Source organism: Mytilus galloprovincialis, chromosome 7, assembly GCF_965363235.1.
Source record: "Mytilus galloprovincialis chromosome 7, xbMytGall1.hap1.1, whole genome shotgun sequence".
NCBI lineage: Eukaryota > Metazoa > Mollusca > Bivalvia > Mytilida > Mytilidae > Mytilus > Mytilus galloprovincialis.
In genome coordinates, this window is record NC_134844.1 from 79,722,292 (window position 1) to 79,794,380 (window position 72,089).

Genomic DNA, 72,089 nt, shown 5'->3' on the forward strand with positions numbered 1-72,089 from the left:
CTAACTATGCGGTATGGGCTTTGTTCATTGTTGAAGACCGTACGGTGACCTATAGTTGTTAATTTCTGTGTCATTTTGGTCTCTTGTGGACAGTTGTCTCATTGACATCATACCATATCTTCTTTTTTTATATTAAATGGAAGCAAGTAATTTCGTACCCTGACCATTTCGTACCTCTGCCATTTCGTACCCAAATCTGCCATTTCGTACTTAAATCTGTCATTAGTACCCAACATTAACCATTTCGTAACCATGATAATATCCATTTCGTACCCAATTGGCCAAATGCATCGACCATTTCGTACCTCATAAACTTAATACATGTAAGCTATTTCGTATCATATTTTTGTATAGTTTTTTTTCATGATTTTAATGAGATTTTTTTTTTTTTTTTTAATATAACAAATTGGCAAATATTCAAAAACAGGCATGACATAGAAATCTTCCATGAGGTGCAAAATCATATTACATATAAATCTTCCATGAGGTACGAAATGGTATAACATATAAATCTTTCATAAGGTACGAAATGGTATCACATATAAATCTTCTATGAGGTACGAAATCGTATTACATAAAAATCTTCCATGAGGTACGAAATGGTATTACATATAAATCTTCAATGAGGTACGAAATGTTATTGCATATAAACCTTCAATGAGGTATGAAATAGCATACACATTAATCATCCATGGGGTACGAAGTGACATACATATTAATCTTCCATGAGGTACGAAATGGTATTACATGTTAATATTCCATGAGGTACGAAATGGTCAAGGAACGAAATGGTCAGGGTACAAAATGGTTTTTGTCAGGGTACGAAATGAGGGGTACGAAATGGTTAGGGTACGAAATGACTATAATTCGTTTAAATCAGGATACAATACAATAAGGCCCGAGAGCACAGTTAATTTGTAGTGCATTTCTTTTAAACAGTAGATTCAAATTTAAAACATCGCATTTGTTTTTATTTAAAAAGATTTTCACAGTGTAGTGTACTAATATTAGGACAAATAATATTACAATTATAGAAACTTCTACCAGCTCTAACTCAAATATTGACAAATCTGTGTTAGGGAGGTATAATATTCAGTTTGACAAATTCAGACGTACTAATTCTTTACTTTTCAACTGGACCAAATCACTACTTAACATAAAGATTCAGCACCCAAATTTTTATCCCCTTACTAAATATTTCATGCATTAAATATCAAGAAGTAAATTGGGAATGTGTTAAAAAAATTGTTTAATGCAAGCTATACACTATTCACACTAGGGACTATATTCGTAGAAAACGAAAACCAAAAGACGATAACTGTGTCCTTGGACCATAAAGACACATAAAAAAGCTAGACCATAGGACATTTCTGTTACCAGCTTCCCATGAAACTGGTACGGCAGATATCGCTTCTTTAAACAATGAAACGAGTGCTTTTTAATCTAAAAATGGTTGTCATTGAATACTTTATATGTACATTTATGCATTGATTCATTTTATGAAATTAATATAGTTATTCCATATTAATATTATTTTAGTAAGTTTTTCTATATGAATTTGATTTGGAATAACACTACGTATTTCCCTTGAGAATAGTGATATTCACCGCGCTAAACGTAAAGCGCTTTTACATGTGACATTTTGATTGAATGTTTAATGTAAAATTTGTTTTGATTAATATTTGTCATAAAATACATTGTTTTCTCTCGGAATATGGAATACATCAATTAATTTCTTTTGTTTCGGTAAATATGTGGTTGAATTAACTTTTAAAAAACTTCTATTCTTCGCGGCCGTAGGCATTAGTGAATATCAGTGTTTCAAAAGTCAACAAAATCGAATATTCAACTTACCAAAAAGACAGTAGTTGTATAATATTGAATGACAGCTATTTCTATTATAACATTTTAATACCTAATATTTGCTCCAATGTCAGTTGAACAAGTCCTCTGTCTACTTTTGCCAGATAGCTGTTGTACGACGCACACATATCCACCGAGTCCTGGTAGAGCAACTTTGTTGATTCATAACGATAACAAAAGCAAACTCCTGGTATATAGGAGAATCCACTGTTCAGTCGACATATTTTTTTTGCAATTCTGCATTCTAAAGAAAATAGAAATGTAAACATCAGGTATTAATTTCTGTGCATCTCAATGCCTTTAAAATGAATTAAAAAAAAGATGTTATACAACGATGAAAAATACCATTTCAATTTCATTTATTACAAATCAAATGCATGATTGTATTCTAAGCAATTCGTTCCCAATGCTTAACATGAGTAACGTACTCTAGTTAAATGTGTATTGATTGTTGTTCTTTCAAGCTAAAGTTTTAGCGATGTACATTTTTTGATAAATGACCTACTACCAGTATTTAAATCATCGATTTCCATAATGGTATCTCGCAAGTTTGCGAATTATATCTTTTTAATTTTCGAAGTAATCATAAACTGTTATAATAAAGTTACATATGTTAAATACATGTGCCTATCATTTAAATCATTTGTGTTTGCTTCTGTTCGCTTTAAAGTGGTTTCTTATTTTTTGCAATGAGAATGTTGTGTTCAGATTTACGGAGAACACTACTGACGGTCGCTATTTCTTCACAGCTCATGATGTTTCTGACAGAAAATCTTTTTAGAAGTACAGTTAACATGTGGAATAAGTAGTTGTAATTAAGTTCAGTATAGTGTAAACTTTGTTTCTGTTTCATCACGAATTGTGCTAATGTAAAGCCGATTAATTGGTCTCAAGACAGCATCAGTTTTTTCTTTGAACAAAATACACAACACTCACCACGAACTATGTAATAATATCGCCATCCAACATCAGGTGAACTACGTGTGATACCAATATCAATGAAATCATCTTCCCATAATTCACACTCCTGTGTTTTCCTGTTATAAGAAAACGACAGACAATTGGTATTTTCAAAACAAAGGACACTACAACTAATCAAACATGGTCTAACGACGGCGTTTAAATGTTGTTCTGTAATCTTGAAATCGGTAAACTCTGTATTTTTCAAACCGACTCCAGTTCGCAGCAACAGACAAACCACATACTGAATGTGCAAGAAAAATAAAACAAAATTATGAAGCACGTCCATATTCCCGGTATTTAGATTATTTATTAGCCAGCGTTCAGCTGTGAAACTTCAGTAAAATAGCATAGTAGACCTTCCATTGTCTTCAAATAACGCCAGTAAAATTGCATAAGTAGACATTCAAGTGTCTTCAAATAATTTCAAACAATTTTGCCCTTGATACCAGACAAATCTACTATATGCAATTAGAGTCGATGTAAACGGCTTCAAATATATATTAGTATGCATTCGTAATAGCATAACAAACAACATTTATTATTTGGCTTGGTATATTTTGATAGTCTAATTTTACAATTAGTCGTAGGTTAAAAACAGATGATCGAAATCCTTTCAAATTGTGTTCATTTATTTCATTAGATTTTTAGACAATTAAATCATCAAACATTTAAATGCAGAGAAATTGAAAAGGTGTATGAAACTTTTGTATCTGTGCACTTAAATGTTTAATGTGGATTTGTTTGATTGTAAAATATCATCGAACTTATGACAAAACCATAAAATATTATTGAATATTTTTTGAATGGATAAAAACTTGAGCAATTACAATTAGAACTTTTCAAAATACCTCGAATTGGTAGTGTAATCGATCACTTTACGTTAACAGTTGACAGACAAAGTTGCACTAATATATACAAATAAAAGTTATCAAGAAGTTAAAAATTCAAATATTGCATTATATTATATCTGGTCACTCATGATAGTTGTTGTGCAGTTTTTGCAACGGAAATGTCATACATCCTTAAAGTCAAAATAAAGAAAGTCCTCTTATTCACTCTAACATCAAACAATGCTTTCTAATGCACCGTGACTTTGTGAAAGGCTCTGTTATTAATTAAAACATGAAACAAGGCTCTGTTATCACAGTGATATTTTTCATTACTTTGTTATTACCGTAATATTTTACATTACTCTGTTATCACCGTGATATTTTACATTACTCTGCTTGCTACCACCGTGATATTTCACATTACTATGTTATCAGCGTGATATTTTACATTACTCTGCTATCACCGTGATATTTTACATTACTCTGTTATCACCGTGATATTGATATTTTACATTACTCTGTCTTCACCGTGATATTTTACATTAGTCTGCTATCACCGTTTACCATTACACATTTCACACTGTAAATACACACACAATTCTTTACTTAGAAAGATATATTTTGCTGAAAATTACTGATTATCAAGGTCATGTGATTCGCTACGGTGGAGTTGACCAGCGCGTCGCTCTGTCAAATTACAGTAACACAATGCTTTATTGGCTGAGTGAGGATGACAATCACGACGCCTTCATAGCAACAAAGTATTGACTTCTATTTCACTATACCACCAAACAGAAAGTAATACTCTATAGACTCTCACTCTACAACTAAGGAGTCATCTAACTACGAAAAACCCCAAACGCCCCAGCCTTTTTTAAAATAACATAGCGTAATGTCTGACCGGAATGTCTGTTTCGCCGAACTGATATATGGAATACTTTTTTCAAGACCGGACTGCAACCTGCCTGCTGGGTGTGGCCTTTATGAAAAATTCTGGCCGTATCTGGATTGAAAACAAAACTCTTTTTGCTATTAGAAATGAATATTAGAAATGAATATTTCTAACAGAATTGTATGGCATTAAATGAACATGATGAATAAAACGGGCATATTTTTTGTGGCAGGGGTTTTAATGTCTGACCGGAATGTTCTTATATGATAGACAAAAAATAGGGAGAATACAGCATCGAAAATGTCCAACCGTATAAACACCTTTACAGCAATACAAAATATACCCCACGCCAGGAACTTTTTTTAAAAAAGTGCATATTACTTTATTTTATGTTTTTAGCCCAAAAAAGGGCCCAAAAAGTAATTGCTACTGTGTTTAATGCTCTGTTATTAATTAGAAACTTTACCATTATTTACATGGCTCTGTTACTGTCTGTTACATTATCAAATGCTATGTTAATAATTGTAGAAGTATATTATTAAGAAAATCATTTCAACTACATATTAATTCTATTTCTTTATTAAGACAATACCGTGCTGATGGGTACTTCTGCCGTTATGAAGATGAAAAGCAAACACTGATAGTTGCTTTGGGTTTTGCCAACTGTGTTAGCTGTCTAAACATAAAGTAGTATGAATCAATTCATAAAATTCTTTTTCGTATTCGTTCTTTTTGTTATTATAATAATAAGCAGATATCCGTGAATTGTATTGAATTGATGAGACATAATTTTAAAACAATTTTTTTCGATTGCTATGCAATAACTATACATTGTGTAGAGAAAGTTGGTTGATCATCAGATTAGGAGAAAAGTTTAGCGAATCTTCCGAAAAGCGAACAAAACTGATACAGCTGTGTATATATACGATATTCCCGTGCTTGCATTTCCTATCATGATTTTCTTGAAAGAGGGTTGCTGCTCATAAGGAAGCTATTAAACCAAGAGTTCCAAATGGTGACGTTGAAATCATCCCTTCGTACATTTTACGGACACCATCACGTGTTGGTTGACCGTTATGGAATAACCGTTTCACAAATGATATCGGATATGTTCCTTACGTCGTAACTACAATCCCCTTCCTTTTCATGAATGTGACCTACCGAATTAGACTATTTACCGGATTTGTTATCACATAAGCAACACGACGGGTGCCACATGTGGAGCCGGATCTGCTTACCCTTCCGGAGCACCTGAGATCACCCCTAGTTTTTGGTGGGGTTCGTGATGTTTATTTTTTAGTTTTCTATGTTGTGTCATGTGTTCTATTGTTTGTCTGTTTGTCTTTTTTCATTTTTAGCCATCAGTTTATTTTCGATTTATGAGTTTGACTGTCCCTTTGGTATCTTTTGTCCCTCTTTTATAGCATGTGCATATGAATTGATAACGGTTTCGAAAAAAAAAGAATTATATTTCCCCATCAATTGTATTTTTTTTTTTTTTTTTTATTAATTTATGAGTTCAACATTTCTTATGAATTGAAATATGTATTCAGTGTCAAAAGATAAACAGTTTAGATATGTTTATGTCAATATCCGATAAAATCTGTTAAATACATATTGCAAGCTTTCAGTATGAAACAATATTTTCATATAAAATTTTTGAATTTCATTTATTTGTAGTTTGCCATACCAATGACATTTATGTTAAATGTGACATATAGGCCCAAAGTATTAGTCCTAACAGTGTTTTTTTTTTTTTTTTTAATTTTATTGTAATATACACTTTTTGTCAGAATCACATGTAACGATAACTAATTTGATTAGTTATTAGAAGTGAATTGATTTCAAATGGAAACAAGCATATGTATAATGGATGTTTTAAAGGTCATTTGCTAAATAAATATAACAATTATAGTCAACATTTTAGATATTTAATTTTTAATTTACTTTATCGTACATTTCTGTTATCAATACAAGAATATGTTGACAAAACAATATACTTTGAATACATGACGTATCACCCTTGTTACAGGGCTAAATCTTTACAAACAAATCAAAGTCCCAGCTGGACAGTTGCGGTATGAAAATGCTCATATTTTTGCCTGCTCTTTATATATTTTTACCCTCTACAAAATGTGTATTATTGCGAACCAGTGTTGGCATAAATAATATAGATTTTACAGATTTCAAAATAACAGAAAACAATCTTAATCTTGGAGTTGCACATAATGTGAATGGTTGCAGTATCCGTTGTCTGGAAAATCTCCAGTGTCTATCGTTTTCTTATAACTGGAAAACAAACGCGTGTGAAATGTGGGACGAAGATTTTATTCATATTTATGACACAGATGGGTCAACAGATGTTGGGTGGATATATTACTACATCATCCGAGGTAAGACTATCTGATTGAAATATATTTTGAGGAAACATGATTCTTTTAAAGTATAGACACCTATTTATTGTGTTGCTAGGCTGTTATCTAATTGATGCATATCGACTATCTTTTTATATTCAGTTATTGAAGTAAAAATGTTGAACAAGAATAGATATACAAAACGACAGTCAAACATCAAAGTACTTGCAAGAAAACTCATAATAATGTATCATTTTCAAATACAAATTTTATTTTATGCATTTCTTTTTTAAATTAGGCGCATCACGTCTATATACAAAGTTGCATGTTACCATCTTTAAAAATAATGGCGATAACACTTTCATAATTGTGAGTTCTCTTTGTGGCCATAAAAGTGCCCTCTTATCAGTTACAGCTCTAGTTGTAGACTTTCCCGTGTCGGTATCACATGTGGAGCAGGGTATACTTATCCTTCTAGAGCAATTTATAGCATGCCCCGTTTTTGGAAGAGGTTCGTTTTGCCTTGTCTTTAGTTGTGTATGTAATTTATTGTTACGTAGGTTGCTGTTTATCTTTTCGTGTTTTTTTTTTTCATGGTTCTGTCGGTATGTCTTTTTTTCTTTTTTTCTGGTCCGTATTTCTTTCTGAAATTGGTAAAGCTTTAACATATTTATTTAGTGTCGTTTCTTTTCCTGGATGTCTTTGGAATATTTGGCACTGGACCTTTCAAGGAAACAAGTAACAAATCGGTTCAGCAAACAATCAAATTTGTAGTTGTCTGCATTAGCTGTATTTGGCTTACTTTTTGGAATTATTTGTTTTCCATGCTCTGTATTTCTATTTTTATAAGGTCTCCTAACTTTTATGTTAACGGAAAGCGCTCTTCACGTTCCAAATTTTAGCCTGGGTTGCGTTTAATACAGTAGCAGCTAGTATAGCTGCTATGTCTAAGATGTATATCTTTATTGAACGATATGCTACGTAGATATAGACTATCAAAATGACGTCATTATTAATAACTTTTTCCGACACCATTTAGGCTTCCTAGATAGTATGAGTAGTAGCTTCGTTACTAAACGCAAACCTGGTATCTATAATAAGCTCTAGCATTATCGAATGCGTTTCGATCATTCAATTCATCGTTGTCTGACCCCATTAGTTGTATTTAGCTTACCTGTTAGATTTTTTATTTTTTTCATGCTCTTTATTTCCGTTTTTTATAAGGTCTCCCAACTGTGTTATAAACGGAAAGCGCGCCCAATGTTCCAAATTTCAGTCTGGTAACTATAATAAACTTTGTTATCATTGAATATATTTCCCTACACAAAATGTCATCGGAATATCACTCCCGTCACAAGATATAAGTAAAAATTGCATTATTTATCAATCACTAGATATGTTGTCTAATGAGAAAATATAATTGTCTAGAAATGAGCCTGACAGTACTTTGATATGGTTACTCTACCTGAATGATTACCTTGTTTAGCGTAAGAAAACTGATCAACTATTAGCCAGTTGTGATAGTTAAGTCTGGGCGACGTTTCTCCTCTCTAAGATTGTTAATCATTGACCCACTGCTTAACTGCTACCGTACACGTTTGCCGGAAATTTAACATGCCTATTCAGGACGGTTACAGCATAATAAGATAGGAATATACCCATCTGTGTACTAAGTCAACAAGCCGAGACTGATAAATCATATTTAAAGAACATCAAAGAGTTATAATTTCAGTTTTTTTAGTACAACTTGAATACAATAACAAAAACATTGTAAATGTGGATGTTCCGAAGTATTATGTATTCAGTTTGGTGCTATTTGACACTTTCTTCAACAAAAACAGAAATAAAAGTACGAAAGCGATCCCAACCATGTGTTTTTATAACAACAATCATCATTTGCTATACATCAAACTACAAAGTTGAAAGGACAAACAACAGAACGTTTTTGAAACGTCGAAACCATAAATAATCTAAAATCAACTTTCATAAGCTCACCATAGATACCAGGCTTCAAATAGTGTACTTCAAATTTAAAGGTTTGATAACATTTTGATTATACTAATGACAATATCGTTGATATTTCATTCCAACACAGAACCGCTTACTCCTGGGATGGCGATACCTTACCGATTGAAGTCCACATTAACCGATTGAGGGTGCAGTCGTAGATTTAATACAATCACATGATACTGGTAATCACAATTGCTAATTTTTCATATGTACGTACTAAGTATTCATACCAGTACCAATGTCTTAAAGTTTTTTTCTATTTTGAAAACACAGTAGCACCATCTGGACTTACACTCCATTTATAGAGACCTCAACCAGTCACAGTTATATATGTGATGACGACGTATGTGCGAATGATATATTTTTGATAATATTGATGAATCAATTCTATGAACAATGGTTTATGCATGGTCAGGTTTTTTCTACCTTGATTCCATAATGTATTTGTAATCCACCATTTTTTTTCGCAAAACTTCTGTACTTAGTCAGAAATATAACAGTTCGTTTGATTTTGTCAGATTTTATGTACTCTTCCTTTCATGAACTTACCTTGGGGTTTAGACTTTGTTTTATATATTGTTTTCTACTTCGACCCAGACGTAAGAAAATTCCCGTATCAAGTCAGGATTATGACAATTATTATCCACTCGTTTAATTTCTTTTAGCTTTTCATTTTGCCATTTGATCAGGAACTTTCCATTTTGTATTTCCTCGGAGTTCAGTTTTTTTGTGATTTTACTTTTTACTATGTTCAATCTCTTTAACTTACAGTTTATCTGTATAACTAATTGCGATTTATAGTTTAAGTATCTATAATTGACTGATATTGATGAATGTTTTCATGGTTCTGTTATTTTTCTATAGTTCATTGTGTTGGTGGGTTCTGTTTCAGGCCATTAATTGTACATCCTGTTTATTCATATTTGTTTTCGTCTTAATATTGACATTTACTTAATCTAAAATTGATTATAAAGTCAGCAATATCATACTTTTGTTCTTATAGCTTTAGGAATTTAAAATCATGAATTCATTCAGTTGTTGGATACAAGGGCTATCTATTCCGGAAATAACAACTTATAGACACTAACTACGGTTGCGAGGGTTCGTGTATATAAGTTATAATCCCCAGTGATTTGGTGGGGTCGGTGTTGCTTAATCTTTAGTTTTTTATGTTGTATTTTGTGTACTATTATTTGTCTATTTGTCTTTTTTGTTTTTAGCCATGGTTGTAAGTTTATTTTCGATCTATGAGTTTGAATTTCCCTCTGGTATCTTTCGTCCCTCTTATATCAATCATTCTAATATGACGTGCTTCTTTCGCTTTATGAATAAACCCATGCTCTAAATCCAATAATGTTATTTTGCACATGCGTATATTGACTACTGCAGAAAAATGAATTTTATCAAATTGGCATCCATTTTATATATTTTTCATTCACAAAAACACTTCCAAACTCTTAAATGAAGCACATGTTGTTACTTATTCATTTATTATGACTGTAATGTGTTGCATTCCGAAATTTACATATTTCACCTAAATACGACAACCGTTCATGCTGGCTGTTCAAAAACTCCTCCCTCTGAAAAATCACAGTGCCAGCCGTTTGCTTCTTTACAAACAAAAAAGGGAGGTTCATGGAAGAGCCTACAGATCGCTTTACCCTTATACACCTCCGACATAGAAATTACCTTAATTGTCCTTATCAGAATCGAAATAATTGATGCAAGCTATACTTTATTGTAGTTTTAACATGGGTAGGCATTATATTCGTATTATTTTAGCCCTCACTATCGCTCGGGCAAAAATAATCACGAATATAATGCCTATCCATGTTAAAACTCCAATAAAGTATAGCTTGTATCAATTATTTCTTAAATAACAACAACAACAATAAAAGTAATAATAATGTACGTACATGTAATTTGTAAGTTATAATATGACGGTTTTCCATATTATTTATCTTCTTTCAGATCTAGAGTGTGGTATTACAAAAGAAACATGTCTTTCCCATAGCGGGTTTTCCTACACACCTTGTTTCTGTCATAGATATGTATCAACACAGATGTTCTATCAGAATGCATTTGATAATTGTGCATCCCACAACAGTTCTCTGGCAAGAGTAAACAGAGGATTTTTTCAACTAACACTTGAAAATATATTAGGTATTTTAATAGGAAATTAACCATTAGTTTAACCTTGAACACGTTCTGTCATTGTGCAATCATTGTGCCTTAACTAACATACGTTAAATTGCTGTGATTAGATGAATACTTTTATGATATGGTTTTGAAAAAAAATTGAAGAGTATTGTGCACTATATTTTTGGTGTAAAACTCAATGTTGATATCCTGACCTTATAATTTTTCATTATTTGTCTTTTATTTGAACATAACCACTCATCCGTATTTTTTTTTTTTTTTTTTTTTTTTTTTTTTGTAATACTTCATTCTTTGGTAATACGAGATACTGCAAAATAAAGGCAACAGTAGTATACCGCTGTTCAAACTCATAAATCCATAGACAAAAAACAAAATCGGGGTAACAAACTAAAACTGAGGGAAACGTATTAAATATAAGAGGAGAACAACGACATAACACTACAGTGTAACACACACAGAAACGGACCAAGCATCAGACAAAATCCCACGAGAATAACAAATATAACATCAAAACCAAATACAAAGTCTGTGTTAAACAATATTATCAAATAGGACAAGAAAGTGTAAATGATGTTGTGTGTTTGGTCTGGATTAAACATTTTATTTCGGTTGAATCACAAATGTGAAAGTTACATATTGTGCATTAACATCGATTTATAGATAGCTTAGAATAATAAAGCCTTTACGGTTGGTTTATATGAACATCAAGATTGTTGTTTGTATGTTTTATAGACAATTTTCTGTTTGACAATCCGTATTTGCATATCATGTTTCCCATTGAAAGTAAGATGGTACTATTCTACGTGTAAGTATTTCCGATATATTGCACCAGATATTTCATAGTTTCTCTGGGAAATATTCCTTATATAGGTATCATGGTAAATGAGTTGGCGATTCTAGTCAGCTGTGTTTTCCAAAATTGTTTTATGTTCGATCTTTTCAATTCAATTTTATGGAAACATGAGGTTTTAGTTTTATTCAACCGCTTGATAGATAAATGTAAATGGTTTTATGAAGGATCACTCAAATGGATTGAAAGTCTATTTTGGATCATATTTTGTGTGACTTGTGACATTTTCTGCTTACCTCTTTTTGTCTGTGATTTGCATCAAATAGATACAGATTTTTTCCACGGTTATACCAAAAAGTGATTATATTTTTTAATTTTAACTATTGAAACTCAAATCTATAAAAGTGCTGTTTTCATACCTATGCACATACATGCCACAAACAGTAAGCTTTATTTGTTAGAAGGCACGTGAAAGAGGGTGGATGAAAAAGAGGGACAAAAGATACTAGAGGGACAGTCAAACTCATAGATTGAAAATAAACTGACAACGCCATGGCTAAAAAATAAAAAAGACAAACAGACAAATAATAGTACAGAAGACACAACATACATGTAGAAAACTAAAGATTAAGCAACACGAACCCCACCAAAAACTGATGGTGATCTCAGGTGGTCCGGAAGGGTCTTAGGTGTGTCAATATTAATATGTTTTTCTAACTATGTATTGCTAATTACAAAATATATTTCAGCACACGTAATCGATGGTGAAGTTAGAATTCAGGGCAATCGAGCCAGTATAACATCAACATGGAGATTTGACAATGGAGATTTAATGAAATACTTTAACTGGAATACAATCGATAATCAACCAAGCCAAACCCCGACTGAACTATCTATTGTTATAAGGAAATCAGAAGGATATCGTTGGCATGATGCTCACATAGATTATGCCCTTAGTTCTGTGTGCCATATCTACTGAATTTTTAGAGCAAAGTACTTTGCCAGTGGTTGTCCTTTATGTTTTGTGTGTGTTGTCGTTAATAACATATCTTTTATTGTCCCTTTCAAATTCGTTTACCTCTTATTTTTATTTTCAATGGATTTAGATGTGACTATTTTGTACAGACTGGAGAATTTATGGAACGCCATGACTGCCTTATGTTAATGATCAGCATTATATGCAGTGCTCACACCATTATATTAAGTGCTCACAACATTATATTAAGTGCTCACAACATTATATGCAGTGCTCACACCATTATATTAAGTGCTCACAACATTATATTAAGTGCTCACACCATTATATGCAGTGCTCACATCATTATATTAAGTGCTCACAACATTATATTAAGTGCTCACAACATTATATTAAGTGCTCGCAACATTATATGCAGTGCTCACACCATTATATTAAGTGCTCACAACATTATATTAAGGGCTCACAACATTATATTAAGTGCTCACACCATTATATGCAGTGCTCACATCATTATATTAAGTGCTCACAACATTATATTAAGTGCTCACAACATTATATTATGTGCTCACAACATTATATTAAGTGCTCCCAACATTATATGCAGAGGTCAAAGCATTATATGAAGTGTTCAAAACATTATATGCAGTGGTCACAACATTATATGAAGTGATCACAACATTATATGAAGTGCTCACAATATTATATGAAGTGCTCACAACATTATACGTTTTTTGTTGTATGATGAGATTGTTGTATGATGAGATTGATGTATGATGAGATCATTCGGTAAACATCGTTTTTTAGCGGAAATTACCGAATCCATAATTTGTAAATTACGGTAATGCCCAGCAAACAAATTTAAACAGTTATTAAAGTCATGTGATCATAAGGCAGTATACAATATTTAAAACTGATTGAAATAAGTAAGGAAAAGATGAAACTAAGAAGTGAATGATTAAAGTAGTTCTGTTCGTCGTAAGAAATACGAATGGCAAAATGTAAGTGAAATAATAAAAAGTTTATTTAATGAAATATCGAAGGGAAATTTGTATGACATATTCCTCGAGTTCATTTCCTACTGAAGAACTTTAGCAAGGTGCCACTTTATAGTCCGTACTCAGTTTAAAAAAAGCTTAATTACCTTTTGAATAAAACAGTCAGCTTTCTATAACACATAAGCGTCATATTACGCTAGCTTATATATGTCATGATTGAGTGTCATGATTGAGTCATTTTTGGCATCCATTTTCAGAATTTGTCATTTCACATGAATAAGTATCTAACAGATATGGAAAATGCAGTTTAAAGTATTTCATTGTAGGTGTTTAACATAACTTTAGGCAGCAACCATTTAATTTTTTTTGGGGGGAGGGGGCTATTGATTTTTATTTTTTTCGCGACAAGTCGAAAATATTTTTTTTAATTCAATTTTAGCAAATTACATATATTGGCAGCTAGGGGTGAATCAACCAAATTTTTTTTCTCAGAATCAAAAACAAATTATTTTTTTCTCCAAAAACTGGAAACACACTTTTTTTCAAAAAAATCCATAAATTTTACCCTTTCAAAACCCAGTTTAACATTATTTTCATTTAAAGTTATCATCTCTTATGAAAACTGAGTTTGTGGGGATGAAAAACGTTTACTACGTTTGTTCGTCATTTTGCACGGTTAATATATATAAAAAAAAGTGGTATGTTTGATAATGAAACAACTTTCCACAAGAGACAAAATGACATCACAGAAATTAACAACTAAACGGCCACAGTACGGCCTTCAACAATGAGCAAAGCCCATACTGCATAGTCATGCAGCTATAGAAGGCCCCGAAATGATAAACGTAAAACATTCTTAATTTATGTACAAACAAACGATCGAAAAACTAACATGTATATAACACATTAACAAACGACAACCACTGAAATAAAGGCACCTCCTGACTTGGGACAGCCACATATACAGAATGTGCGGCGGGTTTTAACATGTTAGCGGGATACCAACCCTCCCTCTAACCTGGGACAGTGGCGTAACAGAACAACATAAGAACGAACTATGAAAATCAGTTGTAAAAGGCTTAACTCATCAGATGGGTACAAATATAAATCCATCTACCAGAAAATAGAGTAGACGTGGGCGGCTACTTCTATATCCCAACAACAAAAAGACACTATAAGTACTGATCTGAGAGTACTCGCAATTACTGACAGCTAGTTCAAAGCCACTAACAACTAATAAAAAAAACATGCATCTAAGTTTTGCATTTAGGTAAAGATTGAAACAAACTGTGAGTAAAATAGAATGATTTACTATTATTGGATAGTAACGATTGTCCATGAAAAAGGAGTCATTTTCAATGCTCTTCAACTTTGTACTTGTTTGGATGTATAAATATTTTGATATGAGCGTCACTGATGAGTCTTATGTAGACGAAACAAGCATTTGGCGTACTAAATTATAATCCTGGTACCTTTGATAACTACTTGACCTAAATTAATTCTGGTTAAGGTACATTAAGATACAAAATATAATCAACTACAAGTCATAGAAGAATAATATCTTTTAGATCGCACTTCTTTGATAACAATGGACCTCGAAAAAAGATTCAAATTTGTGTTTAGGTCCAGATGATAGCAACAACACAAAAAAGAGGAATGCTATTTGTTGCTGAGCACTTCTTTGATTTTATTTAAAGTCCACACAATTTATTTTGTAACGGAAGCATAAAAAAAAAGATACTCATTATTATGTCAATATATAATTGTAATATAATTATATTAATGGAGAACTTCTAGTATTGTTTTACTGTGAATTCTTCTCGTTGTTGTGATTGGCGTTCTAATTCTTCTCACATACAAGCTTGTCTATAGTCTGAGGATTTCTGTTATTTTTGCTACCAATTTTTTTCCATATCCCATGTTAGGATCAATCTAAAAGGTTGAAAATTTCATATCTGAATATTTTTTTCGTTATCTGGAAAGTTACTTTTGACGGCGGATCTTGATTGTTTCTGTGGGGCTTCTTTCTCATGGATAGGGATCACTCACGGGGAAAAAAATGGAAAATTGTCGAAACTAATTTGACTTTTATGTATACTAGCATAAAATCGAGAATGGAAATGGGGAATGTATCAAAGAGACAACAACCCGACTCCATAGAACAAACAACGGCAGAAGGTCACCAACAGTTCTTCAATGTAACGAGAAATTCCCGAACCCGGAGGCGTCCTTCAGCTGGCCCATAACCGAATATATATTAGTTCAGTGATAATGAACGCCATACTAATTTCCAAATTGTACACAAGAAACAAAAATTAAAGTAATATAAGAAAAACAAAGACCAGAGGCTCCTGACTTGGGACAGGCGCAAAAATGCGGCGAAGTCCGAATTATATTCTTAAAAGAATTTAAATTCACAAACTAGTTTTTTTGCACCAAACATTAATAACTGTTTAAATTTGTTTGCTGGGCATTACCGTAATTTACAAATTATGGATTCGGTAATTTCCGCTAAAAAAACGATGTTTACCGAATGATCTCATCATACATCAATCTCATCATACAACAATCTCATCATACAACAAAAAACGTATAATGTTGTGAGCACTTCATATAATGGTGTGAGCACTTAATATAATGTTGTGAGCCCTTAATATAATGTTGTGAGCACTTAATATAATGGTGTGAGCACTGCATATAATGTTGTGAGCACTTAATATAATGTTGTGAGCCCTTAGTATAATGTTGTGAGCACTTAATATAATGGTGTGAGCACTTAATATAATGGTGTGAGCACTTAATATAATGTTGTGAGCACTTAATATAATGGTGTGAGCACTGCATATAATGCTGATCATTAACATAAGGCAGTCATGGCGTTCCATAAGAATTGTTGAAGGCCGTAATGTGGTTATCTTGAGAAAAAGAAACATTTACATTTTTACTTTATCGGAAAAGTGTATATAAAATTATGTTAATTTTGTAATAATGAACTACAAAAAGTATTTTGTTGATTTCTTTGTTAGGTTTATTTGTGTGTTTGTTTCTTTGTTAGAATTATATTTGTCTGTTATATCTAAGGCATATTCAAGAAGATATCATGTTGATATAAGTTTAAGATACTCAAATTCTGAATGTTGACTTGGTGACGTGCAGAAAATGTAACTACATTATCAATAGAGTCTTTATCTAAAATACGTAAACTTCATCCTAGAAAACAACAAAAAGTCATCAAAATTATATTGTTTTTTAAAGTAACTATTGAAAAATTTACATAAAGTTGGAGCAATAATGTTGAAATGCATTCAATGTTTAGTTGATTTTTACACTTCTATTTCAAAACATATATATAGATTTAATCCTAAAGCCTATGAAAAGTGCTTTAAATAGAAATAATGCAAACATAATAAATGACTTGTATGTTGAGTCTCATCTCATGTAATGAAATTATTCAAAATACAATACCTAAAAAAAGGCTCAATTTGTTTATGATATGTTAATGGCAAAACAAAATGTCCTTTTTCTCCTTGATACAAACTAGATTCCTGATTGAAGTGGGAAAATATCATATGTTTGTATTTTGAAAGGGGTAAGTTCGTCGTGTGGTTTCCTAAATTTGGTATGAGTGTGTGGATGAGGAATGATCATTTCTCTATTTCTCTAATTTTCGGTATTTTTTATGTATTCTTTATAAAGTTTGTCTGTTTATATACCCTATTCTTATTTTAGCACCCTATTATTTTCTATGCATTATTGTTTTGACCTTTGTTATCTATTCTTTCTTTTTTTAGTTCTTTATTCTGTACATTCTTCTCATTATCTTCTATGGTTTATACCCCACCCAGACCTTCTGGAATAGCTTCCTTGTGTTGCATTAGACTAAGCAGAAAAAAATTGATATACAATCTTCCAAATTGTGTTGGTCAACCTCATTAAAGATACCAGTCAATATGACATGTTTGCATTCTATAACAGAAGACAAATCAATAGCCCCATTTAATTTCACATTCAGATATATTGATGATGTGCTTTCCATTTACAATCTAAACTTTTCTGATTGTGTTCCATTGATATATCCCCGGAACTATTCCGCCTCATATTAGACTTATACCTCGAATTTGACATACTCGGTCATCTCAGTACCAGAATCTATGACAAACAAGACGATTTTAATTTTGAAATCATCAATTTCTCCCACATATTAAGTATTAATATATCAACTTCATCTGCATATGGGATATACATTCTCCAACTTATTCGCTATTCAAGAGCTTGCAGCTCCTACTCAGATTTTGTTTAATGTCACCTGTCTGAGCAGAAAGTTGATGAACCAGGGGTATGTAAAGGAACGTTTCGAACTTTTTATAACAAAAACTTCAACGGAAGGTACCAAGACCTTCTTGATAGATATTTCGTTTCAACCTCACAAATGATATACGACAGTGGTCTTGACGTCTATATTACTTTTACTGTTTAATTAGTTTGATACATATGACGCGGCTGTGTACTTATACATCCCGTCATTGTATTATTGTTCTATGATAATTTTTGTATTCTTAATGTCCTTCATTTTTGCTAATGTGCTTTATATTCTTGTCTTTCATTTTTGCTAATATGCTTTGTCTTCATGTCTTTTTGTGTCTCTTAAATTGATACATATGACGTGGCTCTGTATTTGTGCATCCCGCCATTGTGTTATTGTTCTATGCAAATTTTTGTATTCTTGTCTTTCATTTGTTCTAATGTTCTTTGTCTATATGCCTTTTTGTGCTTCTTTGGTGTAAATTTGTATGTTTTATAGAGTTTGCTGTGCCTCTGTTGTTGACATTTTTTTCCCGTCGTGTCTGTTTGTTTTGCTTACGCATCGTTGTCAGTGTAGGGGAATTTGATGCAACTGTCATACGGGTGAGAGGTTTGGTTGGCTATAAAACCAGGTTTAATCAATCGTTTTCTACATTATAAATGTCTGTACCAAGCCAGGAATACGACAGCTGATATCCATTCGTATGATTTGTTTGAGCTTTTGGTATTGCCATTTCATTAGGGGCTTTCCTTTTTGAATTTTCCTTGGAGTTCAGTATTTTTGTAATTTTACTTTTTTCTTTACTGAGTTTGGTCATTAACTGTACATGATGCATAACAGTACAAAAACACGTCTGTTCAGTATCAAAAGGGCGCAACTTTTTGATAAAATTGAATGTCGAAATGTACATACATGTAAATATGATCAAAGAGAAAACTTAACAGCTTCAATCATCTCAACACACCTCAAGTAAGCATAACTAGCATATTAACCTTTTTCGTTAGAAAAGAAGGCTTTGAATGAGTTGCAGCAAATATATTTGCTATCTGATTTACAAAACGACCATTTAATTAAATATAATTACATTAGATGTATGTTTCATTATGATACTGTATTCTGATTGGCTAACTGCACATTACGTGTTATTTCGTAAGCAATTGCATTGCTCAATAAAACTTTTCATTCATGATAACACGTGGTCCCACAATAAAGTGCACAGGTAAATTAAATAAAACAATAATAAAATTCGTGTTTTCATGATCATTGCTAGAAAAATGTAATTATAAGTATTGAATGCTTCTTTTTGTAACTTCATAGGGTTGTAAAAGCGTTGACCGTGCGCACATTTTTCGTATGAAGCGCTTCCGCGCTTCATACATTGATTGTATGCCGTACGACAGTGTTACGTTCGTCATGCAACATGTTTTTGTTTTATTTAGAAAAAAATACAATTCATCGAGAATGTCCGTAGACTCCTATCCGGTCCCCCGTCACAGTGACGACATTATTAGCAGCGGGTCGTCTCCAGCGGTTTCCGAATCGTTTAAGCTTGTGGTAGGGGGTCTTTCGTCTGGTCAACATCACCCACGTTAACTGATACCACCTTTCTTTTGTTAATTTTTCTTTTCGGTGCATCCTGGTTTAAATTCGGTGAACAATTATAATATAAACTAATATGAAAAACGTCGTTTATTTGGACCGAACTTATAATAACACTGGACAATATTGAAAGCAAATGGCAAATGGCACGCAATAAATCGGATCTTCTTTAAGGACTAGTAAATCGAAGTCAAACGCACGAGTGACCCACGACTGTTGTATGACACTCGTGCGACAGTCGTTCGACAATGACACGACAGTAACACGCGCATCCCATGAAAAGGAAACCTGAAAAATACGATTGTCGTATGACTGTCGCACGACTTTCGCACGACTCACTTGCGACAAACCCACGACAGTACAATTACAATGATTTTTTTCTGTACGGTACTACCCATCGTGGAACCATCGTGGGCATGTCGTAGCTGATGTGACCACTCGAAATATATATTTGACATTTTGCACGACAGTGACACGATAACTATTTCATAGATCTTCCACGACAAAAAATCGTACGATCTGTTGTGACCGGGGCTTTAGATATTTGATAGTAGTGACGGAACACGTTAAAGGAACAGAAAAATTAGTTGTAGACACAAATAATTGTCTCAGAAAAAAAAATCTTATATATAGACAATAATAGTGCATTGACTTGACATATCAACGATATAAGGATGAGGCTTAGAAACGGGGAAATGCGAGGTAGATGCCAGGATGAAACGATATTTTACTGGTGTTTTGAGTAGTTTAGGTAACTAATACTTAAGAATTGAATGCTTCTTATTGTAAAGGAGTAGGTTCATTAAGACCCCTTTTTGGCCCCAAAATATAGCAGTTTTACAAAATTGTTAAAATGTAAACTTTTACTTATTTATTGGACAGTAGAATGCTTCTGTTACATAAATATGGGCTGTTTTTGACAATACAATGCACATATATCCGGTACTAGCACCATTAATTAAGTCATGCTAAATTACTGAAATCCTCATAATCCTAGCATTTTAGTTAAATTTTATACGGTTTTCATGTAAAACGAAAGTGGCCGCATTCGTGTTCATCCTTAATATTGAAATGTAAGTTGTATTTTATGATAATACATAACATATATAAAGCTTGAGGATGAACACGGATGCGGCCACTTTCATTTTTACCAAAAACCATCTGAAAAGTGACATTTTTCGGCATATTAGGTAGATTTTTCATATTTGAGCTTGAATCGGATCGTTTTTAATGACTAAATCTGTTTAAATCTTTCACATAAACTAATAATTCAAATAAAATAGACACTTAAGTGTTTAAAAAGTGGTCAAAATCTTTCGTCAGATGAACCTGAAATTTGAGGCCAAATTCGGTTCTTACCGGACCTACTCCTTTATTGGGGTGTAAAAGCGTTGACCGAAGTACATTTTGTATGAAGCGCGGAAGCGCTTCATTCTAAAAATGTGAGCACGGTCAACGTTTTTACAACCCTATAAAGTTACAAAAAGAAGCATTCAATACTTATAATTTCATTTTTTAGCTATGATCATTAAAACACGAATTTTATATATTTTTTTATTTAATTCACCTGTGCACTTTATTGTTGGACCACGTGTTATCATGAATGAAAAGTTGTATTGAGCAATGCAACTGCTTACGGACTAACACGTGATGTGCAGTTAGCCAATCAGAATAAACTATTATAATGAAGCATGCATCTAATGTAATTATATAGCAATATATGTAAAAGAATAAGAAACGCGTCTAGCGGAGATCAATCGAATTCCCGCGGAGCGACAATCTATGTCTGTTTCGGTCAAAAGTATGATACATGATATCAAGTTATAAAGAATTATGTCGAAGGGATCTACCTGTTATGATTATCGGCAATATAAATCCCTTGTGTCATCTTACTTGACCAGGTAAAACTCAAAAGAATAACTTGAAAACAAGACTTTGACAAGTATAAATTACTCTTCTGTATAAACGGTTACTAAGACTTTAGAAATCATTTAATAACTGGTATTAGTGCAATAAACTTTCACTGAATAAAAAGTCTTCTTTAATAGACATCGGTCATCAAATTTAGACGATTTTCATCAAGATAAGAAACCAAAAAATGCATTCAGGGCTTGATTTTTTTCTTTCTAGACTCCATAATCATGGCAGGCAAAACAAATATTTAATATCAACACGAAGCTGAAAAACTTGATTATTCTAGAACTTGGACGCTTGTAAATGTTTCTTATAAAATTTCTTTTGACGATAATTTGAATGATTTCATCATCCGGCTCTCAATATCAAGGAATAGAAGTTCCTTCATAATATAAGTTCCAAATAGAAACAATATTCTGGAATTTAAATTATATCCACTGAAATAAATATTACTGTAACAGTAAATGTTCCTAACGGAATAAATGGCAATGATATAGAATATTTGTTCCAACAGGAACAGATGTTATGACATTGTTTATAACAAAGTTTCTATTGGAAGTTCTGTTTAATAGGTGGAACAAATATACGTTGACATCTGTCAAAAAGTTTCTCGTTTTTAATGTCAATAATGTTACACGAGTTTTTTTAACTGTTGAAAGAAAAAAAGAACTAAGTGACAATAAGAGTTCATTTTAAAAGAGTGATAATTTTTTCAACTGTTCGTCTATATCATGAATATTTTAAATACTGAGGTTGAAAGTTATTGGAATATATCAAATAAACAAGTCTTTGGCAAAGATAAACCGTGTGTGGACTTGTTCCACTAACTTTGGAATATATATATTTAGTAGTGAAATAAACAGATCAACCATGGTCAACTATTTATTTATATTTATGAAAAGTGAGTTAGCATATAATAAGTTCCCAAATGAGATGTCCTGGGGCTCGTAATGGCATTTGCAGACATTTTCCGGAAAATATTCCGAACTCTTTTACATTTTATAATGAGCTTTCACCGGAAGTTTGTAAATGCGAAAAATGGAATCGCAGGAAAATCGAAATAATTCTGAATTGCCAGATTTGTCAAGTTTATCAGAGACAGAAAGACTACAAGTTATTGCTGTAATGCAGCGAGCTAAGGTAACCATGTGTTGCAATAAAAATGACAAAGAGTTAATACGCGTTTCCCCAGTGAACCCCTTTCAAAAAGTATAATTTTAAACGTCAACATCCTGTATTGTGTCGCCACCTGAGATTCCGTTGTCATCCGATGTTGACACCCCTTCCTTGCAACCTTGAAGGTATAGTTGATCATTTGACCATCTCCCTGATAAGACACCCAAAGATTGTATAGTAAGAAAAAGCATTTATCTTGGCACATATATCATTCTAAAAGTAAAACAAGGATTTTATTACATAAAGTATTAAAAAGCAGGTGTTACCTCTGATCATCATGATCATAGTGGTATGATATAAATAGAGAATGGATAAAATTTACTGATTGTAATTTGTGGGAAAATTAGAACTACAAATACATTAGTTTGAATTTGGTTACAAAGTTCATCAATTATTTTAACATTTTGCAAGGACATTTTTAACAACAAAAACCTGACAATTTGCCTTTTCAGAATTTAGAGGCCTATGGGTAATCTCTTTATTCGTACACCAAAATGAAAAAATTTGGCATCATTGGTTGAATTTATTGTTCATCACATTTTAAACCAATCACAACATTCATGACATTTTGGTGTACGCTTTTGGAAATATTTCCCAGAATGCATTACATTCTAAAATGGCAAATTGAAAACAATCCGTAAGTGTTGAGAGAAAACATGTACATGACAACTCTGACCAAAGACAACTTGGACACATTTCTATCTAGAAACATTCCAGCAGCACCTGCATACGGAATATATGTAAATGCTGTTTTGTTCCGACGTTGGAAAGTTTCGAGTGGAAAGAGCTAACTAGCCAAAAAGTTCCAGAGGAACTTATTAACTAGTTACTTTGTTCTTTCTCTGGTTTAAAAGTTCCACCGGAACAAAGTGACAAGTTGAAAAGTTCCAACAGAACATATCCATGATATCAACTAGTTAAAAAGTTCCTTTTTGTCAAATTAGTCAAAACTGGAACTATCAAACCAGCCCAAAAGTACAAACGGAAGTTATCAACCAGTTCCATTAGGAGAATGAATGCAAAGTAAAATAACGGAATAAGTTCTAATTTATTGTTATACAATAATCTGAAATTGATATCTTTAAAAGTACCCACATGAGGAGGGGGGGGGGGTACTATTCTTTCTCTTGAATGCTTGAGGGTACCATGAATACTAAATTTGCATGATAATGCAACTTATTACCTTTTATGTGAGATATGAAATACAACTTAAATTTTGCCTACTAGTTCTTCTGTTCAGCTAGAACTATTCAACTAGCTACATTGTTCCGAGACTTTTTAACTACCATGACTACTGTAGCTACTTTTTTTCAAAACTTTTCGACTGCACTCGTTATAAAGCAACTAGTTGGAAAGTTCCATCAGAACGAAATAACTAGTTGAGGCTAAATAAACATATATGTGTGGTTCCATTAACCCCACTGACCCTAGTTTGAAACCCCCATCCCCAGAACTTTTTTTTCATTTCTGAAAAATAAATTTTCAAACAATAAAATTTTGAGGATTGTGAATTAAAATCATTAAATTCATAGATTTCTGTCATCTGAATTTCCATCACAAGTATCTGTTATGGCTAAAATGCAAGAATTCATTATAACTGAATGCAACAAAATTAACTAAAAAAGTATCATGACTGTTTATTTTACAACCAAACAATGTAAAAATGGCGGACTTCTGGTTGGGGCGTGTATAATACCGGAAACAATTTTGGTAAACACACGATTTTTTCCGGGTTTTTGAAATTCAAAAAAAATAATTGCCGACCTACCGTCTACCGACCCTGTATTTTAAAATTATGTAACTGGCCATGGAACCACACATATATTTTTATTTGGCCTGAACAGTTCCGCCAGAACAAAGTAACTGACAGAACATAGTGGCTGTTACAAAAATACATTGTATCTCCCAATTGGTACCATATTCCAGGGCTTGTATTTCCTATCATGATTTCCTTGATAGAGGATTTGCTGCTCACAAGGAAGCTACATTGTATTACAGCAGGAGTTCCAAATGATGAAGTTGAATTCATCCCTTCCTTAGTTTTACCGATGCCATCACGAGTTATTTGACCGTTATGGAATTACTGTTTCCCAGATGATATCTGATTTGTTCCTTATGTTATAACTACAAAAATGTACAATACCCTTCCCTTTTCACGAATGTGACCTACCGAATGAGGATATTTACCGGATTTTTAATAACATAAGCAAATGCCGGGTGCCACATGTGGAGCAGGATCTGCTTACCCTTCCGGAGCACCTGGGATGACCCTCAGTTTTTGAAATTTCATTCGTTGTTCGTTTGTTAATTCAGTGTTCTCCCCAGATATTTCATATACTAGCCTTGTAAACAGGGAAATTTGAAATACCATCTTGTTTCTAAAAATGATAGCATCACATCCATAACACAACCTATAAGAAAACCAATTCAGATAGCATCACATTTAAAAATATAGCATCACATTACCATGATGCTAAAAGGCCCTGGGGAGAACACTGTAATTGCTATCTTTTTATACATGTTATATGCCATTTACAGCTGTTTAAAAGCAGAAGATCCCAAACAGTACTCACCAGTTTGAAACTGATTAGAAAAAGACAAAAAATATATATACATCACAAAAAACTTTTCTGAATATTCTACTCCATTACATTGTCTTGATGAATTATTATCATCTTTCAAATTAATATCTTCTGATAAAAATTATCATTAAATGGACCAATCCCATTTCTAAAATCCAAGCTCCTTCAAATTGTGTTTAAAACTGGTCCAAGTTATCTTTTAGGTAGGAATATCATGAATATACATCATATACATGTACATGTACATTTACCAGTCAGAATAAAAAAAAACTAGAAATGACTCTCATAATTTTTAACTTCCCTCTTTCCCTTTACTTTTTAACAAATAATGCTTAATGTTTGTGTTATATATATGTGTTTTTGTATGGAAACAGTGGCTTCCATAGATTTTATTTCCAATAGTTAAAATTGTGAAATATAATCTCTTTTTGGTGTTACCATTTGATTGGCAACAATTGCATTTATTTGACATGTTTGATACAAAATATTTTAAAAAGACGGGTGAAAATATCACAAAAGTCCACAAAAATTCAATCCAGTTTTAGAATCATATCGCTTCTGCTTACTGATCATTTCTGATACATGTAGGTCTGAAACCCTTAAAATTTTCATGAAAGACATTTTTGTTTAAACACAAAAAACATTTCCTTATAAAATAAGTTCTTACAAATATATAATCATATAATTACATTGTCAACCTAAACATGCTATATAGACAATAATAGTGCATTGACTTGACATATCAACGATATAAGAATGAGGCTTAGAAACGGGGGAAAGCGAGGCTCTGCAGAGCTTTTCCCTGTTTCGGGCCGAATCCTTATATCGTTGATATGTCAAGTCAATGCACTATTATTGTCTTTATACTGCAATCTAAAAAAACATTTTCAATTGTTGTTTAATGTGTTAATGTCACCATTGACTTAAATATTGGGAAACTTCCCCTTTTATAAAAAGGCCTCATATCATGCTGGCGGAGAAATATACAACACGATGAAATGTACATTTACCTTTTGAAGTTCGAAATCGATGGTGAACAAATTTGTTTAAGAATGAACTTAAATATCAACAATAAGCATAAATATAATGCTTTATAGTATGCAGACCAAACATATTAACAAGTGAAATATTTTTTTTTTATAAATATTGCAAAAGAAATAAGTTTGAAAACAAGAACAGGTTGAATAGGTCGTATGAATAATTAATTATAATCTCGGCAATTTCTATTTAAATATTCATGAGGAAAAGTGATATCATGTCAGTGACTGTATATGACATAGAAATATACGGTCAACGCAATTTGACTGCTCAAATAGAAGGAGTGCAGTATAAATCCATGATATCAGTACATAAAAAAAAATTTCTGCCTTAATTTTTATATCTATTCTAGATTGACAGCAATGGCCATGTTCTCCCCCGAATTTTCAAATACTAAAAAAGTAGCCCTATGAAAACTAAAAAAGCACTGGTCTGCGAAAAAGATATATCACCATGGCGTTTATGGCCTATTAATTCTATTATAAAATCATCCAAGATAGCACCATGGTGCTTTAAGGCACTGAGGAGAACTGAATGGTTTGAAAATGATACAACTTTGTCCTTTACCATGTTTACACTTGCCTTCGTTTATGTTCTTTTAACATGTTTATACATTTATTAAACATTTTTTGTAGGAATTTGAAGAAACTGAAGACAAAGTAGTAAACAGAAGGCATGTTATTTTACTACCTACAATTAGTTCATCACAAATAAGGTTAGGTTGATCGACAATGTTCGAGTAAAAAATCTTTTTTGGGTACAAGATGAAAATTCAAATTGTTAGTGAATATTGTTGATTTTCTTATTTTCTGCTATAAAATGATAAAATCAAATGCATGAAAAGGATTTTTTTTGGATTTTTTTTTTTAGGCATTATGGTCATAATGAAGAATAGCAGGGATGATTCCACTATATAGTTTAGGGCCGCTAAGCGGCCCTTAAATTGGCCAGCGGCCTCAAAAAAATGTACATGAAAATGAATTCCCAATTCAGGAAAATAAAATAAAAATCGATATTTCCGGAGAAGTTTCTGTCACCGATTAAGGCAACTATAATTTTTCAAAGTTTGTTGTCAAAACGTTTTAAAATCCGGATAAGAATGCTAGCTGTTTACGATCGCATTTTATTAACAACGATTTAATTATGCCAGTCAAAATGTGGCAAACAATTTTATCAGCCGAATTCAATTGATTAATATGTTATAGGAGTATTGGATCTTGTAAAAGCAGATAGCCCAGCAGGTTGATAAAAAGGGGTGTCAAAGCAGATCTCGGCAGAGAGAAAATTCAAATTTTTATATAACATTGATGGATAAAGTTTAATGGGCGCCAATCTCGTAAAAGCAGATCGCCCAGCAGAGCTGGTTAAATAATATGATGAAAACTTGTTTTGTAAAAGAAATTATTTCCTCAAAAGACAAAAGTTTGAGCTTTTTTTGAAAATAATGTTGATGATAGACCATTCATGAAATACGATGTCATCATTATGGAACTATTTCAAAAGTTTTGAAGATGATTCAAAATTATTTTAAAGAACACTAATTCATGCTCTAAATATCTTATCAATTGAGTAGGTGAACTTTTGTAATTGCTTTTCTGAATTCGACAATTGACCAGTCCAATTTGAAATCCATTTGAATCAAGGTAAATTTATGGAGATGACCTTCTGTTGAAAAAATACCTGATGAATGATTTTTTCAGTGGTTTATGTTAGCTGAAATATATGTGTTTGTAATAAGCCTAGGTGACTATAGCTGAGATGATAGACTAGTGCATCATGTTCAATGATATTCATGTAATAACAGTAGCCCATCCAGAATTATTCAAAATGTTACAACTAACATGAACACCAGTGTACAGGTTAAACTTAATAATATACATTTTCTGTTTTTACAGGAAAATAATGTTATTTTGTCTTAGATTTTATGCTTAAAAAATTCCCAATTAGAATAAAAATTCCCAATTTGATGTTCAAGGGACCCATTTGAAAACACCTGGAATCATCCCTGAATAGAAACAGATACATGATTGGATTAAGATTTAATTTTTATTTTCACATCCAATACGACACACAATTAACATATTTAACCTTAAATATTGTATATCTTGGCAATTATCAATTGAATAAATGAGTTTTGATTGAAGTGTTTTCACTCTTTTACACACCCAAATAGAAAGAAAAGTGTATTTGGACTGCATTTTTTTTAACAGTCTCTTCATGCATGTTGTAAGTGTTTTTGTTTAAATTTGATTTTTAAGACAAGCAATGGAAGGTACACTGAACAAGTACACCAATGTGATGAAAGGCTGGCAGCATAGATGGTTCCTCTTAGATCCTCAATCAGGCATGCTGGAATATTTTGAGGTAGGTGCATATAATTAAGCAGGGTTCTCGTTAAGGATTTGTGAAGGCGAGTCCAGGGACTCACCAGTTTTGGCCATGGTGAGTCCAACAGCAAGGAGAAGATATTTTATTGCAATATAATGTAATATTTAAGTCTTTATGCCCTAACAGAGCAATGAAATGACATTAAATTCACTTTTAAACTTTTGCTATAAAATGATGATATTTGTATTTAACTGTGTTTAGTTTATACAAAATATTTCTATCTTGATGCATCTGTGGACTCACTAGTTTTGAAAATGATGAGTCCAGACAGATTTTGATGAGTCCAGGACTCATGGACTCGCCTTAGTGAGAACCCTGATTAAGTCAAATAATGACTCTTTGGGGGGAATAACAAAGTGTTATCATTTCAAAATTTTGCTTTGCAATTCTTAATTTGTATTTCATTGTATTTAATGTATAAAGTTGACCAATTCTTTATCAGATTTCACATACATGAAGATGTGGTGTAAACAGATTTAAACAAGGAAGTTTCAGGGAGTGAAAAATCCAGACTTAAAAGTACATTGTTTTTACAATAAAATAGAAAATTAAAAGGGGAATGTGTCAAAGAGAAAACAACCTGACCAAAGAGCAAAAATTATTTCAAGGCCACCAATGGGTCTTCAACACTGTGGGGGCTTCAGCTGGTGCCTTAACATTTATGTATACTACTTAAGCTATATACATGTATATATGACATGTATGGATTTAATTTGAGGGGCTTCATTGTATCAATTCTGACTAACTGGAAGTCATTTGGAAATAATTGTATTTATACAACTCATATTTAGTCTTTATTTCAAATACTATATTGTGCATGTTGAACAAGCTATTGATTTTTTACATGTTAAATCATATTAATTTCTTCCAGAAAGAAGAATATAAGAAACAAAGACCCAGAGGCTTTCTTCACTTGGCGGTATGTAATCTATTATTAATGTATTTTCATTTAATTTGTTAAACATGTTAAATTTAAAACTAAGTCTTTTTCTTTTTCATTTTTATGTGTGAGAGTCAAGTTTTCTTACTTTTTTCATCCCTCCTTGAATTAGCTACAAAAAGTTGAAATTGAATTTTCATAAAGATATGAACCATAATTACTAGATTTTCCGATTTTGGAAAGTTATTCCTCTGTTTGACGATTTAACAAATGTTTAATGTCATACCTGCCAACTTTTGAAAATGGCCATGGGGGTTTTTGTGCGCGGCACCATTTTTGAGGGTGGAATTTTTTGCGGCATTTTTTCGTGTGATGATTTGGCTTCTAAAAGTGGCTGACATACAGTGCTACTTCTTTTTTGAGGGGTGATAGTTGAAGATGCTGTTATAACCCATCTTTTTTTAAATCGTTTGATTGTTGTATTCTTTTTGTTGAGATAAACACCAGTAAGATGACTTTATGTTTGTCTGATACATTGTCAAGAAATAAAAAAAAGTAATAATTTTAATAATTTAAAACATAAAAAACAATAATATTTTATATAGATCAATATCACAAGTTGTAATGTCAAACAGTCAAACACAAAAGGTATTTCTGTGCGTGAATGACTTCTGGTGAAGAGCAGTACTAGAATGTTTGGAGACATCATTAAGGCCACCTTAAAGGTCAACTTTAAAGTCTCTGTTGCAAACTTTACAAAAGGCATGTGACAATCCTAACGTTGATTTAGACAACCAGCCCTGTACTTGACATCATTCTCCCACTTCTCTAAGTATTTGCACGAAGCAACAGGCTTTTTCTTCTTAGGCGGTGACAGAACCATTTTGCAAGTGAGATCTCGCCCATCATGATTCCAATTTTTATAAATTTAACACCCATGCTAAAAAAACCAACTCAAAATACCTAACAATCTTTGATTCTTTGATTGTTTACTATGCCAACATTAATCAACTGGTGAATGCGTGATCACTAAATTTTGATTGGATGTAATTTTTCAGACACAATTTGTCTCCCTTGGGAAAACTTTCAAAAGTTCAAAATTGGGAACAAAAATATTTTTCGTGTAAATTTTACTAAAATCATGTTTTTTGGCTATTTTAATTTCACAATCATGATCGTGTAATCGGGACAGAGGGTCAAAATCGTGTAGTACACGCCTAAATCGTGAAAGTTGGCAGGTATTTAATGTATTTCATGACTGCTATTTGAAAGCAAATTTTCAGAATAGCTTTTATTTTTTTATTTTGAAATTTACAGGCAGCTGTTATCTGCCCTTCAGATGAAGATTCACAAACATTTTCTGTCAGTGCATCTAATGGAGAGACTTACAGACTAAGAGGTAATTATGACAAAACTATGCCATGTCATACATGTAGGCGAATTCAAAAATACTACTAAACGGTAAATATATTCTGATAAACACATGAGTGCCACTTTGAACAGGAACTGTTTCTTGATTCAACTTTGTGTTTTTGTTTATAATAAGACCACATTTATCTAGAAAATCAATCTAACAATGTTAAGAGTTTATCTCATTATTTACTTTCTCCATGACTGGGGCTGGAACCTGTACTTTTCACTTGTGACTTCTTTCCCAACACCAGCTAATCTCATTTAATTCCCATCTCTAACTATCCCTGACTACCAGATTTCGTTTCAGGAGGAGGTATCACACAAGGACAACTAATCACTACATTCAAAGTACTTGTTAGTCTAGAGGAATATATATATATATACATACCGTAAATTGGGAAATTTTGCCGTCTGGATATTTTGGTGCTTTTCTCTCGAAAGTCATGTGTTTTATTTTGGTGTGTGTAATTTTGGTACTTTGTCAAACTGATATGTTTAAATTTTGGAACTACAGAAGTGTGCAAGCTCATTTATATTTGCTTTTATTTACCTTTTTATTGTAAAAGTATCATTGAATTTCTCAAACTAGAAACCCAATAAGGTTGACTTCATTAAGGAATTGAGGAAATAATTCTGTTTATCATGGTTCAGCTGAAAGAAAGTTTGAAATTAAATCTTTAACATTAAAATCACTTTTCAAAAAGATTATTTATTTTTTACAGAAATCATATAAAATCAATTTTAATCATCTCTGTTGCAGTTCCTGTTAATCTATTGATGAGCAAGAATTTTAATTTTAATCCGTTTGCCTCTGGCAGTACATGTTAATTATTTGAAAGTAATAGATTATAAGCAGTTTTGAAATTCTAATTACCAATAACGGCATTTAAACAGTAATAGCCTGGCATATTTATGACATGTGTGAATAAAAATTCATAATGTGTTTAATTTAGGTACTTTCATAAGCTACACCAAATAACCCAAAATAAAACTATAACCAAAATAACCCAATTTACGGTATCTAAATGTCTAAAACTACAACCAAAATAACCCAATTTACGGTATCTAAATGTATAAAACTACAACCAAAAGTATCTAAATGTCTAAAACTACAACCAAAATAACCCAATTTACAGTATCTGAATGTCTAAAACTACAACCAAAATAACCCAATTTACGGTATCTGAATGTCTAAAACTACAACCAAAATAACCCAATTTACAGTATCTGAATGTCTAAAACTACAACCAAAATAACCCAATTTACAGTATCTGAATGTCTAAAACTACAACCAAAATAACCCAATTTACGGTATCTGAATGGCTAAAACTACAACCAAAATAACCCAATTTACGGTATCTGAATGGCTAAAACTACAACCAAAATAACCCAATTTACGGTATCTGAATGGCTAAAACTACAACCAAAATAACCCAATTTACGGTATCTGAATGGCTAAAACTACAACCAAAATAACCCAATTTACGGTATCTGAATGGCTAAAACTACAACCAAAATAACCCAATTTACAGTATCTGAATGTCTAAAACTACAACCAAAATAACCCAATTTACAGTATCTGAATGTCTAAAACTACAACCAAAATAACCCAATTTACGGTATCTGAATGTCTAAAACTACAACCAAAATAACCCAATTTACAGTATCTGAATGTCTAAAACTACAACCAAAATAACCCAATTTACGGTATCTGAATGTCTAAAACTACAACCAAAATAACCCAAATTACGGTATCTGAATATCCAAGAATGCAACTAACAAGATAATTATATTGTATATAAGTATTTAACTAATGAACAGGAGAACAAGCCAATGGTACAAGTTTAATATTTGGGTTTTATTTTATGTTGTAGCATCTGATGCCAAAGAAAGACAATTGTGGGTGGACAAACTGAGATCCACAGCAGAGTACTTTACAGCACATATGTCAAAAGTAATGTATTAAGCTTTCATTTTACATATAAAGATAAGAAGATGTTATGATTGCCAAAGAGACAGTTCTCTACCAGTCTACCAAATGAATTAACCAACTTTTTGTCACTTTACAGCTTTCTACAATGAGCGTCACCCATACTTCATAGTAAGCTATAAAAGGCAGCCAAATGACAAATATAAAACAATTTAAATGAGAAATTATAGCTAACAGCCTAATTTATGTAAAACAAAGTCAATGAAAAAAAAACAAATACGGTGTGCAGCACCAAACAGCAACCACTGAATTACAGGCCCACATTATATTTGCTAGTAAGATCAAAAATATTAAATCTAATCCAAATACAAAACACCTTTAATTTGGGTCTTGGACCCTAGATTTTGTCTGTTTTTTTTTTCTTTGATTTATATGGTTTTGATTGTCACCTTTGTATCTCTAATTTCCCTTTTTGTCTTTGAATTGTTTAGAAAATTAGTTTTTATCATTTGTCTTAGTGTCAAAGTTTGTGATTAGGTAACATAAGGGAGACTTCTGTACTAACAATTTATTTTTTTTATCTACAGTCTTTTTTTTACAGAGTGCTTCTTTCACTAAAGACAGATCATCGTCAGGTATTTCAGTCAATGAATTGTTCAACAAGAAAAGATCAGATTCAAATGAACAAATTCACAATCAGCGTGCAGTTGTTCCAAGGTATTTATTAACAGTTCTCCTTAAGATAGTGTACAGTATAATAAGATTGATTGGTTGATGGCTTCATAGTCCAGCTACAAATATAACAAGCATATTGTGGTTAATGGCTATACAAGTCCAGTCGCAAATATTACACGCATATTCAGGATGACTGACTGTTAATGGGATATAAATATACCCTTCTTTGTAATGGACAACCACACTGGCTTAAATTTAAATTTTAATGTCTCTGTCCTCACAAGTAAAGAAGAGATATCACCCTGATCAGACACATTATTCTCATAATGGACAGACAAGTCATATTTTTAAATCATTTATTCTGTATGCTTTGTGCAGAATCAGCAAATACTGATATTTATGAACACTCTATCACAAGACCACCAAGACAATACAATGATTAAAATTCTTCTTCTCATGAACATTGAAAACTTCTTTTACAGTCATTAAAAATGTAATAAAGGAGATGAACTAGTATATATTTGTTTAGGGGCCAGCTGAAGGAAGTCACCGGGTGCGGTAATTTCTCGCTCATACATGTCAACCTCTGACAATGGGAAATCATGTCATGACATGACATGATATGTCAAAAAGCGTGTGAAAACGCGTGACGTAGATGCGGACTTGTTAATATGAATGTGGTAATGTTCATAATTTCATACAAATTTGTGATTATAAAAAAACAATATATATTCTACTGTGAACTTTTATTGTATTAAACAGTGGTCTGTTATGTTGCTTTTAAAGCAACACCACTAGGCACATATTCAAAACAACTGCCAGTTTCAAGTTTAGTTACATTTATTTGATAACAGCACACAATACAAATGTAACATAGTCAAGTTCTGATCAGAATTCAGTATCAATTTCTTTATAATTGAAAAGGCTCTCCCACAGTAGGAATTGATATTTGACTGAATTAGTTTCATCAAGATTTGAAAGAATGTCATAATGTTTTGTTTTTTTGGCAATGTAAAATGTCATCTATTATCTCTGCCATTGCTCCCATTGCTATTGCTTGGTTAAAACTGGGTAGTTCATCAGAAGGTTGCTGGTACTATGAGAGCTGATCCAACAGTTCTGTGATATTTGTATCCCTATGGCCTGTAGAAATCTGTTGCCGTGTTGGCTAGATTTGAAACTGAAATTGAAAAAAGAAAAATGTTTTATAAATTTGATTTCCATTAGATAAACATTTTAAATGCTTATTCAAATAGCTACATTGTATTTCTCCTCTCACATGTATTGTTTTTTATCATTGCAACATAGAATGCACAAATTATGCGTTACTTGTCGCTCGATCATTTAAACTCGAACTCCAAAATATAATTTATAAATCTTGAATCTTGCCGTAAACATCGTTTTGGCTTAACAATCGACACTTTAGACGACGGTACAGGTCCTGTAAGTGACCTCTTTCTGTGCACATTTCCCCCATGAAGTGAATTTGAAAGAAAGTCACAAAATCGTTAAAACTAATCACAAACTACTTACCTTTTACTGTTTGTCCATATAGAAAAATAAACAATATGTTGCAGCCAAAAAATTACTTCGAATTTTTCGGTATTTATCGCCGAATAAGGAAAAAACCCGAGAATAGCGATATCACTAACGACCAAAAAATGAAAAGAACGAAAAAGCGTGTAATTGCGTGTAAAATGGTGAAAAGCGTGTACACGCCATGTGACAAAATCCTCGCGTGTAAACCGTTGAAAAAGCGTGTATTACACGCGAATATCATGCCACTTGACATGTATGTTCTCGCTACGTTGAAGACTTGTTTGTGACCTTCTGCTGTTGTCTTTTCTATGGTCGAGTTGTTGTCTCTTTGACACATTCCCCATTTCCATTCTCAATTTTAGAGAATAGATACCAAGAGAAAAATAAAATCATAAGCCCAATAGAAACATAACTTTTTTATGAAGACTTCTTAAACAGCTATAAAGTATGAAGAAACCAGCTATCATCAATAAAACCCATTATTACATGTATTAGAAAAGAAGCTATGTTATTTTGAGACCAAACAACTGAAGTTTACAACTATTTGGTTACCATACAGCCTTCAACATTGAGCAAAACCTGTGTCGCATAGTCACATACTTGACAAAACCGCCCAAAAAAAGAAAATAAGAAAATTGATTCCAAGAAGAAAATAAGAAAATTGATTCCAAGAAGAAAAAAGAAATATCTGACAGAGTAGAAATGATAAGAAAATTAATCTCCTGAGTGAGGCAATGTAATTGTAAAGCCTCCAAATTGATTGCACACATACATACAGTTCAAGATTGAGATTAATTTAAAAAACAGTGAAGGTTACTATTACTTCATGCTAGCATAAGACGTCTGACGCAGGGAGGAAGAACGATAAAACTGAGTGACAATTGTTGTATATTTTTTCAGACCTCCACACAGAGCACCAGCCTCCAGACCTCACACACTAGATCCATTCAGGGAAGTCAAGGAATACTTAATAGAAGCTGAAGATTATTCACACCATCTTCAGGCAAAATGTGCAGTAAGAATATTTCTCAAATTTCAAATTTTGACCATGAATTTTTTTTTATGTAAATGGTTTCAAACTTGATCGATTTCCTGTTCTCAACTGTTGAAAGTTTTTTGTTTATTTATGAATTTTGTGTCAAATATGACTGCTGTTTTCTCATTTTACCATTGTGGCATTTTAAAAAGATGAGCATGAACATGAATGGTGTTGTCATATAGAATGAATACAACTCTGACAAAATATTTTATAACTCTTTATGACCATTACTATTACAGCGGAACTTGCCTAATCCAACACACTGGAGAACCAGAAAAAAATTAAGTAGTGTGTCGGAATACTCAGGTTTTTCTGCAAGGCTAGGCCTATTTTGGGACCATGAAAACGTGTTATTGTCTTTGTCAATTACAACATACTTGTACTATTTATAAATATTATGTTAATCCAATGCAAACATAAGTGACTTATGTTTGATCCATTGTCATCACTAGGAATTGATCTTCATTGATTTCAATTGGTAAAGGTCAGCCATAAATTTACATATTCAACAATTACAGTACAAAATTCCAATAAGCCTTCATGCAGAATTTTGACAAAATTATGGTTCTTTCTGGGTACTCCAAATTCCTCAAGAAAAAAACTGGCCACCACTGTATAGGTATGTGTCCCAAAATTAATCAAACAATACAAGTAGAAAAAACTATGTTGACCAAGATATAATGTAACAATAATTTTGACATTTTATCATTTTTTTCAGTCACTTCCAGTATCAGAAGAGCCAATTGGTGGTTTGGATAAGGTATAGAAGTTTTTTGAAAATTTATTATAACATGTAGAATTAGTAAGGTGATTGATTATCTTCTATTTGTAAAAAAATGAAATATGATATAAATGGAACAAAAAAAAATGAATAAATTTACAAACAATAGAGGACTCAGTAGCTACACAACTTTCATTTTAATTTTTTACATCATACAAAAGACCTATTCTATATATCAATTAACTGTTATTTTTATGCTCCTGCCATAGCGATGGAGGCATAAACTTTTACCCTTGTCCCTCCCTCTGTAGTTACGTCTGAAAATTGGTTTCCGTTCTTTAATTTGCCTGAACAAAATGTTATGAAACTTATACACAATGTTCATTACCACAAAACATAGGTCTAGTTTGAATTTTGGTGGTGTCAGTCTTACTGTTCAAGAGTTATGCCCCTTTACTGTTTCTGTTCTCTAACTGTAACTGGCTTCAACCAAATGTTATTAATCTTATACACAATGCTTATTACCAAAAAAACACAGAAAGTGGATAAATATTGGTGGCGTCACTTTTACAGTTCAAGAGTTATCCCCGTTTCAAAAAGAAAAATTACTGAATTTGTTTCCATTCTCTAACTTTAGTTTGCCTCAACCACATGTTATGAGACTTATATATTATGCTTATTACCACAAAACACAAATCAAGTATGAATTTTGGGTAAAGATTGCAATCAAAACCCTATGGTATTGACTTGATATCTAAATCTTCCTAGACCTATCACTACCATTTTGATTCACAAAATATAATGCATTAATCATAACATTCTATACATCCTATCTATGAACATTTCAAGAAATTTATCAATTTAATATCTGCTCACATGTTCTAGTCACAAAAATGATGTTACGCTTGTCAAGAAAATTACATAACTTTTCAAATCTGTTCTGATGTTCTGAATATATAAATGATGGCATTGTTATTTTTCTTCAGGATTTACTGTTACTGAAAGCCACATCAAGTGCCACCCTGAGTTGTCTCAGTCAGTGTTTGAAAATGTTAGAGCATAAACAGGTAAGTTAATACAGTGAAACCTGTGCAAACTGAACCATATTTGTCACAGAAGATATTGCCAATGACAGGTGTTGATAGTTACAGGTTAAAATCATTAAAAAATTATGAATTGAACAAAAGTATAGTTTACGATGAATTATGCTTTATATATTTTGCATTTCAGCAATTAAATACCATGCTTAAGAAGTCCTAAGAAAAAAATCACAATGTTTAATTTCAGTAAGTGTCAGTATTTGGGATATATTTCAAATAATGTGTTTGTCTTACTTCTAAAAATGATTTATTTTTTGAAATTGTCATTCTAATATAAAACTAATCTCAAATATCTTCTTTTACAAAAAAAACATTCTTGTTGAGATTTTCAGCTTATAAGACTTTTTATAATATCGTAAATTTAGTGGTAATTAAAATATTCGACTAATAATCAATCAAGACGTGTACAGACTTTTTGTCATATTATTGTAAATCAGTACTGCACTTAGATAAAAGCTTCGACCTGAACCTTTGAAATTTACAGAACAGAATGTAAATAAAGTGTATCCCGTTCTATAAAACTAAATGTAAAGAGTGTAATTTCCAAATAGATTTTGTTGTTTGAGTGTATTTAGTTTTGCATGTTTATTTTTGTAAATTTTGTTTTCTCTTTATTAGGGGGTTGGTTCTCATACACACAGTTTACAGTTAGGAATTGAACCAGCATTAGAAAAAGAAATTCCAAAGTAAGTTGAAGGGAATGCTCGTAAGGGAGGTAATTTTTAATAATCAAGGGAGTAATTTTCAGGAGAATTTCTTTCATATTTTTTAAACAAATTTAACATTTTTAATGAACAAATAAATAAAACCATTTTTGAAAATATTGAAAATTTAAAAAAATAACAGAATTTAGCTTTTTATTTGTTAACCAAAATTAAAGACCTTTGGTTTCTTTCGAAAAGACTTTATAAGGTTCTGCAGATGCCAATTGCTATTTTTGTCATACAGGGAACGTAGCCATTCTTTCCTGTCAAATGTCTCAGAGAATAGTACACATGAATTATCCCGAGCTGGTAGTTTCTCTTCGGCAAATGTGAAATTCCCTCTTACTGATGACCACCCAGAGGGTAAGTTTTTTAGCAAACCTCAACTTAAGAAAAGTTTTGTTTACATTTTTAGGTTATTATGTACTTTTGATTTGCACTGTTTATTTTGAATTATTTACCTTTTTTATGCTTTGCCAATAGACGTACATGTATTATGATTTCTGGTCCGTCTCTGTCAGTTATTCTGTCATATCACACAGTGTACTGGTACACATACACTTGTATGTGCCATCTGGTGTCATGACACATAGCTATATTTTACTGGTTCATTGCCATGTGTCATCTGGTGTCATGACACATAGCTATATTTTACCGGTTCATTGGCATGTGTCATCTGGTGTCATGACACATAGCTATATTTTACCGGTTCATTGGCATGTGTCATCTGGTGTCATGACACATAGCTATATTTTACTGGTTCATTGGCATGTGTCATCTGGTGTCATGACACATAGCTATATTTTACTGGTTCATTGGCATGTGTCATCTGGTGTCATGACACATAGCTATATATATTTACTGGTATACTTGTTTGTGTCATATTGAATCATACCACATTGCTAGAGTGTACTGGTACATTGGCATTTGTCATTTTGTAGATGTTGTATGTGTCATCGTCCCTGCAGCCACATCATAAGCTCATTAGTTATTTTATTTCTATTATGCATACCTGTTTGTAACTTCTCAACTAGATTAATAAACCTATTGACTAGATGTTTAGTAGTGCTGTATCTGTTTTTATTTTAACTTGTATTTTATTTCCATATCTGAAATGATAGATCATTATTCAACCATTTACTTTGTAATGTTTTAGGCCCAATTAATCACGAAGAGGAAGTAGAAGATGATGATAGTTACCATGACACCGACCTAGAAGGAGTCGAGGAACACAAAAGTATCATTCTACATCTCCTGTCTCAACTCAAACTAGGCATGGATCTAACTAAGGTTGGTATATATTTAAAAAAAAAAAAGAAGGATATTGAATGTCAATACAGTATATTTATATTTATATATATATAATAATAAGCAAGTTTAAAACGGTAAAACATCACCAATTCAAGGTAAAATCATGAAAAAATGTTAAATATGTCACTTGCCTACACATTATAGATTATGAGTTCGAACTCAGCACACAGCAGGTTCATTCTACTCCAATCTTTATTGAGTAAGATAGTTAGTTTTTAGTTCTATAAAAAATATCTGAAATGATGGAGCAACTATTTTTGGAAGGGGACTCACATATTCATTTAAGGTTATGTCCATCCGTACATACAATGTCCCAAAATAAGTTTCTGTTCTCTAACTAAAGTTTACTTCTTCCAAATGTATTGAAACTTCTATTCAATGCTCATTACCACAAAACGCATATCAACTACCAATTTGGGCGGCGTCATTTTGATCTTCATGAGTTATGTCCCTTTATAACGTTAAATGCAAGCAGGCCATCATCATGATTTTTGTGCATATCCACAATTTTACAGTATTTAACTGTATGCGTAAAGTTTTGCCTTTTGATTTTTGATTTTCCTTTTTGAATTTTCCTCGGAGTTCAGTATTTTTGTGTTTTTACTTTTTTCTATCACCTATAGTATTAATATAATTTTAAATATTTTACAGGTGGTTCTTCCCACATTTATTTTGGAGAGAAGATCTTTGTTAGAAATGTTTGCCGACTGTATGGCACATCCTGATGTGTTCCTCAAGTAAGTCTTCTGCCATGCTTGTTTTTCTTTAATTGCTTTAGCATGAACTAAAGATTCTCATGTTTAAGCTTGAAGGCTAATCCAAAACCTTGCACTATGCAGAAATTCCAGCTTTTGTTACAAGGATGAAGATGCCAATATTAATCAAACCAGACTTATCGTTTCAAACATGACTCTCTATAGAGCATTTAATTGAGAAATTTCTCGATTTCATATTGCAGCCCATGTACAAAAGAAAAAAAAAGCACAAACATACAGCAATGTCAAGGAAATAACACAGTAATAAATTGTACTTGATCAAATCTTTATATGTAACGCCATAATTTTTTGGTTTTTGTATGAAACTAGATATAAACTATAGATTTTGGTAGTAAAAAGTTTTCTTCAGTGAAATAAATATCTGTGTGCTATTACAGAATTCCAGATTTACCTGACCCAGAGTCTCGTATGATGGCTGTTTTAGAGTGGTATCTTACCTCATTCCATGCTGGCAGACAGGTTTGTTATGTTTACCCCATTCTTTGCAATCAGAAAATTTTTATATCTAAACAATTTTTAACACTATTTTTTCCCATTTTTGTTTTACTTGTATTATTTAAGTATGAACTAAGCCATTGTTTTGTTTTGTTTAATTTTTTTAAACTATGTTTTGCTATACTAGGATCTTTTATAGCTAACTATACATTGTGGGTTTTGTTCATTGTCGAAAACAGTATGATGACTTATGTGTGTCAATTTGTCTCTGGTGGATAGTTACATTGCCTCTTTAGAAATCATACCACATCTCCTTATATTTTTACTGTAGTAAACTAAGTTTTTGATTTTTGAAGTATTTGAAATATTTAAATATTTATTCCAGGGATCTGTTGCCAAAAAGCCATACAATCCCATTATAGGAGAGACATTCCATTGTTCCTGGAAATTACCTAAGAAATCAAAGATGTCTGACGATGAGGGATCGTCTGTTGATACCAATCAATCGTCTGTCAACATAGGGGAAGAAAATGTACAACTTATCTATTGTGCAGAGCAAGTCTCTCATCATCCTCCAGGTAAGCACCAGTTTTAGTGTAGGGGAAGAAAATGTACAATTAATCTATTGTGCAGAGCAAGTCTCTCATCATACTCCGGGTAGGTATTGTTTTAGTGTAGATGTGGTAGACTTGGGATGTTATTGTGTGAATGGGAAAACATATGCATAGATTGTCAAAACCGCAAAATCAAATACCCACAAAAATCAAAGAAAATTGATACCCACGGAAATAAATGAATCCACAGTATATTTGAAAGCAATGCTTAAATAAAGTACAGGCTCTAAAAAAGGGTTCAGGGCAGAGGGTGATTACAATTTGTTTTTTCTTATAAAACAATTATCCATAAATGGCATGCTTTTTCCATGTGAACAATTCATCAAAAAGCTGCCTAGAATGACAAGAAAAAAATATCTTTCTTTATCCTAATCAAAAGCAGGCTTCTGTCATTACCTGTATATCATTTCAACCTAAAAACAAGGAATGGTTTCAAAACAAATTTTGACACTATAAATGTTTATCAAAGGGAAAAAGTTGCTTCATAGTTTCCTTCAATGAATTTATGTTCTATTTTTTTTTCACATTAATATATTATGTTTCTTTCAGGAGTTTATTTTAGTAATCATGTATTATTTATTTTCAGTGTCAGCATTTTATTTTGAATGTCCAGGAAAACAGATGTGTATGGATGCCTCCATATATACCAAGTCAAAATTTTATGGAATGTCTATTGGAGTCAACCTAATCGGAAAAAGTATGTTAGATTGATAAATACATTATGTTAAAATCAACAACAAAAATCAATAACTGCAATAAAAAATCAACGTGAAGCCATAGATTGTCTTAATACTGCACAGTGATCAGAATGAACTTACAAAGGAGTAATTTCAGTAAGGGCCATATTTGGTCCCATTATAAAGTTCAATGTTACAAGACAAAAAATGTTTTAAGTTGACTTACAGACATGTGAGAAAGTTAAATAGAACTATTTTTGTCAAAGTTTATTTCTAACACGTTGATTTTTGCATCCCAAAAAGCTCAAAATTTGGAAAAATCAGCAGGATTTCAACCAAATTCAGGACCAGGAAAAATAGAGCACAGACAAGCTAAATATTCAAATAAGAGATGTGAAATGTCTTCACAAATCACAAATAATATGTTAAAATATTTTTGTTGTCAACGTATGCGCTCTATGTTTCCTGTCCGATAGTCAATGGAAATTTCCCCATTTTCATTTATTGTTTTGTGGAAAATCAATATGAGTACAACTTGTAATGAAACGCAGGAATGTAAATTTTTTTAAACAAAATGGCTTATTTCCTACCTAGTCACTGTATTAGCTATAATTAATTGTAATATTGGTCAATAAATCCTAATTTGAAATTTACACTAACAAAGGGGGCTATTTTAGGACCTTATTGAACATACTCCTTTTTTAGTTACATGATATTGAATATTAATAGAACATCACAGATTGTTTTTGTCTCATTCCTACTCAAACAAGACTACCACATGATGTAGTATTTTATTTTTCTAATGTTAGAAGTTGTTGTTGTTAAGTATCCCAAAAAATTATTTCATGTTTTAAATACGGACTATACTATGATAATTCTTGCTAGACAGTCTACCAGGAATTGCATTCAAAATATAAAAAGCCTTGATTCTTGTTATTTTCAGTTAAGTTAAAACTCCTAGCTTTGGATGAGGAGTATGTGTTTTCTATGCCAAGTGCCTATGCTAGATCAATATTGACAGTTCCATGGGCTGAGATGGGAGATAAAATTAATATGACTTGCCAAAAGACAAATTTATCATCTACAGTTACATTCCATACAAAGGTATTTATTTTAAAATTTAATGATGTTTATCTAAGAGAGTATCTGTTATCCATTAAAACTTAAAGTTAACGAAGCACATCTGCTAGTATTGATAGCCATCAGCCATGCTTTCTTTTCCAGTCATTTTGTTTGTCATATATATAGATTCTACAATTGATTCTTGTGAGATATATTAGTTCTACAAAGAATATCTTAATATTAGCAACTTGTCCTGTGTTTTCAATATTAAAGATTCTAAACATATAATAACTGTATTATAATTGAAATATCACTCCAAACATCCAAAAACAATGGTAAAATCTGGTTACAGAAAATGGTTTGTAAGATAGGGCAAAATTAGTTTGCTATACATTTGTTTAAATTGAGAAAAATGAAGAGTGAAGAGTTTATAAGTGAAAGACAAACTGTGTAACATTGATAAAGTTATATTATTGATTGGCTGTTGTTTGTTTAACATTCATTGGAAAGTGTTCAGTGTGAAAACATGACACTTTTGTCATTTGACTCCTCTCCATACACTGAGTGAAAGATTTAAATGTCTCCTTCCAGTTTGTCATGACTGATTAATAGATTCCCTTAACTTAGGTCTAACTGCTGAAACAGTTGAGCTTCGATGACCATAATTCGATATATCTTGGTCAGCATTGTTGTAGATTTGATATGTGAAGTTGACATATCCATTGGGGGATCTAGGGGGTTCTGGGTTTTGGAACCCCCCTCTTTTTTTTGGCCGATCAATGCATTTGAATGGGGACATATAGTTGGAACCCACCTCCTTTGCCCTTGGTTGGGAACACCCCCCTTTTAAAATGGCTGGATCCGCCCCTGATATCCATATATACACTATAGAAATAATAAATATATATTTGTGGGGTTCAAAACACTTTCCTGAATTTCTTTTATCAAGAATGGTCTGAAAATTGTAAAGTAAAGAACTTATAACTACTTAAATGAATATGTAAGGAGCTTATGAACAAAATGGATTTAACAAGAATAACCAAAATCATCAATATCTAGGGTCAACTGCCTGAGGGAATTGAAACCTCAGTTTCTAATAATTTCTATTGTCTACACTTTTGAATACACAAGTTGTATATTCTTATAGAAGATCTAGAGTTGATTTGATAGTAATATTTCCTGTTAAGGATAGAATCATTTATTCATGCATTTTGTCTTTTATTTTATTTTTGTAGCCATTTTATGGTGGAAAACTTCACCGTGTGAGTGCTGAAGTAAAGAACAATTCAACAGGGAATGTTTTCTGTAAAGTTCAGGGAGAATGGAACAATGTTATAGAATTCTCTTACTCAGATGTAAGTTTAGAAAGACTGAGGTAGTTTTCATTGTTAGAGCAGAAGATAGAAATTAAAAAAAACAATAAAAAATCTTATTCTTGCTATGAGCATATGGCATTTACCCCAATATTAGTACAGTCGAATTGAATAATACAATGATTATTTAGAAATAAAAGCAGATGTCCCTTGTCAAGTGCCTGATTTATTGTTTGATTTGGCGAGGAAACCAATTGGTATTTAATTGTCATGCCTGCATTGAAAGTCGCCAGAGCATGAATAAGTGATCCTTCTTTACACCATCATCAGTGTGAACAACATTAAGGTTAAGTTTGGGATTCATTTTTTTCCAGATTTTAATGTTTTGTCAAAATTTCATTTAATATTACATTACTTAAACAGAAGCTTAATTTATGATCAAAAGACAATATTCTGAACAAGATTTTTCATTTTTTACACCTGATCAAGAAAGTTTTTTTGCAGTTAACATTGCACTTTTATATTGTCAGCGGACATGACCAATGGAACCCTTTCAAATATTTTATAGTTATTATTAATTAGAATAATCTAGTGAAAACAAACAACTGATATGATTTACATTGATTGTTGTAGGGGAGAAGTAAAACAATTGATGTGACCTCATTAGAAACATGTAAAAAGAAAGTAAGACCAATAGATAAGCAGGGAGATTTTGAATCACGTCGTCTATGGCAACATGTGACCAATGCTTTGAGAGCACATGATGTAAATATAGCTACAGAACATAAGAGATTGGTGAGTATTCTGTTTGTAAATAAAGTTGTAGTACACAAGTCACAAACAAATCTATTATTAAGTATGATAGAATCGAGAATGGAAACATGGAATATGTCAAAGAGACAACAACCTGATCAGAGAGCAAACAACAGCCCAAGGCCAACAATGGGTCTTCAACGCATCAGAAAAATCAGATGGCCCCCTAAAAAAAATGTATATTAGTTCAGTGAAATGGACGCCACATTACAGATGTTTTGTGAGATCTCAACCCTCCCTTTAACCTCTAGCCAATTAAAGATAAACAAAACACACAGCAGTACAATCAGTAAAAATCAGTTTTAAAAAAGTTCAATGTTAGAATAAGTAACAGAAGAAACTAAGCAAAATGGCAATGATCAGCTATGATTAAGAAAGGACTTCTAACAATTAGTCTGATGATCAACTAAGTTTAACAAAGGACCTCTAACAATTAGTCTGATGATCAACTAAGATTAACAAAGGACCTCTAACAATTAGTCTGATGATCAACTAAGATTAACAAAGGACTTCTAACAATTAGTCTGATGATCAACTAAGATTAAGAAGGACTTCTAACAATTAGTCTGATGATCAACTAAGATTAAGAAGGACTTCTAACAATTAGTCTGATGATCAACTAAGATTAACAAAGGACTTGTAACAATTAGTCCCAAGTTACTGACATGCCAGCTCCAGACCTCAATTAAATAGATTGTGAAATTTTGTCTCCATCATTTGAATATCAACCACAATCTTTTCTGTAAATTGTTTAGTATCATGCCATCAGAAATTATACAAGAAGAACATTTCCTGTTTCTTGTCAACAACCAGTTTTAGAATAAAAAAAATCTGAAGTAAAGACCCTTTGAGTGAATCAATACTAATTCCAATTATGCCATCTTTAATGACTTGACAGAAGTATCTTAACCTATTCCTTGTGAATAAGTCTATTCAAAGATTTGGTTAGCATTGAAGTAAACTACGTCAATTTTGCAATTTGTATAGAATATTTCAATATTAAAAGATTTGATGTGAAATGCCTGAACATATAAGATGTCTGTATATTAATTACAAGAATCTGGCATGTCAATTGAAACATATGGATATATACCTATTGCTGAAGACTCAAAATTGTTGTTGAATATAGTTACTGGCTGGCTGGCCCACATCTTTTTTATAAGTATATAAAATCCATCTTATAAATAGCTGAAGGACTGATTATCCAATGGTAAAAAGAAACGAAGAGCAGCTGTCTTGTTTTTTGTCCATGGATTTATGAGTTTTGAACAGCGGTATACTACTGTTGCCTTTATTTACATATTACCTCACCTCTCCATTTATTCAATTTTTTGGGTGGTTCAAAAGCATGTACCTTTATATATAGACTTGATTAAAGTAGTTTTAAGTTTTGCAAATTCGAACTTAATCTTTTGCTCAATGTGTAAACATTAATTTACTGTTTTTTAATTTTTACTTTTTATCCTCATTTTCATGACATATCAATTTGATAAGGGCTATTCCAGAAAAAAATGTATGGGGGGGTTGGGGGGTTGGAAGGCACATTATATTAATAATACATGGGTGATGGGAATCAGAGCAACTTTTCACACTATAATGCACTATAATACTCAATTACAATTGTCTGGGTGGCGGGTGCTGACAAAAACTGCCTTCCAGCCCCCCCATACATTTTTTTCTGGAATAGCCCTAATTCATGTTCTTTATACTTCAGTTGGAAGAGAGACAGAGGGAAGGAGAAAGACATAGGAAAGAAACCAGTACTCAGTATCCTACTAAGGTAAGCAAAGGGTAAAACTTTTGAAATGGTCGCAATTCTGTGGAATAGTTTTTATGTAAAGATTGCATGAAATGCATCAAAAAATTATGGGACTGACTTGTTCCAAGGCTTATCACTACCTTTATTGATACACAAAATATAATGCATTGATCATAAAATTCAATAATCCTATCCATGAAAATTTCCAGAAATTTATCAATGTAATTTATGCTCAGATATTCAAGGCACAAAATGATGTTGCACTTGTCAAGAAAATTACATAACTTTTGCAAGTTGCAGGAATCTAATATCTGTTCTTAAAATAGAATGATCATTGTAAAATTCGTCTTTGAAAAATTTATCTTCCTTTGTCTAGAATTGCTGTTAAATCAACTACAACCAATGCAATAATTGATTTTAATTTCTCACTGTTAAATTGAAGCAAGAAATGAAAAGCACATTGATTTTTGTTTTACCTGCGATATAAGTAGCTGAGGTAGAGACATGGAATTTGCTTTTCCAGTGAAGATGACATTGTGTCACTCGCATCACCAACTGTTAAGTTTTTTTGCTGAATTGGCCGTTTCAGAATCTAAAGGACTATGGGTAATTGCATTGTCCGTACCCCAAAATGAAAATATCGTTACGTCATTGGTTGAATTTCGATTGTTTAGGACGTTTTAAACCAATCACCACGCTTTGGTGTACACTTTTGAAAATATTACCCAGAATGCATTAGATTCTGAAACGGTGAATTAGTTTGACAGGAAATACTTGTGATAGATTAATAATATTTTCTACAAAGTTGAAAATAAGAAATCAACCTGCCACTCAACATTTTACAGCCTTTAATCAATTAATTAACCTCTATAGTAAACCCCAAGTGCATATCATATTTTTTTCTTGACGATAATAATAAAACCCCTGGCAAATCATCTTATTACTCTGAAAACTTTTGTATTGGATGATTGAAAGAAATACCTGATTCATTATTATTCGTTGGATACCATTTTTTGTGGATTTCCTGGGTATAGTTGAACCACAAAATTAAATGTTCAATGAATTACAAATATCCTATAGGCTTATATACAAACTTTGGCAAAACCACGAATTTCAATATTCAGAAAAATGTTTTCCTTAATCAATGAAATTTGGTACCCACGAAAATAAGTGAATTAACACTATTTAATTAGTTTACTTTATTTTTTTTACCTCATTGATAGATTTACAGAATACAATTAAAATCATAAGCTTATATAAACTGAGGTTTTCAGTAAATTTGTAAATTTCTATTGCAGTATTTCAAGAAAGATGGTGACGGCTGGACTTACAATAATATTTTACAGAAAGGAGATTATAGAGGAAGCCTCTAGCGCTCAGAAGTAGTGATAACAAAATTATTCAACATGTATCATATAGACTGTGATATTATAAAAATGTGCTATGTCCGTATTAATTTTTATTGTTTATTGTTTAAGAACAAGCATTATTTGAATTTTTACAAGTTTAAGATAAGTTTACATTATTTTTCTTGCTGTTGAAAGACAATTGAAGTGCATGTAACTATAAGTCTTATTTAAGTATATTTTTAGGGGGAATAGCGTGGGAGAATACTTGTAAGAGGACCTAAATATTTGGCACTCAGTAGGGAGATCGTTCTCTGTTTTTGTATTCAATAAGATGTTATTCTGTAAAACCAGAAATCAAAAGTCAGGGTTTCACATGGTTTTAAATATTTCAATAAAAATTGCTGCTCATGGCAGGATTTTAAAAATTAAATCTAGTATATGTTTATCACCTTCTGTTTTCTGGATATTAAAATAAACTTATTTTCATTTCCTGTTTATCTGCCTCACATTATCTCAAAATCATTGACAATTGAAAAATATGAATACAAATTATATACCATAGTATGTTTGACCATATTATATAAAAATCCTTTTATATGTTCACTGATACCCTGATTTCTCTGTAATTTTATTATTCATTGCTTATTGCTTAGTTTGACAACTTCAGCAGGCTTTATAAACATAAATTGTCTAAACTCTTTTGCATAAATACAGTGGACTCTACTTAATTGCATAACCGTGTTTATATTTTCATGAGAATTTGAAGTACAAATCATTTGCATTCCTATTGTAAGTTTAAGAGTTAACTCCCCTGAAAACTATAATAGAACCAGAGAAACATTAACATGTCAAAAAGGATCAAAAGGACAAGATCTACAAATCTATCTTTATTTGCATGACCTTAAGGTAGCACAATACAAGGATTTAATAACTCCATTTCCCAAGTTTTAAAATGCTATAACTTTAGTAATAATGCTTGAAAATTTATAAAAGTGGTAGTTTTGGATAGCTAACAGATTACTCTTTCAAATTAATGCAATGTTAGTATTATGCAACAATTATGTAACCAATTATAATGTTAACTGTGTCTAAAATATTTTTCACCAATTTTCCACTTTCAAATGAAATAAGCTTCTTCATAGGTATCCCTAGAGGGTTGATTTTATTATACGACCGCAAAAATTTTAATTTTTTTGTCGTATATTGCTATCACGTTGGCGTCGTCGTCATTGTCCTGCGTCGTCATCGTCGTCGTCCGAATACTTTTAGTTTTCGCACTCTAACTTTAGTAAAAGTAAATAGAAATCAATGAAATTTTAACACAAGGTTTATGACCACAAAAGGAAGGTTGGGATTGATTTTGGGAGTTTTGGTCCCAATATTTTAGGAATTAGGGGCCAAAAAGGGCCCAAATAAGCATTTTCTTGGTTTTCGCACTATAACTTTAGTTTAAGTGAATAGAAATCTATGAAATTTTGACACAAGGTTTATGACCACAAAAGGACGGTTTGGATTGATTTTGGGAGTGTTGGTTCCAACAGTTTAGGAATTAAGGGCCAAAAAAGGGCCCAAATAAGCATTATTCTTGGTTTTTGCACCATAACTTTAGTATAAGTAAATAGAAATTTATGAAATTTCATCACAAGGTTTATGACCATAAAAGGAAGGTTGGGTTTGATTTTGGGAGTTTTGGTCCTAACAGTTTAGGAATAAGGGGCCCAAAGGGTCCAAAATTGAACTTTGTGTGATTTCATCAAAAATTGAATAATTGGGGTTCTTTGATATGCAGAATCTAACTGTGTATGTAGATTCTTAATTTTTGGTCCAGTTTTCAAATTGGTCTACATTAAGGTCCAAAGGGTCAAAAATTAAACTAAGTTTGATTTTAACAAAAATTAAATTATTGGGCTTATTTGATATGCTTTATCTAAACATGCACTTTGATTTTTGATTATGGGCCCATTTTTCAAGTTGGTCCAAATCAGGATTCCATATCAAGTATTGTTCAATAGCAAGAAATTTTCAATTGCACAGTATTGCACAATAGCAAGAAATATCTAATTGCACAATATTGTGCAATAGCAATTAATTTTCAATTGGAGTTATCTTTCTTTGTATAGAATAGTAGTTGATAATATATGTTGGAAATTTGCCAGACATGACTATGATGTCATTTTCAATTTTTATTTGCCAATAACTTTATGTAAATAATTTCATTGGAAATTTGCCAATATAAAATGTTGCTGATGAAGCTTTTTTTCCTTATCTTATCTAAAATGTTTTTAGATAATGTATGTTGGACATTTGCCAGATATGACTATGATGTCATTTTCTATTTTTATTTGCCAATAACTTTATGTAAATAACTTCATTGGAAATTTGCCAATATAAAATGTTGTTGATGAAGTTTTTTTTCCTTATCTTATCTAAAATATTTTTAGCTTAAAAGTTGTGTCCATACTTGTTCTCATTTCAGATTTCATAAATAAAAAGAAAATTTCTTCAAACATTTTTTTGACAGGATTAATATTCAACAGCATAGTGAATTGCTCAAAGGCAAAAAAAATTTGTAAGTTCATTAGACCACATTCATTCTGTGTCAGAAACCTATGCTGTGTCAACTATTTAATTTTAGATTTAAATAAGTTTGAAGAATAAATCTTTTATTGATTTGTAAAATCTTGACATTTGTTTTGTGTAAAAAACCCATATAATGTCAAAAATTTGATCACAATCCAAATTCAGAGCTGTATCACGCTTAAAAATGTTTTTTCCATACCTGCCCCAACTGTTCAGGGATCGACCTCTGCGGTCGTATAAAGCTGCGCCCTGCGGAGCACCTGGTTATATGTTGTTCTTATGGCCATTATCTACAAAAGAGTGTCTCAAATTTCAGATAGAATGTAAAGAACAAATTTTACACCTAATTAAACATTATCTTCTTTTATGTGGTTAGGATGATTACACTAATTTGAGATTTAAAAATACGAGTGAACCAACACCTGAAGTGGGGATCGTGTGGTAGGGTAAAAACGAGTGGATACCGCTAGGTATTCACAGTCATCTTGAAAATAAAGAATGTGTCGACAAAAAAGACAACAACACTCATGTTTTTACCGCATAGTATCTGTTTATTGTAATACTCTGTTAAATCTTTATGAACACTACCCAAAATTAACATAAAGATTTAAAAGAGTATTACAATACTTTACCACCGGTTTAGAAAGAAGAAACCTGCTGGAAGCTCTTACAGATTCAACATCAAACTACAGCAAAAGCGTTAATCATTAACACAGCTCATAATTAAATATTTACGGATCTACCACTATTTTAATTTCCAAAATGTGCGACGATCATACACCTCACACCATTACAGACGCAATTGGAAGCAGTAACTGGAGGGTTCCAGAGCGTCCCAGAGGTGTTGTCCAATTTGGAATTCACTGACATGATTATTAGATAACAATAACGTACAATACCACCAAAGACTTCCCATGAGATTAACTACACAGAACGGGATAGATGTCAACCACACAAGATGCTGTTACCTTTCAAGAAAACACTAACATTTCTATTTATATATTTTCTATTTTAATTTACTTTCACTTTCACTTTCTATTTATATAACGTCACCATAACTACTATTATGTAACTTACACTTCTGGTTAAAACCGCTAACCGCTAAATTCATACTTCACTGTCATATTTCTTTGTACAATTGTCCTGATGATGCCTATCGATTATGCGAAACATGTAGACCCAATAAACAGATACTATGCGATAAAAACATGAGTGTTGTTGTCTTTTTTGTCGACACATAATTAGAGATTTCTGAGAGAATGGAATACCATAGAGACAATCTGAGACAGCCTTTTGAAGCCCATGATGTGTTGATAAGATTTCGTTAAAATTTTCTGTATAGTTAAAGAGATGATAGAACTAAATTCATTCAAGTGAACTTACCCAGATTTTGCCACTTATTACATAATAATTGATTACATAATGATTGCATAATAAAAAATTGCATTCATTTAAAAGATTAATCTTTTATCTATCTATATATACCTCTTTTGTTATTTTCTATGCATTCATAAGAAAGTTACAGAATTTCAAAGGTTAGTGATTTGAAGTAAAAAAATCTTTGTATTGTGCTACCTTAAGAACTGAAGATTTCAGTATAGTTATTGAAATAAGATTACAAGTGTACTGTTCTTGAAAAAGTATTTTTGCAAGCTAAGTTAACTGATATGTAGTGAAGAAATAAGGAAAATGTCAAATGTGTTATATGCAATAAATTTGTTTTTAAACAGTATTCTGTTCATTCTTTGTAACGACATTAAACATGTTAAAGGATCAATTGTTAGTGTCTTGAATTTGTTAGTCATTAAGATATGTTTTTTTTTTTATGAAAATGTGAAGACTACTAAAGATTTATGGACAAAAACCTATATATCTATATATTTATATGATCTATGATGTGTCTTTTTGCACCTCCAGTTTCTTAAATACCTAGTAGTATTTCATCGAAACATTAAAGTCATAATAAACAAGTGACCGATGAAAAATAATGTTATTCCAATTCTTGAACCAATGCATACAAACATCATAAACTTAGTCTGTGTACGATTTTATCATTTTTATACGACCGCAAAAATTGAAATTTTTTTTGTTGTATATTGGTATCACGTTGGCGTTATCGTCCGTAGTCGTCGTCCGAAGACATTTGGTTTTAGCACTCTAACTTAAGTAAAAGTAAATAGAAATCTATCAAATTTAAACACAAGGTTGGTGACCTTAAAAGGAAGGTTGGGATTGATTTTGGGAGTTCAAGTCCCAACGAATTAGGGGCCAAAAGGGTCCAAAATTAAACAGGGTTGATTTCATCAAAAATTCAACTATTGGGGTTCTTTGATATACTGAATCTAACCGTGTATTTAGATTCTTAATTTTTGGTCCCGTTTTCAAATTGGTCTACATTAAGGTTCAATTCTTGGGGTTCTTTATGCTGAATCTAAACATGTACTTAGTTTTTTGATTTTGGGCCCAGTTTTCAAGTTGGTCCAAATCGGGGTCCAAAATTAAACTTTGTTCAATATATGGGGTTCTTCCATATGCTGAATCTAACCATGTACTTCAGATTTTTAATATTTAGGACCAGTTATCAAATTGGTCCACATTGAGGTCTAATGGGTCCAAAATTGAACTTTATTTGATTCTTGGGGTTCTTTGATATGATGGTATTTAGATTTTGGATATTGGAATACCACAAAGGGATGGTAAGAATTGTCTTTGGGAGTTATGATGGCTCAAACGGTTAAGGAATAAGGTGCAAAAAAGGGGGGAAAAGTGTTTCCAGGTTAATGGACAATTATTACTTAAGTACAAAACATAATTTAAAAGCAGTGTAAGGTTGATAATTGAAACTCATTTTAATAGCTCACCTAAACTGCTCTCAGTGGCGGATCCAGAAATTTTCATATGTGGGGGCCCACTGACTGACCTAAGAGGGGCCCGCTCCAGTCACACTTCAGTGATTCCCTATATAAGCAACCAAATTTATTTCCAAAAAGGGGGGCCTGCCCCCCCCCCCCCCCCCCTCTTCCTAAATCCGCCTCAGGCTTTTAAATTATGTATATTGGAAAGTTGCTAAAGCTTTGTTATTAATGAACTTTATTGGAAATTTGCCAATATAATAAAATGTTGCATTGGAGTTATCTTTCTTTATCCAGAATAGTAGTCAAATCAACTTAAATCATGACGGTATGACATTTTATATTTTATGATGTATTTAAATGAGTAGTTATTGTTGAATACTCCATTAGAAATTTGAATTGAGATCGTTTTTGGAATAAGGGAAAGGGGGAGGTGAAATAAAATTGGTGGGGTTCAATATTTCTTATTTCAGATTTCAGCAATGAAAAGGAAAATTTCTTCAAATATCAAAAGATTAATATTCAACAGCATAGTGAATTGCTCAAAAGCAAATAAAAACATTTTAAGTTCATTAGACCACATTCATTCTGTGTCAGAAACCTATGCTGTGTCAACTATTTAATCACAATCAAAATTCAGAGCTGTATCCAGTTTGAATGTTGTGTCCATACTAGCCCCAACCGTTCAGGGTTCGACCTTTGCAGTTGTATAAAGCTGTGCCCTTCAGAGCATCTGGTTTTCGCATAAATTTTGTATAATCATCAATTTTTTTTCAATCTGTCAGTGTTGTTGTGAAAATATGGTAGGTAATTAAAGTTCGTGTTTTGAAGCCAAAGTTTAACAAATGTCACCTGTTTGTCAATAAACAACAAAAAAGCATGGATATTGAGCACGTGTTTAACATGTACAATCAGATAATAGTTTATTTTAAGGACATTCATGCGTATTGCGATCACCGGTTTTTTACGAGATGGGTCACACTGAGGTCACTTTGCATACGGAAAATATGTTGCTTCCTGAAAGCATAATGTCCTTGAAGGAAGCAATTCAAATAAAGTAAACTTCTTCTAAATATGAACAAATTAAAAAAATTTCTTCCGAAAAAGGTATATGTACATAAGTTTTATAATGAAACTTTCCATTGAGTTATAAAAAACATATGCATTAATTTTTTTTAATTTGAGGTTTCTTATGATTTTAAGTACTGTAAATTCAGAAATTATGGCGATGTTTTTATTTATATGTATAAATATTTCGATAACTATATGCGACTAGGTTATAATCGTAATTTTATATGAATTGAACAGGATTTTTATCAATATCTGAAAAATTAAAATCACATTTTAGTCAAAAATGACAAAATCGCAATAATAAAAGCACCAATAATTTCTAAATTTACAGTATACTTTTATAGAATCTTATATTTATTGAATTTGTATTTATTTTTAAAACTGTTACAACACACACTTTTTTAAGTTAGCTTGAAGGCTGATATTTGTAGTTCTTTTCATGTGCACATTTTTCTGCCACACGTATGTTTTTCAGTCTGTGCATCTATTTGTTCGTCAGTTTGTGTCTGTCCCACTTCATATTAAAGTTTTTAGTCAGGTAGTTTTTGATGATTTTGAAGTCCAATCAACTTGAAACTTAGTACATATGTTCTCTATGATATGATCTCTCTAATTTTAATGCCAAATTATAGTTTTGATCCCAATTTAATGGTCAACATAGAAAATGATAGTGTGGGTCTGGCTTCAGATATGGGCACATTTTTGCCTCATCTGATTTAGGTCTGATTCTTGTGTCTTTTTTCCCCTGCATAATTAGATTACGTTACCATAGTGTTATATTATACACAGCCCTAAAAACTTTTTATTGATGTGTATTTTGCATTATAAGCAGTCAACCTGATTACAAACTATCGTTATTTGAATTCCGTGTGGAAAGAGGTCGCGTCAGTTTCGAGTGTTATCTGCCATCTAAAGATATTTTAAAATTATTTCAGTCGTTGATATTACAACTTAAAGTCGACTGAACATGAAATATGTTGCAAATTTTACAATTTAAAGCATATTTCTGTACGTGAAGCTGTATGACTTATAGTTATTTCGCACCCCAAGGGTGACTGGGGTATAGAAATATGGTCACTTGGTCTTCTCCCGACCGGCAGTAAAACGCTTGTCAAAGTGGGGCGTCCGTTTGGCTGTGCGGGATGTATCAAGTTCGCAGTCACGTCCGGTCAGAAGGGGGACGTTAAATCCGATGCCTCGTGTAAAGAGAGTGCCACGCTCTTTGCACGTTAAGAACCCTTGCAACAACTCTTTGAGGGGTCCGTAGGTGGCCTGTTGCAAGGCAAAATTTCTGTCCCTATCCAATATACCCTCATTTTCCAGTGGCAGTCCAAATTTACCCGACCATCATCCCAGATGGCCTCTATTGTATCAACCTACCTATTGTATTTATTGTGAACTTGTTCTCGTCCTGAATATGCATGAAATATTTGCCACTGGACGTTAAGCAACCAACAATCAATCAATCAATTTAGTTATTTCGGTCTTAGAAAAGTGTGAAGTTATCGTTCCTGAATAGTTTGAACCGTTGTAGCCTATCTGGGTCTCACTAATTAGAGACAAGAAGCATAAAGAAGATTATTTAGCGACAATACATAAATAAAAAAATATCATTGAAACAACTTATTCCCAATAGTTATTGAAAAAAAATATGCATTATGTTTTATTAAAGGGGCGGTTATAAAACAGTTTTTACATTATATTGATAGATAAAAAATTAAATTATTATAAAGAAGAAAGGGATTGTCTAGTTTTTATTGAATATTAAGAATATGATTTATGACGTAAAAATTAGAAATCAAAACAAAAATTTTCCAACTCACTTTTAAAGAATGTATTGAATCAAAACCATACAATTTCATTTCCTTTCTAACCGTGAAATTCGTCGTTCTTGATAGGAACACCATTAATAGGTGTGGCTTCACTCTATCACACCAAATAAGAGTAGCCTCGTGAGAGATAACGATTCGCGCGTTCCTTGTTTTTTATTGTCGTTTCGTCACTAAATCATTCTTCTTGTCGCTTTTTGTCACTAAAATTCTTCTTGTCTCTAATTAGTGAGACCGGCGGGTTCCGTCCTTATTAACTTCCGTGTCTGCACTTCAAAACAACCACATTTCCAATTAAGACAATTAACGATGCCTAGTCCTTGATGTTGTGTACCTGAGTGTCATTTAAGAGGAGGAAAGGCATTTCCAAATGACTTAATAAGATGGAAAAGTTGGATCAACGCAATGGCTCATACGTAGATTGTCATGATGAAATCGGGGTCCATCTCAATCAGCTGTTGTTCGCAAGGCACATTTTGCCGATTACGACTACATGCAGGAAACTATTCATGGTAAAACTTTAATTTCTTTAAGAAATAGATACTGTTATTTATATAATCGCCATGTAATTAAACCAAAGTCTGTTTGCAACCGCAATTATCGTTAAAGAATTAAAAAGGGGGGGGGTAAATTCAAGACGTCATAATTTTTGGGATTACGATTCAATGTGATTTGTTTGAGATTGTTTGGTGAATGCTACAACAATAAGGTTTTCCTACAAGAGGTATATCATACTCAGAATTATTTTAGCAGTAATTATTAGTAAGATATTAGAAAAATATCAATGACAATGTAATCAGGAACAATACAATGACATGAATGATGCTCTCTTCTATATTATAGTTATTTAGGTATGTGTGTTGCATAAGTCTTTCACAAGTTTTAAAAAAAACATGTTATATATATAAAACTTTTTTCAGGGCACAAACTTAACTTATGTCCACTGCCATTCCCAGCCTATTTGCATGCACCATTTGCAAGCAAGAGACTGAATGATTTCCAAAAATAAAAATCAGGACAGTGTCCCGTTAAACCAAAAGAACTAAACTGGATGAATATTGTAGGAGAACTCTAGAGGAAAGTTTCGATTTGTGAAAATGGTTTTCCCGAAAAGTCATTCATCCTGCAGAAAGATTTATGACTGCCCACCACTAACTGACAAGCTAATGTTGAGCTTCACAGATGAAATTACACAAACACCATAAATGCCTGTGTTGCAGCACATATTTCGCAAATCATGACACAACCGTGCATATTTTTTTATACCTTTTTATTTTTATATAAATAAATTTATATTGTGTATTTTTAGAACTTTTATTAAGTGCATACGAAATGGGTATAAGCAGTTTCAGGTACTACTGTACCAGGGCCGTAACTACCTATGAGGCAGGGGAGGCAACTGCCTCCCCTGAATTTTCTACACCAAATTTGTTTTGAAGTAATAAAATGAAATATAGACAATATGTACACGAAGAACTTGAATTTATATTATAAACAACAAAAGTTTACAGTTTTAACAGTGTTATCATGATACGTGATATATCTGTCATTTTCCGGATTTTTGATCGAAAGTGAACCGTTTCAGTATACTTTTTTTTTCATGTTGCCGTCCGTCTGTTATTCAGTATTCGTACGAGAACACATATGAAACTTTGCTTTCGACAACTTTGAATAAAACTTAACTATTCACATTTGTTTAGGGGCTCCATTAAGCAGAGGAAGTTCCCTTTGTATTTTGAATCTTTTATGATATCGGAAATTCGTTACCGGCTGAATCAGCTGTTGGGTCATTTTTTTAACGTCTCCCTGCCGATCGTACGAGAACATTATGGTCAATGTCTTAGTAGTTAAACACTCCCATTCGTTGAAACAGATATTTTCTGAAATAAGTATATACTAGTTTTGAAAGTCCCTGGTTGTAGTTATATACATGTCTATTCAGCTTTCAACCATATTGCAATTCCAGGTCCTCGACAAAAAAAATATCTTGCTTTCTATGATCTTGCTTTATATGTTTTTTTAACTTACCAGTTTGATTTCTAACAAAAATATCTTTAAATACAGATAACAATTGTTTGCATAAAAATTGTTTCCAGGGTCCAGCAATACTGATGTTTCTTTAAGTAAGGAAATCGAAGGAAAACGGGTGATTTTTAGCCATATTGAGAACAAAATCTGCAGTCACAATGTAGTTAATGTTAATAATTATAGGTCAAAGTACGGCCTGCAAGACGGAGCCTTGGCTCACCCCGAACAGCAGTTTGTTTTTGCATAAAAATTGTTTCGATGTTCAAGCAATACTGATGTTTCTTAAACATGGTAAAACGAAGGAAAACGGGTAATTTTTAGCCATTTAACTGCGAGAAAAAAATCGGCGGGGATGAGCTCCCAACCCCCTCTCTTTGGGGCCTCAATCGGTGGCCCCCAAACCCCTGCCTCCCCTGAATTCGAACCCTAGTTACGGCCCTGTGTACAATCTCCAACAAAGAGATAAACTCATATCGTAAAGAGAATTTCATAGATTTACATCATGGCGGGATACAGAAAATATACTGTAAACAGTAGACTATAAATATAGGTGAACTAGGTACAAGAGAACTTTAAATCTTAAAAACACTACAAACCACCTCTGTACTATGGGAGATAATGATATAACCGGACTAGAAATACACACAACCTGTAATTACCTGCCTTTACAGCGCTTTCGCGCTTTGATTTTCTGAATCTTACTGATGAATAACCATTATTTGTAGGCATTCAGTTTTTACTCATTTACACTGTCAAAAGAAGTCAGGGGCAAGATACATGGTTCTGTAACACCCTATTTCAAATATGTAAATATGATAATGATGAATGGAAGGACAAGTAATTTTCTTACGACCTTAAAATTTTTAGGGGTTCGTATAATGCAAGAGGTTGTCGTCGTCTGCTTCGTCCAAAGACACATTTGGTTTCCAGACAATAATGGTTTACTTTTTTTGAATTGTTATTTGGATGGAGAGTTGTCTCATTGGCACTCACACCACATCTTCCTATATCTAATAGCTTTAGTTAATGTAAATGGATCTCTATAAAATTTTACAAGAAGGTTCATTCCACAAAGTGAAGGTTGGGATTGATTTTGGGGGTCATGGTACCAACGGTGAAGGAATTAGAGGAAAAACAAGCATTTTACTTATTTTCGGACAATGACTATATATGGATCTCCCTGAAATTGTACTACAAGGTTCCATATCACAAAGGAACGGCTGGGATTGAGTATGGGAGTAATTGCTCCGATCATGCAGGATTAGGGGAAAACCAAAAAGGACAAAAAGCAAGTGTATGTACTTTCTAAAATTGTTCTACAAGGTTCCATACCACAAAGGAAAGGTTGGGATTGAGTTTGGGGGTAGTTCAAGTCGAGAAAAAGAGGACACATGATTGTGGTAGCGGCAATAATATCAGCTTGTACTTTGTATGAAGGAAACTGAAATACTTGATTTGATCCATACTAGGCACAGAAAAGTGAACATATCAGGCCATGATGTCAGTTTAATAGGATTGCAAGCCAATTCATACTTACCAATATTGCAAAATGCCCTCGTGCTGCCTATGGGAATTTTGCGTGCAAGATGGATGTTAAAGTCCTACAAAACCTTTAAAGGAGCCTTCAAATATATTTTTATGTTGTATATTTGCTTCTGCATACTTTTACAATGCTATACCAATGGTAAAATTGGATGTTTTGTTTTAAATTGTGAAATTGATATTTCAAAATTTCCAAATGGAAGCATCCATGGAGGAAATCTCCCGCAAATATTGACAGTTGGCATATATACAAATTAGTTTTGTCCATACCTCTTAATATTGCAAAGCTGGAAGAGAAGAAGTTATTTCCACATTTATAAAAAAAAATTCTGAGCGTTTCTTATAACATTGTATAAGCAAACTTCAAATACACAGTGATATAGATGCATTTCATGCATTCTCAGTTTACACACGAATTGTGTTTCAATTCTAAATTTCTTAAGATTGAGGGCCCTCATGGGGTTTTTGATTATGTGATTACTTGGCCGTTTTTTTAATGATTATTTGATTATTAAGCCAAATATTTCATGATTATTTGATTACCTAGGACTGTATTTTTAGTTTATGATTATTTGATTACTAAAGATAAGCAAATATTTAATGATTATGTGATTATATTGGCAAAAAAATGGTGATTATGTGATTACTAGGACCCCCCATGAGGGGCCTCAAGATTGTCTAAGCTTTCTTTTCATTGTTAGATCTCTTTCAATACGTTTTGTCAATAAGAGCCAACAGATGTGGAATTAGTACAAACTAATAACTTTAAAAACATTTACAACTATATTAGCATTACGATCGTTGTCACTAGAGTTTATAGCGCTTAACCTTCCGGGACACAAAATGCTGGGTTGGTTTGATTACTTAATCACAAGATTCGCAGGTTGTATTAGTAGAATGACTGTCCTTTTTTCTTTAAGTAATGGTCTTTCCTGTTGTTTTCTTCTAATACTAGTATTTTTGTCTATTAATCTAAATATCATAATATTCAACGAGTCAACACAATTATGGCAAACATGAACAGTTATTAAAATTGGAGAGGTTGACCCAATAATTCAGGTTTAACATCAGTCTGACCAAAAGCATCCTCTACTGTCTATTTGCGTATGAACAAAGACAAGGGGATAGTAGAGGCTGGATTTATTGAGAGTTCGGTACGATTCTGGTATTGAAATGTGCTCTTCAACTTCATTTGCTTTACAATTTTTATCGAGCGTCACTGATGAGTTTTTTTGTAGACGAATCGCGTGTCTGGCGTATACAACTTTTATCCTGGCATCATGGCTGAGCTTAGTTTATTGTTCAAACAATGAAGCATAACAAATTCAAATTTAGACAACTACACAATAGTTTTCAAACAGTTTTGTTCGTAAAAAGTAGTAAAACAAAATTTATCCGCAAATAAAATTACACGATACAGGACTGCCATACCGTTTCTGCAGGAAACAAATAAAGTGTTATTACTTTTCTCAAAATACACACCTTCAGGTTTCATTTTTTTACTGTTTTAAACATGTATGTTTATCAAAACATAACAACAATGTATGGTATTGTGATACAAAAAATGAAATGTAACAAATTTCAATTAAGCCAAATGTAAGTCAATAAATTTAATACCGCCATATGTTAAATGAACATAATGCGGGGTTCACACATTGCCGATTTTTACTCCCGTTTGAGATCAGACAGCGATACGACACGAAAAGTGAAAAAGTCGGATTAGTATCCTCAATTATCTGGAATGTCCTATTATTGTCTGAACGCAGTCGTTTTAGTTCGTAACAGATTCCTACTGGTCGGGAAGGGTCCGAATAGTTCGGCAAAGCACCCCGACAGTTAGGTGCGTCCCGTAACATTCGGGGAAACTCAGCCGATTTTGTCTAGTCGTATTACAATCGTGCCTATGTCGTGACAGATTCTGCTGTATCGGATCGAATTCCTAACAATGTTCTGTGTATTCGGGACGGTGTCCTGTGGAACGGGAATGATCTGGAGAAATTTGTTCGAACGGATAACTTCCGTCAGCGTCGGTTCACTGTCTTGTCACTTTCTGATCTCTGTCGGATTATATTCGGTAGAATCGAGACGCAGTCGTGACAGACTCGGTCGAATTTTACCTGGCGAAAGATACAAATCGGATTAGAAGCGGATTTAGAACGGGATTATCGGGATAAATTTGCTTGGAAACGGTTGAATATCGACGCTTCCTGAACAATATCTGTTTGAATTTACATCCACGATTCATAGGATCTTGATCAGACTTTTGATAAATTTTAATCGGGAATGGTCCAGTCAAGGACGGCAGTAAAAATCGTGAATGTGTGACCCCAGCTTAAGGGTACACAGTTCACATATCGCAGTAATGTTTGTGTGTAGTACAAAAACAGTTTGAATTCAAATATGCAAATCGAATTACTCGATACAGGGCTGCCATACCGTTTCTGCAGGTAACAAGTAAAGTATTATTACTTTTCTCAAAGTACACACCTTCAGGATTATAAATCATATCACTATTTGACAAAAGTAAATTTTCTCTTTTACCGTCGGCAGATATGATTTTAATTGAATTGGACCAGTAGTTTGCAGCAAAGCTATTTCCAAACTGATCGACTGAAACACCAGAATCAGCAAACGATGATCGCCATATCTGTGATCCACCTAAATCACAGCATGTAATGAATCGATTATGATGATCCCCATTAAGAGTATACATAAAATTGTCATTGGACATGGCTAAGTAACCGTCTTCTGTAGAAATGTAAACCGGGATTTTTTGACAAATTTTCCATCTAAATTAAACGAATGGATTTCTTTGTTTTGGACGAGAACATAAAGTTTGTCATTGTAGTAAGATAAGCCGTGACATCTACCACCGACATCAATGTTTTGCGATACCACACCCTTATCAATGTTAACAATGTTAATTGATCTAGAATCTCGACACGATACTGCCACAGTGTTATTATTAAGTACTGCTAAATCGTAAGGATAACGTCCAACATCTATACTTGTAGAATGCTGTGAATGTCCGTCATTTCTGTGTACTGATACTTGATCTTTATTAAACAGAGCAAAAACCATTCTGCCTCCAGGAACAATAATGCAACCTGCATACCTACCTTCCTTCAACTGAATCTTCTGTTCTAGTTTAAGTTTTATCTTATTTATATCTCTGATTGCTGTAGTTGGTACAACTATTTGTGCTCTCTTTTGCCACCATGCTCCTACCTGAATCTCACACAGCCTCTTAAAAATTTGAATTTCACCATAAGAGTTCAATTTTGAAAACAGTTGCTCTAACTGTGGATTTTTTTGTAGCTTGAGGGAATATCCCTGTGCAGCATCTTGCTGACAAATTTTCGAAGCCCAATTTTCTTCCTCACCGTAATTTTGCTTTCAGATCTTTTGTAAATAAGAAAACCTGAACATCTGACAAACCTTCTTTTACTTGTTTTATTGTTTTCCTGGTGTGTTCAAGGCTCTGTTTCTTTTCTTGTACTTTTGACACCAACTGGTTTAGTTCCGACAAATTTATACTGACATTAGTATCTAAAGCTGTCAATATTTTTGCCTCCATCTCATCTAATCGTTTGGTTAACCTTTCCTTCAAAGCCCTGATTGTTATAGAGATTGTTTTCTTGTCGTCTTTTATTGTATCGATATTCTGTTGTCTGTTATGTTGAAGCTTTTCCAGAGTTTTTCCAATTTCCCCAAATCCTCTGTCTAACATGTTGACAGACTTCTTTGCATGGCGGGCTTGATGACCCAAGCATGTGCTACACAAGCCCTCGTCACAGGTCGTACACCAAACAATGTCAGCTTCTGTTATGTGTTGTACGTCACATGAACCACATATTTTTTCACTTGACAAAGCCATCCTGAAAAAAAAAAATTATTATCTATTATTCACGAATGCTTCTTGTTAAGATCTACTTTAAGGATAACGTTCCAAAAGCTTTTTCCTGTAGTTGACTTTTCTGTATAAGCTATAGGTTACATGACGTCATGCATGAGTATTAAGAGTACACAATATTTGGCTGTAAAGTTAGTATATACCCTTATGAAAATATAAGCCCTCTGGCACATAGTTGCGGCAGCAGTATGGATATGTTGCGGCTTTGTTGCTGCAAACTGTTGCGGCTTCGATGTAGCGATAGCATATTTCGTATGCAAATTAGTTTTCTGGCACCATAATTGCGGCTATATTCTGGCACCGTTGCGGCAATATTCTGGCATCATGTTGCGGCACTGATGCGGCTATAGCGTATTTCGTATGCAAATTAGTTTTCTGGCATTATGATTGTGGCGCTGTTGCGGCGCTAATACGGCTATATTCTTGCATCATTTTAGTGACAAAACATGCGAATAGGCCGTGCTTTGTATAAAATGTATTGTGCCGGCAAAAACAAGTTGTCAGTGCATATATATGACATGCATTCATGCATTTTAAATTTGTATGCACAGGCACATAAAATAAATGTCTGCGGTATCTGCATCAAAAATAATGAACATTTTTAATGTGCCCTAAGTTTAGCAAATAATATTGTGTTATTTACCAAACTACAAGTATGCAATTAAACTGCTGCAAAAAAAACAATACAAACTTAACCGATACATGTATAGTGAACTCAGATGAGGCCATGTTATTGAAATACACAATGCAAGATTGATCTTTTCTATACATGCAATTACTTGATATGAGTTTACTTACAAGTCTTCAAATCTTCAAAAAAAAACCAGCTAGAACACCACATTCTTCAATACAATTATAATCACAAGCAACAATACTAGTGTGTTAGAAATCCACCATGTAACATGGTGGATTTCTAACACACTAGTACAGGGAATAGTTAAAAACGCAGGAAATGACATCATCAAATTTTCTGGCTATATTGTGGTGCTCATTAATTTTGAAAGGAATTAGTGTCGCAATGATGCCAGAACAATGCCGCTAGCAGCATCATCCGGCACTACTCCGGCAACAATCCTCTGGCAACCTGATTAGGTTGCAGCTTTAAAGCCGCAACGCTGCGGCAATGCTGCAGAAACATTTTAAATTTCATAAGGGTAGTTAATTGATTGCCAATTTGGACATTCATTCATAAATAATTCATCATCGTTTTCTAAGACCATACTTGCAAATGGTGTCAAGGAGAGCCGAAAATCCAGTCACTGCAATTATCGCCCCTGAATGACAATCGAACCAGGAATCTGTGTATTAGTAGTTCCATGCCTTAACCACTACACCACAGCTCTCCTTACATTGATGATTATAATTGTGAAAATTGACACCGTGTTAAATATAAAGATTATAGACTTATTGGTAAAATGTTTAAAGAATGGAGAAAATGGTAAATAATACAGGAATGAAGTTCCCCATAATCCATCCAGATATTCAGACTAATTTCAGTTGTAAAAATTTACCACATTTGTCATTAATTAAGGTCTTTCCTTTCTTAAATGGAAAGACCTTACTGTATTTCGTTTGTTTATTATTATTATTATTAGGTCTTTCCACTTTTCTGTGGAAAGACCTATTGTTTTTCTTCTGATTATTTTTTTTTTTTTCTTCCGCCTAATTTTGTTCTTGCGATAAACATTTGTTTCGCAATATGTCGCTTAGATATTTTGTATATGATATCGAACAGTTTATGCGCTTTTGAAATTTACCCTGCGTAAACAAATACTTTTCTTTGTAGGAGTTATCTCCCCAAACACTGTTTTCCTTGTTAGCGCATCTCCTTCGCAACCGTAAAAGATTATGACAAATTTATTTTACAAAATTGCTCGTTATATCCTTCGCATGATTTGTCCTATTTTGAGCGAAGCGATATGACCGCTCCATATGAGAGTTATTTCCCCTTATGCATCTGATATAAGTGATATGAATTTCTATCTTATAAACCATAAGTGATAGAGACCTAGGGTCTTTTGATTTGAGATCCTTGATCCAAAAAAATGAAAATTAGGTCAAGGTCAAAGGTCAAGGTCATATTCTAAATTTTGATTTTGGCTTATTTTCACTCATTTTCATAAACCTTATAAGATATCGACAAATTATTTTTACTAAATTGTTAGTTGCGACATGTCGTAACATAATAATTTTGATTGAAAGGGTGCGTAGACAATGACTGGGAGTTTTAGCCCCTATCATATCTAAAATTATGCGTAAAGTGATATAACTTATTAATCATACATATAAGAGACCTAGGGTCTTTTGATTTGAGATCCTCAGTTTGTGACCTTGAAATTGAGGTCAAGGTCATAGGTAAATTTGACGTTCTAGATTATGACCTTTGCTTAAAATTCATATCTTTACATCATAAAGCCATAGGAACTGACATTTTAGACTGATTTTTAATATTCTAATATCAAAATAGATATTTACTGGTGGAAAGACCTTCAATTGTTCTCTGAACAATTGGTTTTTAATTATTATTATTATTCTTTTTCTTCCGCCGTTTTCAAAGTCGAAAAACAAGAAAAGTACGCAACATATACAAATGATCTTTGGTATCATGTATCAGGGGTATGATATCTTTCTTGTATTAGAAGAACCAAGATTTACTATTTACCTTATAGGAGTTATCTCCCCAATTACAAAAAACACTGTTATCACTACTCCTCCTAAACTATAAGACTTAGCGGCAAATGGTTTTTTTTTAAATGTTCCTTGTCAAAAGTTACAACTTCAAATAGCTTTAACCGAAGCGATCCAGTGACCTATTATAGGAGTTATTTCCCCTTGAATATTTAAATTTTCGATATGCATATAAATCTCATGAACCGTAAGTCATAAAGACTGCGGGTCTTCAGATTTGAGTTCATTGGACCAAAACTAGAAAATATAGGTCAAGGTCAAAGGTCAAGGTCATATTTTAGATTTTCAAAAGTTTTTCATTTCCCTATAACTATTGAACGGTTATAGATACAGAAAAATTAAGCAGTTGAAAATGATTGGTACTTCAAGGGGCAACTTTTTTACATTATGACTATACTGATTTTACCATCATGTAAGGGACATAACTCCCATTGATGGTTTTTAAAAAGCCATTTTTAGGCAAAACTCATTAACAAAAGGTCCTTGACCCATACGGTCTTTTGCAATGACCTTGTGGAGCAATGACCTTGACGAAGGTCACAAGGTCAAAGGTCAAGGTCATCAAATTATGTGTTTTTTGGCACTATTTAAACAGTTTTATGTGTGTTTGAATTCCAACCAATCAATCAATCAATCAATCAATCAATCAACCAATCAATTAATCAATCAATCAATCAATCAATCAATCAATCAATCAATCAATCAATCAATCAATCAATCAAAGCAAGTTTCCGTTTCATGTGTTTAATACGGGATCCAAGGTCTCTTTTTTTCGCTTGTTTTAATTGACACTTTCCAACGTGTTTAACCAACGTGTTTAACCAACGTGTTTTACCAACATGTTTTACCAACGTGTTTAACTAACCAACCAACCAACCAACCAATCAATCAATGCATGTTTCTGTTTCATGTGTTTCATACGGGATCCAATGTTGTTTTTTTTCGCTTGTTTTAATTCAGCCTATCCAACCAACGTGTTTAACCAACGTGTTTAACCAACGTGTTTAACCAACGTGTTAAACCAACGTGTTAAACCAACGTGTTTAACCAACGTGTTTAACTAACCAACCAACGTGTTTAACTAACCAATCAATCAATGCATGTTTCCGTTTCATGTGTTTCATACGGGATCCAAGGTTTTTTTTCGCTTGTTTTAATTGAGCCTATCCAACCAACGTGTTTAACCAACGTGTTTAAACAACGTGTTTAACCAACATGTTTAACCAACGTGTTTAACTAACCAACCAACGTGTTTAACCAACCAACCAATCAATCAATGCATGTCACGTTTCATGTGTTTCATACGGGATCCAAGGTTTTTTTTTTTGCTTGTTTTAATTGACCTTTTCCAACGTGTTTAATCAATCAACGTGTTTAACCAACGAGTTTCACTAACATGTTTAACCAACGTGTTTAACTAACCAACCAACGTGTTTAACCAACCAACCAATCAATCAATGCATGTCACGTTTCATGTGTTTCATACGGGATCCAAGGTTTTTTTTTTCGCTTGTTTTAATTGAGCCTATCCAACCAACGTGTTTAACCAACGTGTTTAACCAACATGTTTAACCAACGTGTTTAACTAACCAACCAACGTGTTTAACCAACCAACCAATCAATCAATGCATGTCACGTTTCATGTGTTTCATACGGGATCCAAGGATTTTTTCCCGCTTGTTTTCATTGAGCCTATCCAACCAACGTGTTTAACCAACGTGTTTAACCGACGTGTTTAACCAACGTGTTTAACTAACCAATAAACTTGTTTAACTAACCAACCAACGTGTTTAACCAACCAACCAACCAATCAATCAATGCATGTCACGTTTCATGTGTTTCATACGGGATCCAAGGTTTTTTTTCGCTTGTTTTAATTGAGCCTATCCAACCAACGTGTTTAACCAACATGTTTAACCAACGTGTTTAACTAACCAACCAACGTGTTTAACCAACCCACCAATCAATCAATGCATGTCACGTTTCATTTGTTTCATACGGGATCCAAGGTTTTTTTTTCGCTTGTTTTAATTGAGCCTATCCAACCAACGTGTTTAACCAACGTATTCAACCAACGTGTTTAACCAGCATGTTTAACCAACGTGTTTAACTAACCAACCAACGTGTTTAACACAACCAACCAACCAAACAATCAATGCATGTCACGTTTCATGTGTTTCATACGGGATCCAAGGTTTTTTTTCGCTTGTTTTAATTGAGCCTATCCAACCAACGTGTTTTACCAACATGTTTAACCAACGTGTTTAACCAACATGTTTAACAAACGTATTTAACTAACCAACCAACGTGTTTAACCAGCCAACCAATCAATCAATGCATGTTTCCGTTTCATGTGTTTAATACGGAATCCAAGGTCTCTTTTTTTTTCGCTTGTTTCAAGAGACCCTATATCAAGTGTTTAATTAATAAACCAATCATCCAACCAACCAACCAACCAACTAATCAATAAATTAATCAATCGATATATATGATAAATTTATTTATGACAGTATAATTAAAAGAAAATGGAAGGAAAGACCTATCAATTATTCAAGAAGAATTGAACTTTAATTTTCTCTTGTTTTTCATTTTCTTCATTTCCTTATTTATATCATATACATCTTTATAAAAAAGAAGATGTGGTATGATTGCCAATGAGACAACTATCCACAAAAGACCAAATGACACAGACATAAACAACAATAGGTCACCGTACGGCCTTCAACAATGAGCAAAGCCCATACCGCATAGTGAGCTATAAAAGGCCCCGATATTAAGACAATGTAAAACAATTCAAACGAGAAAACTAACGGCCTTATTTATGTTTAAAACAAAATTATATGATTGAACTGGATCTATAGTAACATAGTGTCACGTAGACTGTTGCTACTCTTTCTTTCTTTTGAATGTGGAGTTGACACCTTTTGAATCACACATACACATAAGTAATCAGAACTACCTGCAATTCTAACCAACCAAATAAGTGACTTTATAGTAACTACTTGGATGCTACTAATGCGCACGGTTACGTAGTGGTGCGAATTAAATTTGGCTAAGGTACAGGTTATATCTATAAAAACGATGAAAGGAATGGCTTATTCAATATCTCATTTATATTAACCAAGACCTCAGTGTAAATTTGTAAATCAATAAAATTGAGAATGGAAATAGGGAATGTGTAAAAGAGACAACAACACTAACGGGGGCAAAAACAGCCGACGGTCAACAATTAATCCTCAACACAGCTAGAATATTAAAACGTTACTAATTCAGTGAAAATGGACGTCTTTCTTAACTCCAAAATATATAAATGAACTAGAATTTTAAAACATACATAGGTCAGAGGCTTCTGACTTGGGAAAGGTGCACCAATTGGACTGGGTTAAACATGTGTTGTAATATTTCAACCCTCCCTTATATCTCTAGCTAATATAGAAAAAAACACACACAGCAACACGCACAGTAAAAATCTGTTTAAAGGAAACCCGATGCCAATGTCAGAATGGGTAACAAAAATAAAAAGAAATGACAATGATACATAAATTGACAAAGGACTACTAGCAGTTACTGACATGTCAGCTCCAGACCTCAATTATTGAAAGATTATGTCTTCGTCATATGAAATTAAAGCATTCATTAACCATTCACTCCAAAAAATTCCCAAACATCTATATTTAAACCATTGTGGTGACGTCAGCCTATTCATTTACCGTGGATTCTATTTCTAGAATCAACGCTTCCTAAATCCGTCGCTGAAATGGACTCACCAGGTCCGAAATATCGTGAGCCTAAATCCATCAATTGGAAATTCAACTTTAAAATTTTGATGGATTCAGTTGAGGATTATGCCAGGCAATGGGCTAAGCGCGAGAAGGAAGATGTAGACACTCTTTCCGAATGGATTAAGGCCTTGAGGTCGTTGATACAAATCAGAATTAAGAAACTGAATGGGTCTATCAATGCCCATGCTACGTCAATCTTTAAAGACCCAAATGTTGCAAAACACCTATCCTACCTCCATGACAAATATGTTGTTGTTCCCGCAGATAAAGCCCCAAACAACATCGTTTTTGTATGTAAAACTCATTACATTAACTGCTTGATAAACGAATTAAGTATTGACAATTCACTTGGAAACTCAACATATACCCTCACGACACTTACCAAAGAGGAAATCCTGGATAATCATAGGTCTGTTCTGTGTTCCTTTGGAATTTCAACCAAAGATGAAGAACTGGATACGCCATCACTGTATTGGATACCTCAACTACATAAGTGTCCTTACAAACAACGGTATATTGCTGGGTCTTCCAAGTGCTCCATGTAACCTCTTTCTAAATTATTAACATCTATTTTATCAGCAATCAAAGACGGGCTTCAAAGTTATTGTGAAACTGCCTATTCTAGAGGGGGCGTGAATCAGATGTGGATACTTAAAAATTCCAAAGATCTTTTAGAGTACATACAATCTAACTCTCTTTCATCTTTCAACAGTATTAAAACATTTGACTTTTCTACTCTGTACACTAGTATTCCACATTCCAAACTAAAAGACAAATGAAAGAGTTGGTATTGCTTTGCTTCGTAAAAAAGAATGGCCTACGTAGATACAAGTATCTTGTCTTAGGGAGGGATAAATC

General features: G+C 32.7%; 1 protein-coding gene and 2 long non-coding RNA genes across 5 annotated transcripts; all 3 read left to right on the forward strand.

Annotated features, from left to right (window-relative positions):
* Positions 1 to 6,585: 6,585 nt before the first annotated feature.
* On the forward strand, positions 6,586 to 13,170 carry LOC143081995 (uncharacterized). The gene is made up of 3 exons (XR_012980205.1): positions 6,586 to 6,941; positions 10,884 to 11,075; positions 12,612 to 13,170. It is a non-coding gene; the product is annotated as an uncharacterized LOC143081995 (long non-coding RNA).
* Positions 13,171 to 22,667: 9,497 nt separating this feature from the next.
* On the forward strand, positions 22,668 to 53,303 carry LOC143083758 (oxysterol-binding protein-related protein 11-like). 3 transcript variants are annotated; one of them, XM_076260067.1, is made up of 22 exons: positions 22,668 to 22,792; positions 27,084 to 27,121; positions 28,707 to 28,812; positions 29,708 to 29,755; positions 31,034 to 31,115; positions 33,004 to 33,083; positions 33,661 to 33,776; positions 36,174 to 36,288; positions 37,031 to 37,072; positions 38,020 to 38,100; positions 38,752 to 38,819; positions 39,082 to 39,200; positions 39,994 to 40,127; positions 40,800 to 40,885; positions 41,302 to 41,383; positions 41,745 to 41,937; positions 42,560 to 42,670; positions 43,594 to 43,754; positions 44,948 to 45,067; positions 45,659 to 45,820; positions 47,553 to 47,618; positions 48,896 to 53,303. In XM_076260067.1, exons 1-22 carry the CDS (start codon positions 22,682 to 22,684, stop codon positions 48,968 to 48,970), a joined length of 2,196 nt encoding a protein of 731 aa, XP_076116182.1. In that variant the 5' UTR covers positions 22,668 to 22,681; the 3' UTR covers positions 48,971 to 53,303. The 3 variants fall into 3 exon arrangements, with proteins under 3 accessions (XP_076116182.1, XP_076116183.1, XP_076116184.1); XM_076260068.1 differs by lacking the exon at positions 22,668 to 22,792 and adding an exon at positions 22,853 to 22,953; XM_076260069.1 differs by lacking the exon at positions 22,668 to 22,792 and adding an exon at positions 22,901 to 23,005.
* Positions 53,304 to 56,424: 3,121 nt separating this feature from the next.
* Positions 56,425 to 58,580, forward strand: LOC143081996 (uncharacterized). The gene is made up of 2 exons (XR_012980206.1): positions 56,425 to 57,790; positions 58,199 to 58,580. It is a non-coding gene; the product is annotated as an uncharacterized LOC143081996 (long non-coding RNA).
* Positions 58,581 to 72,089: the final 13,509 nt, after the last annotated feature.

Excerpts from the sequence above, each read along its gene's own strand:
- LOC143083758 (XM_076260067.1), top strand. The coding sequence starts at position 22,682 with ATGCGAAAAATGGAATCGCAGGAAAATCGAAATAATTCTGAATTGCCA. Across the intron at positions 27,122-28,706 it reads GACAAAGTAGTAAACAGAAG|ACAAGCAATGGAAGGTACAC; the intron begins GCATGTTATTTT and ends TTGATTTTTAAG. Across the intron at positions 33,084-33,660 it reads TTACAGCACATATGTCAAAA|AGTGCTTCTTTCACTAAAGA; the intron begins GTAATGTATTAA and ends TTTTTTTTACAG.